The sequence below is a fragment of the Salmo salar genome, chromosome ssa13, assembly GCF_905237065.1.
Source record: "Salmo salar chromosome ssa13, Ssal_v3.1, whole genome shotgun sequence".
Taxonomy (NCBI): domain Eukaryota; kingdom Metazoa; phylum Chordata; class Actinopteri; order Salmoniformes; family Salmonidae; genus Salmo; species Salmo salar.
The window spans coordinates 54548924-54621012 of record NC_059454.1 but is presented as its reverse complement, the minus strand read 5'-3'; the positions used below and the strand labels follow the sequence as shown (position 1 = coordinate 54621012).

General features: G+C 41.7%; 4 protein-coding genes across 5 annotated transcripts; all 4 read right to left on the bottom strand.

Moving 5' to 3' along the window:
• Positions 1-21646: 21646 nt before the first annotated feature.
• On the bottom strand, positions 21647-26728 carry LOC106567481 (hepatitis A virus cellular receptor 2 homolog). Its single transcript, XM_014136753.2, has 8 exons — positions 26392-26728; positions 25351-25686; positions 25116-25166; positions 23270-23346; positions 22945-23129; positions 22746-22776; positions 22468-22473; positions 21647-22239 (listed from the first exon to the last, which is right to left on the bottom strand). The coding sequence occupies exons 1-8, from the start codon at positions 26699-26701 to the stop codon at positions 22099-22101; spliced, it is 1137 nt and encodes a 378-aa protein (XP_013992228.2). The 5' UTR covers positions 26702-26728; the 3' UTR covers positions 21647-22098.
• A 211-nt stretch (positions 26729-26939) lies between these two features.
• Positions 26940-29925, bottom strand: LOC106567480 (T-cell immunoglobulin and mucin domain-containing protein 4-like). The gene is made up of 7 exons (XM_014136751.2): positions 29815-29925; positions 29109-29450; positions 28889-28963; positions 28703-28770; positions 28505-28598; positions 28324-28360; positions 26940-27582 (listed from the first exon to the last, which is right to left on the bottom strand). Exons 1-7 carry the CDS (start codon positions 29861-29863, stop codon positions 27447-27449), a joined length of 801 nt encoding a protein of 266 aa, XP_013992226.1. The 5' UTR covers positions 29864-29925; the 3' UTR covers positions 26940-27446.
• Positions 29926-33147: 3222 nt separating this feature from the next.
• Positions 33148-35673, bottom strand: LOC106567478 (uncharacterized). The gene is made up of 6 exons (XM_014136750.2): positions 35601-35673; positions 35381-35455; positions 35195-35262; positions 34997-35090; positions 34816-34852; positions 33148-34057 (listed from the first exon to the last, which is right to left on the bottom strand). Exons 1-6 carry the CDS (start codon positions 35671-35673, stop codon positions 33886-33888), a joined length of 519 nt encoding a protein of 172 aa, XP_013992225.2. The 3' UTR covers positions 33148-33885.
• A 1101-nt stretch (positions 35674-36774) lies between these two features.
• On the bottom strand, positions 36775-51258 carry havcr2 (hepatitis A virus cellular receptor 2). Of its 2 annotated transcripts, none has more exons than XM_014136747.2 (7): positions 51164-51258; positions 50653-50997; positions 38235-38357; positions 37912-38022; positions 37717-37787; positions 37420-37519; positions 36775-37117 (listed from the first exon to the last, which is right to left on the bottom strand). In XM_014136747.2, the coding sequence occupies exons 1-7, from the start codon at positions 51222-51224 to the stop codon at positions 36975-36977; spliced, it is 954 nt and encodes a 317-aa protein (XP_013992222.1). In that variant the 5' UTR covers positions 51225-51258; the 3' UTR covers positions 36775-36974. The 2 variants fall into 2 exon arrangements, with proteins under 2 accessions (XP_013992222.1, XP_013992223.1); XM_014136748.2 differs by having other exon boundaries at positions 37420-37516.
• Between the last annotated feature and the right edge of the window lie 20831 nt (positions 51259-72089).

Sequence of the window (72089 nt, the reverse complement as noted above, 5' to 3'; positions counted from 1 at the left end):
CAACGTCAACTCACCAACATTACGACCAGGAATACGACTTTCCCAAAGCGGATCCTTTGTTTGGTCCACCACCCAGGACAATGGATCGGATCCAGCCGGCGACCCAAAACAACAGCGCCGCAGAAGGGGCAGACGGAGCGGTCTTCTGGTCAGGCTCCGTAGAAGGGCACATCGCTCACCGCTCCCAAGTATACTACTCGCCAATGCCCAGTCTCTTGACCACAAGGTAGACGAAATCTGAGCAAGGGTTGCCTTCCAGAGAGACATCAGAGATTGTAACGTTCTTTGTTTCACGGAAAAATGGCTCACTCGGGATACGTTATCAGAGTCGGTACAGCCACCTGGTTTCTTCATTCATCGCACCAACAGAAACAAACATCTCTCTGGTAAGAAGAAGAGCGGGGGTGTATGCCTTATGATTAACGAGACGTGGTGTGTTCATAACAACATACAGGAACTCAAGTCCTTTTGTTCACCTGACCTAGAATTCCTTACAATCAAATGCCGACCTCATTATCTACGAAGACAATTCTCTTCGATTATAATCACACTCGTGTATATCCCCCCCAAGCAGACACATCGACGGCCCAGAAAGAACTTCATTGGACTCTATGTAAACTGGAAACCACATATCCTGAGGCTGCATTTATTGTAGCTGGGGATTTTAACAAGGCTAATTTGAAAACAAAGCTCCCTCAATTTTATAAGCATATTGAATGCATGACCTGGGCTGGCAAAACCCTGGATCATTGTTACTCTAACTTCCACGACGCATACAAAGCCCTCCCGCGCCCTCCTTTTGGAAAATCTGACCACGACTCCATTTTGTTGCTCTCAGCCTATAGACAGAAACTAAAACAGGAAACACCCATGCTCAGGTCTGTTCAACACTGGTCCGACCAATCAGATTCCACGCTTCAAGATTGCTTCGATTACGTGGACTGGGATATGTTCCGCATAGCGTTGGACAATAACATTGATGAATACGCTGATTCGGTGAGTGAGTTTATTTGCAAGTGCATCAGTGATGTTGTACCCACAGCGACTATTAAAACCTTCACCAACCAGAAACCATGGATTGGTGGCAGCATTCGCGCAAAGCTGAAAGCGCGAACCACTGCTTTTAATCAGGGCAAGGCGACCGGAAACATGACCAAATACAAACAGTGTAGCTATTCCCTCCACAAGGCAATCAAACAAGCTAAGCGTCAGTATAGAGAAAAAGTGGAGTCACAATTCAACGACTCAGACACGAGAGGTATGTGGCAGGGTCTACAGTCAATCACGGACTACAAAAAGAAAACCAGCTCCGTCGCGGACCATGATGTCTTGCTCCCAGACAAACTAAACAACTTCTTCGCTCGCTTTGAGGACAATACAGTGCCACCGACATGGCCCGCTACCAAAACCTGCGGGCTCTCCTTCACTGCAGCCAACGTGAGTAAAACATTTAAACGTGTTAAAACCTCTTGAGGATACCCTAGGATAGGGGGCGCCACAGCGCATTTTGAAAAAAATTTGTTCCCATTTTCAACGGCCTACTAATCAAACTCAGAAGCTAGGACATGCATATACTTATTATATATGGATAGAAAACACCCTAAAGTTTCTAAAACTGTTTGAATGGTGTCTGTGAGTATAACAGAACTCAAGTGGCAGTCAAAACCCCGAGACCGATTGAACCAGGAAGTGGAATTCTGAATTGTGGACTCGACTTCTCATCTTTCCCTATTAATCACACCGTGAGCAATGGTTCAGTGAGCACTTCCTATTGCTTCCACTAGATGTCGCCAGTCTTTTCACAGTGGTTTGAGCCTTATACAGTCGAAACTCAGTGAATGACACGCATTGGAAATTGGTCACAGGGGATGGGCCATCACCATTATGACGCCGGCGGCCCTGTCTACCCCCACCTTTGGAAACGTTTCAAAACACTCTACAACCGTCCCCGTCGAATCTGATTGGCTCTCTTGGTGTTACAGACCCTGAAGATTAATGTTTTACAACGTTTGACATGTTTGAACGAACCTAAATGGGAAAAAAATGTTTTATTTCGAAACGGCTGTGCCGCGCCCGGCAGAGTATTTGGATACAGCATTCAGACGCGCTAACAACAGAAAGCTAATGGAACATAAATTATGGACTTTTTCGACCGAAAATACATCTGTTGTGGACCTGGGATTCCTGGAAGTGCTTTCTGATGAAGACAACTAAAGGTAGGCGATTATTGACAATATTATACAAGATGAGATGTGACATGCGATTGTTCCAAGATGGCGCCGAGCTCGGTTTATTAGCTCATTTTCTGTGTATCGCATCTCCTTTTATCGCAAAGTGTGATTACCCAGTAAAGTTAATTTCAAATCTGGTATGACAGGTGTTCTCAAGAGATATTCATCTATAAATGTTAGATTGACAATATAAATTTAAAAAATCGTTTTCGAATAGTAATTTAGGGAATTGTAGCATTGTTTCCCGGGACGCATTTGAGGGGAAAATAGTCAGTCAACGTTACGCGCCGATGTAAAATGCTGTTTTTATATATAAATATGACCTTTATTGAACAAAAGAATGCATGCATTGTATAACATGATGTCCTAGGTGTGTCATCTGATGAAGTTTGTAAAAGGTTAGTGCTGCATTTAGCTGTTTTTTGGTTATTTGTGATGCAAGTGGTTGGTCGGAAAATGGCTATGTTGCTGCTTTTTACGATGGACTCATCTAACATAATCTAATGATTTGCTTTTCCTGTAAAACCTTTTTGAAATCGGACGACGTGGGTCGATTCAGGAGAGGTGTATCTATAAAAAAAAAAAAAAGTATTAATAAAAAAAAAAAAATTAGGATTTTTTTTTATGCTAATTAGCGATATGATTTTTCGCTGGATTTTGATCCCGCTAACGGGATCAGACACTGAAGAGGTTTAATCCTCGCAAGGCTGCCAGATGGCATCCCTAGCTGCGTCCTCAGAGCATGCTGGCTGGTGTGTTTACGGACATTTTCAATCAATCCTTATCCCAGTCTGCTGTTCCCACATACTTCAAGGGGGCCACCATTGTTCCTGTTCCCAAGAAAGCTAAGGTAACTGAGCTAAATGACTATCGCCCCGTAGCACTCACTTCCGTCATCATGAAGTGCTTTGAGAGACTAGTCAAGTACCATTTCACCTCCACCCTACCTGACTTCCTAGACCCACTCCAATTTGCTTACCGCCCCAATAGGTCCACAGAAGACACTATCGCAATCAAACTGCACACTGCCCTAACCCATCTGGACATGATAAATACCAATGTAAGAATGCTGTTCATCGACTATAGCTTAGCATTTAACACCATAGTACCCTCCAAACTCGTCATTAAGCTCGAGACCCTGGGTCTCGACCCCACCCTGCGCAACTGGGTCCTGGACTTCCTGAGGGGCCACCCCCAGGTGGTGAGGGTAGGAAACAACATCTCCACCCCACTGATCCTCAACACTGGGGCCCAACAAGGGTGCGTTCTCAGCCCTCTCCTGTACTCCCTGTTCACCCATGCCCTCACCCTCACAAATTTTTGGAGATGCACAATCGAGAGCATCCTGTCGGGCTGTATCACCGCCTGGTATGGCAACTACACCGCCCACAACCGCAGGGCTCTCCAGAGGGTGGTGCAGTCTGCACAACGCATCACCGGGGGAAAACTAGCTGCCCTACAGGGCACCTACAGCACCCGATGTCACAGGAAGGCCAAAAAGATCATCAAGGACATCAACCACCCGAGCCACTGCCTGTTCACCCTGTTACCATCCAGAAGGCGAGGTCAGTTCAGGTGCATCAAAGCTGGGACCGGGAGACTGAAAAACAGCTTCTATCTCAAGGCCATCAGACTGTTAAACAGCCATCACTAACACATAGAGGATACTGCCTACATACAGACTTGAAATAATCATTGGCCACTCTAACAAATGGATCACTAGTCACTTCATTAATGCCACTTTAATAATGATGTTTACATATCTTGCACTACTCATCCCAAATGTATATACTGTATTTTATACCATCTATTGCATCTCGTCTATGCCGGTCGGTCATGACCCATCCACATATTTCTATGTACATATTCTTATTCCTTCCCTTTACTTAGATTTGTGTGTATTAGGTAGTTTTTGTGGAATTGTTAGATTACTTGTTAGATATTTCTGCACTGTCGGAACTAGAAACACAAGCATTTCGCTACACTCGCAATAACATCTGCTAACCATGTGTATGTGACCAATAAAATTCGATTTGATTTGATTCGATGACTGAGCAAAACAGGCAGGAATGGGGGATCTATGACCCCAGATGACGGCCTGTGATTGGCTGACCCCATGGTGTTATCTGGCAACCTGGCCTAGCAACAGAGAAATGAAGTGCCAGTTTATGTCCCCTTAGGCTCAGGCAGGGGTGGGGTGTCTACTTGATGCAGTTAGAAGTTACACAGAATTAGAAGTCCCAAAGTTGTGTCTCTGTGTTCCAGTGCCAGAGAGAGGGTTTTCTACAATTAAATTATAATCAATAAATACATTCTTATTAGAGGATCATGAGGATCATGCCAACATGGGCATGTTTGCAGGAAAGTATTGGCTTATTTCAGGCAAAGTGAGGTCTGCCTTCACCAGATATGTTGCCCACAATGGGCCACACTGGGCAAATGCCTTGGGGGCCAACATGGAGCCGATAATCAAAGGCGAATTGGTCTAATATTGACAACCTACATGGGGCCAATATTTGTTGACGTGCTTGCTGGGTATCCCTCCCATTGATAAACCATAGGGGAAAAAGGTATGCTAGTCAGCTTGGCTCAAACATAGTAAATGTAAATATGTGACACCCAGAAATAGTATGATATGTTATGATTACATAAAAGAGAAGGTTACTTACTGTAAGCCAAAAAACTGAAGGAGGGAGGCTGGTCGAGGTGGATAGGAGGGCACGTAATGCGAACATCTAGCAACCCAAAGGTTGTGTGTTCAAATCACACCACAGACAACTTTGGTATTTTAGCAAATGAGCAACTTTGCAACTACTTACTACTTTTAACTACTTTGCAGCTACTTAGCATGTCATCTAACCCTTCCCGCTAACCATAACCCTAACCTTGAGCCCTAACCCTAACTCCTAACCTTAACCCTAACCCCTTACCCTAACCTTAACCCCTAACCCTAACCCCCAGCTTAGCTAACGTTAACTACCTAACCACCTACAGTAGCTAACGTTAACCAAAACAAAGTGGAATTCGTATGATATGTTATACAGTATATTGCGAATTTGGAACATATCATACTAAATGGATGATGGATACCCATCAAATGAATACATAACATACGAAACATATCATACTGAGTGGAGGGAGACAGATTTACGTTTACTATGTTATGTCTATCCCTAAGTCCAGGTTGCACTAGTAGAAAACGGTGCAAGGCACAGATGCAACATTAGGCTACCTGCTCTCAAATCATTTGGAAAAAATACACATTTTGCTCATTAATCAAATAAACGACATGCCTTTTACTTATCAATGTCAACCCATTTTTTTATATTTATTCATCAAATGTAATTAACCAGTACATTATTAGGTTAACTATTGACCGACATCAAATTTGGAGCTATTTCTGACGAAGTGATTACTTGGTGTGATAAGAATCCCTTCACCACCAAGGAAAGAAATCACAGAGATTCACATACAGCTGCATGGCACATGTGAAAGGCAGCGAGAGTATTACTTAAATCAAGCATGGCTGTGCGGAAAATCCTCTAAGTGCAACTGCCAGGGAGGCAGATGTGGAACCGCACAATATCTGTGAGATGTGAGAGAGCAGGCGTGTGGAGAGAGAGAGAGAACAGATGGAAAATTCCGCGATAATGGAATTATGCTGAGACTCAGATTTTCAATTTAAAATGTGTGCCAAACAAAAAACATTGAATTCAAAGTTTAACAAACCATACAACTCCATGCAAGAGGACTACTTCGAACAATTTACATAGAAAATGTCACAAAAACACATAATATGCAGATGCAAAGTTTGGTAACAGAATTATGGTAAAATCCACCTTTCCAAAAACTCTGTTAACTATCTTCTACACATTAAGATTGAAAGATGTCTTGAGAAAGAATGGGGTGTCAGCTATGACATGACACCTTGAGTTTGAAAAAAATCTATCTTTGGTTATTGAAATACAGTAAGTGAAGTGGATTTACACCCTGTAACAGAATTACGGTAACGGAATTACCTCATGGGTCCCTGATCTGTACCACACAGAAATCATGATGGATATCATTCTCTTCATGGTGATGTATCCTGAATAGGTACACAAAGGTAAACATGTGCAATATCATCCTTTGCATATTTGGATATTATTCTACATACTGGCTATTATTCTAATGAGCTCCGCCCCCAAACAAGGCCAAATTTGGTTGGTCTGGACCGGACCAAATCTGAACCAATCATAGACGTCTATGTTTTACAAGTTTGGACAGTACAGCACATCACAGTAGAGTAGAGTTCAGTGCAGTAGAGTTCTGTTTAGTACAGTAGAGTACAGTAGAGTAGAGTATATTATACTCTACTCTACTCTCATTTAATCTAGTGTACTGTACTGAACTCTACTCTACTGTATTCTACTGAAATCTACTCTACTTCTATTTACTGTACTGTACTCTACTGTGCTTCACTGTACTGGACTGTATTCTACTGTGCTGTCCAAACTTGTGAAACATAGACGTCAATGATTGGTTCAGATTTGGTCCGGTCACCAATCATGGACGTCTTTGTTGAGCCAAATCAAGGCGGTCTGGAACGGACCAAAAATCTACATCTGTAGATATTGTACTCAAGGGCGGTCCGGACCAAAGAAACAATATCTGTGTATCTTAAAAGACCAGAGTGGAGTGTCCAAAATTGAACTACTTTCCAACGTCCATGGACGTCCAGTGTCGGTCAGTGCTTTTACTGGTATCAGGAAAAACAGTACAACTAATTGATAGGTCTACCTTGTTACTTCTGTGAACCTTTCATGATCCTCCCTCATGTGAGAGAGAAATAAAAAATATCTTAAAGATATGTGTGGGGGTTTTGGTAACGGAATTACAAGGCACAAGGCATGTTTCTTAAACTTACAGAAGGCAAATCCTTTCTCCAAAACGAAATATAAGTGTTGATATTAGCAAAAATATAAATGCAACATACAACAATTTCAACAATTTTACTGAATTGCAGTTCATATAAGAAAACCAAGCAATTGAAATAAATAAATTAGGCCCCAATCTATGGATTTCACATGACTGGGAATACAGACATGCATCAGTTAGCCACAGATATCTTAAAAAATAAGGTAAGGGTGTGGATCAGAAAACCAGTCAGTATCTGGTGTGACCACCATTTGCCTCATGCAGCGCAACAAGTCTTTCACATAGAGTTGATCAGTCTGTTGATTGTGGCCTGTGAAATGTTGTCCCACTCCTCCTCAATGGCTGTGCAAAGATGCTGGATATTGGCGGGAGCTGCAACACATTGTTGTACATGTCGATCCAGAGCATCCCAAACATGCTTAATGGGTGACATGTCTGGTGAGTAGGAAGGCCATGGAAGAACTGGGACATTTTCAGCTTCCAGGAATTGTGTACAGATCCTTGTGACATGGGGCTGTGCATTATCATGCTGAAACATGAGGTGATGGCAGCGGATGAATGGCATTACAATGGGCCTCAGGATCTCGCCACAGTATCTCTGTGCATTCAAATTGCCATTGATAAAATGTAATTGTGTTCGTTGTCCGTAGCTTGTGCTGCCCATATCATAACCCCACTCTGTTCACAACATTGACATACAAGCTTGCCTACAAAATCTGCTTGGTACAGTTGAAACTGGGATTCATTCGTGAAGAGCACACTTCTCCAGCGTACCAGTGGACATTGAAGGTGAGCATTTGCTCGCTGAAGTCGGTTATGACACTGAACTGCAGTCAGGTCAAGACCCTGGTGAGGACGACGAGCACGCAGATGAGCTTCCCTGAGATGGTATCTGACAGTTTGTGCAGAAATTCTTCTGTTGTGCGAACCCACAGTTTCATCAGCTGTCTGGTTGGCTGGTACTAGACAATCCCGCAGGTTAAGAAGCTGGATGTGGCGGTCCTGGGCTGGCAGTACGTCAGGGATGGACGTACTGCCAAATTCTCTAAAACGACTTTGGAGGCAGCTTATGGTAGAGAAATTAACATCGAATTGTCTGGCAACAGCTCTGGTGGACATTCCTGCAGTCAGCACTCCAATTGCACGCTCCCTCAGAACTTGAGACATCTTGGTATTGTGTTGTGTGACAAAACTGCACACTTTAGAGTGGCCTTTTATTGACCCCAGCACAAGGTGCACCTGTGTAATGATCATGCTGTTTAATCATCTTCTTGATATGCCACACCTGTCAGGTGGATGGATTTATCTTGGCAAAGGAGAAATGCTCACTAACAGGGATGTAAAAAAAATTGTGCACAACATTTGAGAGAAATTCGCTTTTTGTGAGTATGGTTCAGCTCATGAAACATGGGACAAACACTTTACATGTTGCGTTTATATTCTGTTCAGTGTAGTTGGCAGCGGTCTTTACTTCAAAATTATTGTGTTTTATGTATTTCTAACACATTTGAAGACTTTTTGGTAGATGTTCTGTTTGACCAGAAATCAAAGCCATTACTTTTTCATTTTTAAGATGGAAAATGGTAAAAAAAAAGTATACATTAGTTGGTTGACTCATAATCCACCCGTGGGTTTAGGGTCATAAAATGCGTGGCCATGCACACCTCAAACTCAATCATCAAGATTACAGATGACACAACAGTAGGCTTGATTACCAACAATGATGAGACAGCCTACAGGGAGGAGGTGGGTGCACTCGGAGTGTGGTGTCAGGAAAACAACCTCTCACTCAACGTCAACAAAACAAGGGAGATGATCGCGGACTTCAGGAAACAGCAGAGGGAGCACCCCCCTATCCACATCGAAGGGACAGCAGTGGAGAAGGTGGAAAGTTTTAAGTTCCTCGGCGTACACATCACAGACAAACTGAAATGGTCCACCCACACAGACAGTGTGGTGAAGAAGGCACACCAGCACCTCTTCAACCTCAGAAGGCTGAAGAAATTTGGCTTGTCACCCAAAACCCTGATAAACTTTTACAGATGCACAATCGAGAGCATCCTGTCAGGCTGTATCACAGCCTGGAACGCCAACTGCACCGCCCTCAACCGCAAGACTCTCCAGAGGGTGGTGCGGTCTGCACAACGCATCACCGGGGGAAAACTACCTGCCTTCCAGGACACCTACAGCACCCGATGTCACAGGAAGGCCAAAAAGATCATCAAGGACATCAACCATCTGAGCCACTGCCTGTTCACATCGCTACCATCCAGAAGGCGAGGTCAGTACAGGTGCATCAAAGCTGTGACCGAGAGACTGAAAAACAGATTCTATCTGAAGGCCATCAGACTTCTAAACATCAATCACTAACTCAGAGAGGCTGCTGCCTACATTGAGACCCAATCACTGGCCACTTTAATAAATGGATCACTAGTCACTTTATACAATGCACTCTAAATAATGCCACTGTTAATGTTCACATATTTTACATTACTCATATCACATGTATATACTGTATTTTATACCATCTATTGCACCTTGCCTATGCCTCTCGGCCATCGCTCATCCTCATCCACATGTACATATTCTCATTCACCCCTTTAGATTTGTGTGTATTAGGTAGTTGTTGGGGAACTGTTAGATTGCTTGTTAGATATTACTGCACTGTCGGAACTACAAGCACAAGCATTCCGCTAAACTCGCATCAACATATGTTAGCCATGTGTATGTGACAAATACAATTTGATTTGATTTGAATTGAAATATTGTGCGGATGATGGGCGGGTAGGTGGGTGGCAGGCGGGTGGGTTGAATAAAGAGAAAACAAAAAAATCTGTAAATGTATTATTCTTGTGCAATTTATATCTATAGACTACATGGAGGGTTTTCTTTCATTATTTTAGGCAATCTGGCATTAGTGCTTAAGCCTAAGCTTTAGAGCTTAACTGGAGTTATACACGCAGACGACAAATGTTTTTTGGAATGGACAGGAAAAGTTAATGTCATCCACTGAGGCAAAAAAAAGGACAATGTCAGAGTTTAGTTCAATGAGAGAAAAGCAGTGAAATGGATAGTTGAAAATAAAGAGAAGGGAGGGCCAGAAAAGTAATGTTTGGGAAAGATTTGGTGAAGTGGTACAGAGGATGATAGCAGTGTCTCTATGTTATGTGGGATTGTGAGGTGCTATACAAATTTGACAGTCATAAAGACGGGGACTTCAAATAGGCCAATGGCACGTCAAGGGAACTGTAGCCTACTGTTTAGATGGTTTAAATGGAAACTGAAATCTGGACACTGACTGTGGGTCTATAACCTCTCACATTGCTGAAATATCAACTCCTGCAGAATTAAAAGATTCTTGCAAAAATTATACACCAAATCTTGAAGTCGGAAGTTTACATACACCTAGGTTGGAGTCATTAAAATTTGTTTTTCAACCACTCCACAAATTTCTTGTTAACAAAGTAAAGTTTTGGCAAGTCGGGTTAGGACATCTACTTTGTGCATGACACAAGTAATTTTTCCAACAATTCCAGTGGGTCAGAAGTTTACTGTGGCTGTGCCTTATGAAACAGTTTGGACAATTCCTGAAAATGATGTCATGGCTTTAGAAGCTTCTGATAGGCTAATTGACATCATTTGAGTCAATTGGAGGTGTACCTGTGGATGTATTTCAAGGCCTACCTTCAAACTCAGTGCCTCTTTGCTTGACATCATGGGAAAATCAAAAGAAATCAGCCAAGATGTAAAAAAAAACATTGTAGACCTCCACAAGTCTGGTTCATCCTTGAGAGCAATTTCCAAATGCCTGAAGGTACAACGTTCATCTGTACAAACAATAGTACGCAAGTCTAAACACCATGGGACCACGCAGCTGTCATACCGCTCAGGAAGGAGATGCGTTCTGTCTCCTAGAGATGAACGTACTTTGGTGGGAAAAGTGCAAATTAATCCAAGAACAACAGCAAAGGACCTTGTGGAGATGCTGGAGGAAACAGGTACAAAAATATCCAGAGTAAAACGAGTCCTATATCGACATAACCTGAAAGGTCACTCAGCAAGGAAGAAGCCACGGCTCCAAAACCACAATAAAAAAGCCAGACTACAGTTTGCAACTCCACATGGTGACAAAGATCATACTTTTTGGAGAAATGTCCTCTGGTCTGATGAAACAAAAATAGAACTGTTTGGCCATAATGACCATTGTTACGTTTGGAGGAAAAAGGCAGAGGCTTGCAAGCCGAAGAACACCATATCAACCATGAAGCACAGGGGTGGCAGCATCATGTTGTGGGGGTGCTTTGCTGCAGTAGGGACTGGTGCACTTCACAAAATGGATGGCATCATGAGAATGATAATTATGTGGATATATTGAAGCAACATCTCAAAACATCAGTCAGGAAGTTAAAGCTTGGTCGCAAATGGGTCTTCCAAATGGACAATGACCCCAAGCATACTTCCAAAGTTGTGGCAAAATGGCTTAAGGACAACAAACTCAAGGTATTGGAATGGCCATCACAAAGCCCTGACCTCAATCCCATAGACAATTTGTGAACAGAACTGAAAAAGCGTGTGCGAGCAAGGAGGCCTACAAACCTGACTCAGTTACACCAGCTCTGTCAGGAGGAATGGGACAAAATTCACCCAACATATTGTGGGAAGCTTGTGGAAAGCTACCTGAAACGTTTGACCCAAATGAAACAATTTGAAGGCAATGCTACCAAATACTAATTGAGTGTATGTAAACTTCTGACCCACTGGGGATGTGATGAAAGAAATAAAAGCTGAAATAAATTATTCTCTTTATTATTCTGACATTTCACATTCTTAAAATAAAGTGATGATCCTAACTGACCTAAAAGGTGAATTTTTACTAGGATTAAATGTCAAGAATTGTGAATACTGAGTTTAAATGTATTTGGCTAAGGTGTATGTAAACTTCCGACTTCAACTGTAGATATCACTTGTTCAATCCACTTCAATCAATGTAGATGAAGGGGAGGCAGGAAGGATTTTAAGCCTTGAGACAATTTAGACATGGATTGTGTATGTGTGCCATTCAGATGGTGAATGGGCAAGACAAAAGATTTAAGTGCCTTTGAACGGGTTATGATAGTAGATGCGAAGCTCACCAGCCTGGTCTCAAAGACTAGACGTAACATAGTAAATGTCAATCTGACACACAAATTAGTATGATATGTTACTTTTTGGTATGGTTACAGAAGACAGATGGTTACTTAAAACTAGTATGGGCTATGTGGGACGCTAGCGTCCCACCCGCGGTACAGCCAGTGAAATAGCAGGGCGGCAAATTCAAAACAACAAAAATCTCATCATTCAAATTTCTCAAACATACAAGTATTATACACCATTTTAAAGATAGGATTCTCCTTAATCTAACCACAGTGTCCGATTTCAAAAAGGCTTTACGGCAAAAGCAAAACATTAGATTATGTTAGGACATCACCTTGACAAGAAAAACCACACAGCCATTTTCCAAGTGTGGAGAGACGTCACAAAAACCAGAAATACAGCTAAAATGAATCACTAACCTTTGATGATCTTCATCAGATGACACTCCCAGGACTCAATGTTACAAAATACATGTATGTTTTGTTCGATAAAGTTAATATTTATATCCATAAACCCCATTGTACATTGGCGCGTGATGTTCAGAAAATGTATTCCCACCAAAACCTCTGGTGAATGAGCAAATCAATTTCCAAAAATACTCATCATAAACGTTGATAAACTTTACAACAGTTCTTGAAATAATTATAGATATACTACTCCTTAATGCAACTGCTGTGTCAGATTTTAAAATAGCCATCAAAGCAAGCTATACAGTTACCCGCCAAGTTCTGGAGTCAACTAAACTCAGAATTAGTATTATAAATCTTCCCTTACCTTTGCTGATCTTCATCGGAATGGACTCCCAGGACTCCCACTTCCACAAGAAATGTTCTTTTTGTTCGACATACTCCATATTTATGTCCAAATACCTCCGTTTTGTTCGCACGTTCAGGTCACTAATCCAAAGGCATAATGCGAGAGCGCAGAACCAGAGACGAAAAGTCAAATAGTTCCATTGCCGTTCATAGAAACATGTCAAACGATGTTTACAATCAATCCTTAGGGTCTTTTTAACATAAAAAGTCAATAATATTCCAACCGGACAATAGCGTATTCATTACAGAGGAAAAAGAAGGAGAGGCGCGCCCACATGGCCGCGCAGTAAACAACTCACTGGTCCCAGGCAGTCCACTGATTGACTGAGCTCCTATTCTCTGCCCAGTAACAGTAGATGGATGAAACAAGTTTCTAAAGGCTATTGACAGCCAATGGAAGCCTTAGGAAGTGCAAAATGACCCCACAGACACTGTAGTTTGAATAGGGATTAGATAGAAGAACCTACAAGTCACTTCCTGGTTGGATTTTTTCTCAGGTTTTTGCCTGCCATATGAGTTCTGTTATACTCACAGACATCATTCAAACAGTTTTAAAAAACTTCAGAGTGTTTTCTATCCAAATCTACTAATAATATCCTACGTTCTGAGCCCGAGTAGTAGGCAGTTTAATTTGGGCACGTCATTCATCCGAATTTCCGAATACTGCCCCCTGTCACTAAAAAGTTAAGGCAAAAACTAAAGTAGGGTGGTTGGTTGGGGTGGATGGTTGGTTGGACGTATAACGCAAACGTCTAGCAACCCAAAGGTTGCGAGTTAGAATATCATCATGGACAACTATAGCACTTTAGCTAATTAGCAACTTTCAACTACTTAGCTTAACCCCTTTAACCTAACTCTTAAACTTAACCCTAACCCTTAACCTTAACCCTAACCCCTAACTTAGCTAACATTAGCCAGCTAGCCACCTAGCTAGAATTTGTAAAATATGATACGTTTTACACATTCGTAACATACAGTACCTTTTGCAAATTTGTAAAATATTATATGTTTTGAAAAATTCTTAACATATAACACAAATTGAGTGTACAAAACATTAAGAACCCCTTCCTAATTTTGAAATGCAATTTTGTATGATATGTTACGAATTACAGTGTATAATGATAGAAGAGAAGCTGCATGGATTTAATTATAAACAAGTTGACTAACATTTAGCCTACCAAAATGTCAGAAATTATAAGCAGAAAGATATGTAAATTGGGCAATAATATAAACTGCACTCCAATGCCCCAAAAATGTCCCCTGTCTCTTACTGTAGCCTATAGTGCATTTTCTATATTATCGGTTTAGGGTTGGGTACAGGCATCAGATTGTCACTTTTCACATACAGTGCATTCGGACAGTATTCAGACCCCTTGACTTTTTTCACATTTTGTTACCTTACATCCTTTTTCTCTACACACAATACACCATAATGACAAAGCAAAAACAGGTTTGTAGACATTGTTGCACATTTATTAAAAACTAAAAACAAAAACGGAAATATCACATTTACATATGCATTTAGACCCTTTACTCAGTAATTTGTTGAAGCACATTTGGCAGCGATTACGGCTGTAACAAGGGTCGTTTAAAGGGGACCAAGGCGCGGCGTGTAGAGTGCTCATATTTACTTTATTAATGAAACACTTAACAAAACAACAAAACAACCACCAACAGTTCCGCCAGGTAACACTTACAAAACGGAAAACAACTACCCACACCCACACATGAAAAACAGGCTGCCTAAGTATGGCTTCCAATCAGAGACAACGATAGACAGCTGCATCTGATTGGAAACCATACCTGGCCAAACATAGAAAACGAAAACATAGAATTAGAAATCTAGAAAACCCACATAGAAACAGAAAACCAAAACCCGGTTGATGAAGGACTTGTGTCGGCTATACCAGGTTCAACAGATACGCACAAGCATATTCCACCCTCAGACAAACGGTTTGTGCGAACGCCTGAACAAAACGATTACATTTACATTTACATTTAAGTCATTTAGCAGACGCTCTTATCCAGAGCGACTTACAAATTGGATTAAAAGCATGTCGAGAAGAGTGGTGTCCAGAGACGGGAAAAACTGGGATATGCTTCTCCCACACTTAATGTTTGCCCTGCGAGAAGTACCCCAGACGTTCACTGGGTTCTCCCCATTTGAATTGTTCTATGGCAGACCCTGTCGAGGGATCCTCGACTTAGCCAAGGAGACCTTGGAGGCCCAACCATGCCCATTCCGGTCCACGATAGAACATGTTACCCTGATGAGGGACCGCCTGTCGGCAGTGTGGCCCATAGTAAAGGAGCATATGGAGTTGGCGCAACGGACCCATGGCCAGGACTATGATGAGTCAGCGACACCCCGTGAGTTAACCGTGGGAGAGAAAGTGATGGTGCTCGTGCCCACGGCCGAACACCGCTTGCTGGCGCAGTGGAGGGGGCACTACGAGGTAATGAAAAGGGTCTCACCGGTCAATTACCTCATCAAGCAACCTGACAGGAGGAAGAAGGTCCTACTCTATCATATAAACCTGTTGAAAAAGTACCATGGAAGAGAGGGGGGTGGCTTTGATGGCCCTGGAGGGAAAAGGAAAAGAGGAGGCCCTACCACAGGTGCGCCGTGGCCAAACTCTCCTGCCGGAGCAGTCAAGACAGCTAGACAAGCTGATTATGCAATTCGGTAGGGTATTCTCTCCCTTCCCAGGACAAACAGATGTCCTGTTTCACACACTGTATCCACACTGAACCCGGCAAGAAGGTGTATATCCGGCATTACAGGATTCCTGAGGCCCGCCGAGTCATCGCTAAGAAAGAGGTAAGGGAGATGCTGAGGATGAGGGTGATCGAGCCAACTACGAGTGAGTGGTCCAGTCCCATAGTCCTGGTCCCCAAACCCGATGGTAGTATGAGACTCTGCAATGACTTTAGGGGGTGAACGCCATCTCTACATTCAACGCGTATCCCATGTCCCGTGTGGATGAACTCTTGGAGCGCTTAGGAAAGGCCAAGTTCATCACCAACCTGGATTTGACGAAGGGATAATGGCAAGTGCAGGTGGCTCTGGAGGATCGCCCAAAGACAGCCTTCGCCACACCGGAGGGGCTTTTTCAGTATGGGAGGATGCCCTTCGGACTGCATGGTGCTGTGGCAACTTTCCAACTCCTCATGGATGCCATTCTACGGCCCCATCAAGAGTACGCAGTGACATACATAGACGATGTCGTCATCCACAGCTAGGACTGGGATAGTCACCTCCTGCGACTACGGGCGGTGCTCGTGAGCCTGGAAGCTACAGGGTTGACAGACAATCCAAAAAAATGCTGCCTGGGTCTGTCTGAAGTGGAATACCTGGGATACACCGTGGGGAACGGGAAAATATGCCCACAGGAATAGAAGACCAGGGCAATTCGGGACTGGCCTCGACCCCAGACAAAGCGGGATGTTCGGGCCTCTTAGGGATAACGGGATATTATCACCGTTTCATCTCTGGATATGCAACCATTGCCAACCCCCTCACAAACCTCATCAAGAAAAACCTGCCAAACCGTGTAGCGTGGAAGGACGAGACAGAAGACGCCTTTCAGTTGCTAAAAGATAGCCTGTGCTCTGAACCCGTCCTGCAGGCTCCTGACTTCTCCCAAGAGTTCATTGTGCAGGTAGACACCTCAGATACGGGGCTCGGCGCCGTCCTAGCTCAGGGTGAAGGCGAAGCAGAGAGGCCTATTCTCTTCATAAATAGGAAGCTCAGTGATCAGGAACAGAGATATGCTACCGTAGAGAAAGAGGCCCTAGCCATTAAGTGGGCCCTCGATTATCTCCGGTACTACCTACTGGGTCGGAGGTTTGCCCTCGTTACCGACCATGCTCCCCTCACGTGGATGGCTGGTAAGAGAAACAATAACAACAGAATAGCCAGATGGTTTCTTGCTTTACAACCGTTCTCTTTCCATGTCATCCACATGGCCGGATCGAGGAACGGGAATGCAGACGTGCTGTCCCGACGCGACCAAGACGGTGCGTCTGGCGCCCGACCCTCCGGTCCGGTCCTGAGTGGGGAGGAATGTGGAAGGACCACCAGAGGGCAGACTGGGCTCACGGATAGCCCAGCCAGGCATGTGAGTCAAGGTGATCAGAGGCAATTCAGCATAGCTGATGGTACTAATGAGGTATTATCTTTCCCCTACAAGAGAGAGGAATTGTGCTACTGCTCTATTCAATACATTTTGTGTGGATTTCTAAGCGAATATGTCTAGAAATAATAGACATAGTTGCCATTGTAACAAGTTCATATTGATTCCTCATGAGAGTTTTTAGGGAATAATTTGAGATTACCACATCAGCAGGAGCAGTAGGACTTGTGACAAACCTATATTTCAGGTCAGTATGAGATTGTCAGAGCTAGCTATCAAATATTTGACAAACACCACCAATAAAATTCCTAATCTGTTTCCATGGGAACTCAGAGAATTGGGCTTGAGCCCAGACACATGCAGAGAGAGAGTGGCAATACCAAGATCAAGTGCCTGATAGAAATTGTTGTCAGTGTTTTCTAGTCCCAAAGTATGTACTTTAGCTTCTCAAATCACAATAACTGCATGGTACATAATATTATTGTTCTTGTAGGTACAACTTTATCTACTTGATTTCGATGATCAACTGTTGTCAAAGGGGAAACTTCACATTATGCAGCCACAAGTAGTGGCTGTAATGCATTTTCTGGGCTTAAACATGGCGGATAGCTATTCCACAAATAGCGCCTCAACGATTCCCAGAATGAGGTGATTAGTGGAACGAACATTTTAGAGAGATTGGAACAGAGGAAGAAGTGACTCATTTGATTAATTAGATATAAAAGCATTCTTCTGACCATAATGCTAGGAGGGTATGCTGTAATGGTCCATTTCATTTCATTTATTTCATTTCATTTATTACATTTATTTGACCTATCTGCTCAATGATTTGTATAACAGTATGAAATATACTGTAATTCTGCATTAAAACTTATATCGAAAAGTGTACGCTTTTGAAAGAGAAAGACGGGAAATACCTTTCTGTTTTTCTCTTTTTCCATGCTAAAGAGGATAGCAGTGACCTACACATCACAAAGCTCAATGTTGTGGTGGAACAGACCACAGGCTGATGGTGTGGCCGTGGCGAATAGCTCCACTCTGCAGGTGTAAGGTTACCTCAGGGAGCTGCACTCAGAGGATATTCTATCCTAATGTGTCTGGAGAGAGCAACTCACCCTCAAACACATACCTCATAGCAGAGGAACCATGTGTAAAGTCAGTGACCTTATACCTACGCTGTCATTACTTGCATTTTTTTCTACTGAAGAGCTACATAATTATGACTAAAGTTAAAGAGCACAGGAGACAACTGCACTTCTTTTTTGTTGGAATGATAATTATCTAGTCTTACTCTAAGTATGTCTTCAGAGGGTCGCAATGGTAGCATTTCTGTCTGCCTATTGACTCAAAAACTCTACTGGTTAGTTATTATGTGTTGTACAACACGGTGTTCCTCTTGTGGAATGCTCAAACCAGATGAAAGTGCAGTGAGTGAGAAGGACTATTCACGTTAAAGTGTACGGATGGTCAAAGCAGCAAACAAAGTCTTTCCATTTTCACAATGTTACTTCATGATGACCTTCGTGGTGTGTATGTTCCTGATGTGTTTGTTTATGATGAGTCAACAAACTGCCCACTGAATCCACCTCATTCAAAGCCTCCACTTCAGAGGACAAGAGCACTGCAGTGCTGCTTTATGATGCTGTTTTGCTTTGACAGTGGGTGAAACGATCTTAGTCCCAATTTGTTGTGATGTATTGAAGTTGAGGGTTTGATTATACTGGATTGATCATACTGAAATAACTTATAATTCCTTATCACTTTGTTTTCAAACAGGAAGTGAAATCCTCCATATCCATGTGAAGACAAAGTGAATCCCCTGCTGCTGTTTTGTCAGCCTCTGGTTCAGTACACATGTTGTTCATGACTCGTTTCAAGTGACGGAGAATTGAATTGCTTCCTTGTGTACAGTATTCAATATGTCAGGTCTGACATTTCGGTTCCTTGAGAGTCAATAACTTTTTGTTATGGTCTCTTTAATCGTCCCCTCCCCATTTTTATTTGTATTTCAATCTGTCCCCTGGCCTCCAGTGACTCCAGGCCTCTCCCATCTGGGCTACCAAGTCCCCACATCTGGCTTCTCCTCTGGACCTTGCTGGGCAGGTTGTGTGTGTGTGTGTGTGTGTGTGTGTGTGTGTGTGTGTGTGTGTGTGTGTGTGTGTGTGTGTGTGTGTGTGTGTGTGTGTGTGTGTGTGTGTGTGTGTGTGTGTGTGTGTGTCTTTCTGTCTTTCTATCTGTCTGTCTAGTCCTGGGACCAAGCTCTCTCTCCCTACAATGGTGCACAGCCTTGATGTGTGGCACATCCAGTCCTCGTTCCTCACTTCCGTCCATCTTGCTCCATGGTTGAGTGTTGATTATTCCCCATCTCTCAGTGGCTGCTGTTGCTGCTCCCCACTAGGGGCCTGGTGCACAGGGGGCTTGTCTGCCTGATCTCCTTCCGCCACATGACTGTGTTTCTGTTTCTGCTGAGGAATCTGAGAAGCAATGTTTAGATTTACATCATTTGGTTGTCAGCTTGAGGCTCTTGAGGGCACTCTGATCTGACACATCCAGACAAGCATTGTATTGCGTTGTCTGTCTGTCACAAACACAATGAACTGGGTGGTAGGAACATTATAGAGTCAACAATTAATCGTAAAAAATTACATTGGTTTAGTATCTTCATTCTGTAAATGAACTGTGAAATTAAAGTCTAATAGAAGTTGATGTTACAGGCAAAATTAAGCATATGGACATGTTAAAGCACATCTGTACAGCTGAGCAACAGACCCTCAGGGTTACACTTCAAAAGCTCATTGACTTTGACCCTAAAAAGAACTTGTACTTTGTATTGGTGCACATTCATAACTATTTAAAAAAAGGCAGTATTACCTGTTGCTGTGCAACATAAAATATCTTAGGCTTTCCTGACTGAGAAATCATCAGTATACTATGTAGCCTACGGTGTAGTTGCCTAACATTCCATCTGTTTTAACACACATTTCCCAGGAAGACAAACTTGCAGTCAATACTTGCCCATCAAACAGTCACTGTATAGTGCTGCCATCATGTGGGAAAAAATGCAATTGCATTTTTTTTTTTACCTTCATTGAATTTTTTTAACTAGGCAAGTCAGTTAAGAACAAATTATTATTTACAATGTCGGACTACCAAAAGGCCTCCTGCGGAGACGGGGCTGGGATAAAATGTTTGTATATATATATTTCCCAATTTTCTATGGGATTTGAGGTCAGGGCTTTGTGATGGCCATTTCAATACCTTGACTTTGTCGTCCTTAAGCCACAACTTCGGAAGTATGCTTGGGGTCATTGTCCATTTGGAAGACCCATTTGCGACCAAGCTTTAACTTCCTGACTGATGTCTTGAGATGTTGCTTCGATATGTCCACATAATTTTCCTCATGAAGCCATCCATTTTGTGAAGTGCACCAGTCCCTCCTGCAGCAAAGCACCCTCACAACATGATGCTGCCACCCCCGTGCTTCACGGTTGGGATGGTGTTCTTCGGCTTGCAAGCCTCCCCCTTCTTCCTCCAAACATAAAGATGGTCATTATGGCCAAACAGTTCTATTTTTGTTTCATCAGACCAGAGGTTATTTCTCCAGAAAGATCTTCGTCCCCATGTGCAGTTGCAAATCGTAGTCTGGCTTTTTTATGGTGGTTTTGGAGCAGTGGCTTCTTCCTTGCTGAGCGGCCTTTCAGGTTATGTCGATATAGGACTCGTTTAACTTTGAATATAGCTACTTTTGTACCTGTTTCCTCCAGCATCTCGCAAGGTCCTGTGCTGTTGTTCTGGGATTGATTTGCAATTTTCACACCAAAGTACATTCATCTCTAGGAGACAGAACGCATCTCCTTCCTGAGCGGTATGATGGCTGCGTGGTCCCATGGTGTTTATACTTGCGTACTATTGTTTGTACAGATGAACGTGGTATGTTTGGAAATATTCTGACATTTCACATTCTTAAAATAAACTGGTGATCCTAACTGACCTTTTAAAAGGATTAGATGTCAGGAATTGTGAAAAACTGAGTTTAAATGTATTTGGCTAAGGTGAATGTAAATTCCTGACTTCAACTGTATATATATATATATACATTTAGCCATGTCCTGACTCCTGATACTAAATCATGCTCATCAAGATTTTAATACCACTGTCATGACTCACAAAAAATGTATTAAACTCCTAAAAGGAGACCATTGATTCAACTTAAAATATGTGGCTATGAAAAAGAATTTGGCAGGAGAATTTTGCATGCATCACCATTTCCTTCCCCCTACATCCATTCTGCCTGTGCCTTTGTTATCAAAGAGAATCCACTTGAAGAAAAAATGGGCTCTTTGTTTTCTTGGGGGTATAGCCTCTAGAAATTCTAAACATTGAACACCATGTTAATCATGAACAAAATTACTGGTTGGGTTTACTTTATGTTTTATTAGAAAGAGGCTAAATTCAGACAGTTTGTAAAAACAATCCTATACTGTGCATCAAGAAAAAAAAGCACAGTACAATAACAATGTAGAAAAAAAGTGAATAAATAGATTTTACATGGGGGGGAAAACCCAAACTCTTTTTCATTAGTTCGAATCATCCTTCAAGGTGTCTCCCTGTACAACAGTTCCCTCAGTAGGTGAAAAGAGAGCCTTTGAGATAGGTGTTCATTGTGAGGCAGGTTTCAGGCGACCGTGATCAGTCCAATGGACGTCAGTTAACATGATGATGTGAGGACAGCCAGTCTCACGTCTGTGTGTCACAGTGGTTGCGTCCCAAAAGGCACCGTGTTTCCTACATACTGTACATGGCACTATATTTGACCAGAGTCCTGGTCAAAAGTAGTGCACTATATCAGGAATAGGTCCCTCCTCCCTAGTCCAGAGTACAGATGTTCCCCTCCACAGGTCTCCTCATGCGAATCTCATAGATGATGTAGGGCGGCTCCTTGGCTGACAAACTAGGAAAGCAGCACAACATCATCACACGCTGATCATAGATAGGCTTAATTGTGACCTAGTACAGTACATTCTTGTACACATAAGTATACCAGACATGTAAACATATTGCACACAAAACATAAACATTTACCAAGACAATTATTGTTGTCACGTTCGCTGTCTTCACACTCCCTATCATAAATAAGCCAAGGCGCAGTGTGCATGGAATTCCACATCCTTTAATGAAGTGAAACCAAAAAACAATACAGAAGTGAAACGAAACGTGATGTTCTAGGCTGCTCACAGGCAGCTACACAAAAACAAGATCCCACAATCACAGGTGGGAAAAGGGCTGCCTAAGTATGATCCCCAATCAGAGACAACGATATACAGCTGCCTCTGATTGGGGACCATACCCGGCCAAACAAAGAAATAAGAAAACTAGATTGCCCACCCAAATCACACCCTGACCTGACCAAATAGAGAAATAGAAAGGCTCTCTATGGTCAGGGCGTGACAATTGTTTATGTTTTGTGTTCAATATGTTTGCATGTCTGTTATGCTTATCACGTGTTTGCTTACCAGCCTGTCTTTAGAGCTCTTCTGTGAATTCCTCACGAGAAGAAAATAAATAGTTCAAATCAACTTAAAGTCAAATCAACGTTTATTAGTCATACGCACAGGAGGATACATACAGCATACTGTACACAGTTCAATGAAACACTTACTCTTACTTAGTTAGTGGTAATGCACTTTTACATGGGCAAACAGTTCACATCACAGCAAGATGTCTGAATAAGTGATCATTGGCACACTGGTTTTTTCTACAGAGGATGTGAGTTTGTGGTACATACGTTTGAACCCCAGTATGACCAATGCCCCCACTATGAGTAGGAGTAGACTGAGGGAGAGAGAGAGCACTGGGACGTTGATCTGGAGAGAGAGGCTGGGGAAAGGGTCGTCCACCTGGTTCCAGAGCACAGAGAGAGAAGCGAGCGGGTTAAACTCTTTTGGGGGCTTATTTTGTCTCTCATAGTCTTCCATAAAGCTGAGTAAAAGGTGATTATATGCCGGTGGTGTTAGTTTACGGTATACAGTTTACTCACCAGTGTTACAGAATGAAAAACACTGGTGTTCTGTCTTGGAATGGCTATGTGTGATGACTCAACAGCTTTCCAGTGGTCTACAAAGGGAGAAACAACACAATGGAGATGATGATGGCACAAGCAAGTCATCTCTTCCCCATCACTCGTCAGGAAATCATGACATTTTATCACCCCTGAGACGTCATCAACCACTGCTGCTCGATGCTCTTGAAATGAAAGCTGTCATTTCAACACTAGTTTGTGGTTTCCAATGAGGTCTGCACTTGCGCTGAGCGACATAACGTGATTCAAGATAATACTGCATAGCCAAACAGCACACCCTGTTTCATCAAGGTTATGTTTGAGATAAGGCCCTTTCAGTGATCAATCAGCCCTAGAAAAGGAGTTTGAATTTTGGTCTAAAGACTATTCTCCGAGAAGGGTGTCCTCTTTGTCATTTTGAAAGTGAATGTTTATAAGGCACAATGGTTAGTACATTTTACTCCATTTGATTAATAAGCACGTCCTGGAACTGTTGGAGGCAAGCAGTTTAATAATTGACGTTATAGCGCTGGCGTGTGAATGAGGGGTCAATGTTTAAGTAGGCAGTTTTCTTTCCAATCTCTCCTTCTTCTTCTTTAAAATGTTATCGCAGACTACACCTGCTGGTGTGTTTCCTCTGTGTTTCCAATTTCCTCTCCGTTTGTGCTGTGCAGTCGATAACCACAGTACTAAACGCTATAGAGTCCACCTTCTTAACATATAACACATCCGGATCCCTCTGTTGACAAGGAATATTATCTGGTGTCTTTACTCCTGCTACCATTACTTCTTCAACATCCCTCCTTTCTTCCACTCTTCTCACCGCCTCTGGATAGGAGACTTGCTGGACAGCCCTTATTATTGCCACCTCTGTCTCCTTCAGCCTAACAGGGTACTTCAGGAATTCGCCACAATTGCAGCATTTAGGCTCAGCTGGCGTACAATACTCCTCCCGTCTGCATACACTTGACACATGACCAAGTAATTTACATTCATCACACTGCATGGGTTTGGGTACGAAGGCTCTCACAGGTAATCTCATATAACCCAAATACATGTGAGAAGGAAGAGACTCTTCATAAAAAAAAACAATAGAATGGATGGAGTGGGCTTCCTCACTCCATCCAACATGTGGGTCAGTAGGTGTGCACCAACCAGTCGATCCAATTCTTCACGCATATCCTTTGCGTTTACTTCTAGTGCCACCCCAGAGATAACACCCTTGATAGGCACCCTGCTTCGAAGTTCCACACACAACACATTCCAATCGGACATCTTCTTGAGTCGCGAAGCACGCTCCTTCTGTTCCATAGAAACACAAAAAAACGAAATAAGCCCACTTCTTGTTATTCTTATTGACGCCACCTCATCCAACACATCCACAATTTTAACTTCAAACGGATCTCCCAGGGAACAACATCGATCCAAAACCCTTATTCCAACCAAAAAAGACTCCAAACCTGGTTTTGATTTACTAGATTCCACTACTACTTTAATTCTCTTATTTCCTTTTGCATTCTCCACTGTAATCCAGGTCTTCCCACTCTCCTCTCCACACCATCTGATTCAAACAGAACATCCGCTTCCGCCATCTTCCCGTCCTCCCCCGTCTTTAAATTACTCTTCTCTTTCCTCTTCCCCATCTCGTTAGGATTTTATCAACTTCTACTAACCACACATGAATCATCATCATTATCACCATCATTATCAATGCAGAAATAATATTCATTTTAATATCATCTCTGATAAGGAATATGCATCACACACACCAGGATCACATTAGTTCACCTTTTTATTTTTTTATTTTTTTTTACAATATACTCACCTGTGGCAGGGTTAGCTTCTGTGGTTGTTGGCCTAATGGTTACTGGAGCAGCTAAAAAAAAAACACAAATTTATAACAGACATTGGGAGAGTCAATTGCATTTTAGGCCTAAAGTTCTGAGTTCACAATGTACGTCTGCTGTACAAAGCAAATGAAAGCTAGAAAGTCCATCGATACCCATTTTTGCCCAAGAATTTTAAATAGGGACATAAAATAATATTTTGCCACAAATTACCTTTCATGACCTTCAAATTTTGGATTACTTTTTTGTCGTTGAAAATGCCATCTATGTCCACTCTGCAACAGTATGGCCCGCTGTCTGTCTGCTTGACGTCGAGAATTCCAAGGTCCATTTCTCCCGCGAGGACATCACCTGTCATTCTGTATCTGTCCGAAACCTTGGAGATGACCCCATGTTCGTCTGTCTGCACGAGGATGTTATTACACCAGAACGTGCCACATTCTCGGCCCCAACACACACCGCTCAAACCCAAATGGCCCACTGAATATTGACAGGACAATGTCGCAGTAGCACCTTCCATCACCTTGAACGCCGACACCGAACACCTGGCTGTTGAGTGGGGGAAAGACACACAGGTTTGACATGGCTATATCCTCGTTCCGGAGTTCCATACACATGTTGTCAACATCCTGAGGTCGACTACGAAACTGTCTCAATATTGCCTGAAGTTATGGTCAAAAGGCTATATTTTGTAGCTTGCTAGGTAGGCCCCTCAACTCGGTTGCTATAATTAAAGTTAAAGTAGGGTAGTCTTCTAAAATAGTATGTATTCGGGAAAGTACTCAGACCCCTTGACTTTTTCCACATTTTGTTACGTTACAGCCTCATTCTAAAATGGATTAAACAAAACGTGGAAAAAGTCAAGGGGTCTGAATACTTTCCGAAGGCACTGTAGGTTAGGGCTATGTAGGTGGGAATACAAGCTAATACACAGCAATGCTAAATAACTCAAAGTAACATCTCAACACATAGCCTAATTGTACAAAAACTGCCATGTCTAGTTGAATAGTTAGGCCTAGTCAATGTAGCTACAGACAGCAAAGGCCATCGCTTCCAACCTACATGCCTAGAACAAAGCCATTGGAGAGCTTGTCACTATTTAGTGGTAAACAAAGACACAAAGAGTGAGCCTGTCCTTTCTGTGGTGTTTAAGTCAAATTATGGGGACATCCAATTTAAACTACATCAACGTAGCCAATCCCTCAATAGCCTAAACTCCAATTATTTGTAGGGTTTTAGATGAAATGTTCTTGCCTGAGACTGTTAGGAGGACAAGGATCCAACGCAGGATAGACGGTCCAGAATCAGCAGCCATTCTGTATATCCAGTATGTAGGAGTGGAGGGTGCACACGACACTGCGTTGTGCTGGGCGCGTGCAGGGCAGCTCAGAGACAGGGCATCTGAATGGGCAACTGTGTTCTCGGTGCCACTGCCTGTGACATCTCCAGGTTGGACAGCCAGAGTCGCTTTGACCCTTCTGTCAAACTCCTCCCATTGTTGATGGGATTTCCATCTGCATTGTCCAGCATAAAAAAAACTGCATTGATGAGTTAGGAGGCTCATCTCTCACGGTACACAGTGTACATATCTGCACACAGGGTTGGACTTTTTAAAAGCTAGCCCCTAGCCTGGGGCTATTAAAAGCTTGGCTGGCCAGTGCCCAAAATCCTTAAATAGATTTTTTAGGGCTTTTAGTAGTTTATTACAATGTATAAGTGGAACAACAATGCTAACCTATCAATAATAAGACATGTTTGAGTTTCAAGTTAGAGTTTTTATTCATTATCATTCAACAGGTTGGGTTTGAATAAGACAGTATAGCACAAAGTTGGGTGGAGACAATTTGTGAAGGATGCTGTGGTTATGTTTGACCTTTCACTTAGCTGCCTTTCTATGCCTGGGTCCTGTTGCAGATGGGTGAAGCTAAATGTCATGGTTAAAGGAGATGGAGGGGATAGAAAAGGCTCCTTCAGAGAAAAGTAATTGCTTTTCAAGCTGATGCCATTTTTTGTACTTTTTATTACATACAGAAAATACAGTCATTGTAAATGAAACCCACACTGTTAGTGCTGAATACACATAGATAGCCATACTGGGCGAGCCTTTCCTTTCAAACAAACATTTCAAAAATACAAATCAAGTACATTTTTATTCATTTATCACCAAAAGCATCTGATTTTATAGTAGCTTGTCTTGTCCGGTTGAATCATTAGCCTATAAGTTCAGACTCAGCCCTGTAACACAGAGCTACCGTGCTATGCACCTCACAGTGTTAACAGCATGACTGTGGTGACGTGTCCATGCTTTGTCAGGGGCACTCCTCATAGTCGTCTCTCTCGTTGTCATCTATTTGATAGACGTTCTCCACCGCCATCTCTCGAGTATGCACACCCAAGCTGGACTCTGAGTTGCTGTACAGGACTGCGCTGCCAGAGTGCTCTGGTCTGATAAAGGAAAGAACTGTAAATACACAGCCAAGGGAGACATGCATGCTTTTATTGACTGCATTATATTGCTTAGTTCCACTCTAGTGATTTTTCCAATCCAGATGAATTAATGCTGAGAAAGGTTTTGGAGTTTTAGTGTACAAGCTGACATAGCAAATAAAGTTTGAATTGATTTTAGATACTTATTTTTCTCTGCATTGCAACTATTGAGCATTTCCCCCAAAACATTTTTGCTTTATTTAACTAGGCAAGTCAGTTAAGAACTTAAGAACAAATTCTTATTTACAATGACGGCCTTCCAAGGGCAAACCCTAACCTGGACGACGTTGGGCCAATTGTGCGCTGCACTATGGGACTCCTAATCACAGCCGGTTGTGATACAGCCTGGAGAATACTGTATGTGTAATGTTTATTAGATTCTAAAAGCAATGACCTACTGGCCAGTTTGGTCATCTCAAGTCATATTTCTTAATGACACAGACAAGAGTACCAATGGCTCACAAGATGTTCAAAAGTGGTGTTCAGAAGAAGCCCTGTTGTTTCACTTCCTCAGTGTTGTGTTCTTGGGTCTCATTAGTCATAGTTTCAGTATTACCTCAGATCAGTTGCCATAATGATTTTGCTAATTAGGCATCATGGAAGGACATTGCACTTCGACTCAGTTATTCTATTGGCATATTGTGGTATTTCATCTACTCTGTCAGTTGGAAGAGGTATAGTCATGATTAGCATACTTACATTTGGACTGCCGTAGCAATTGTTTTCCATCGCTTTCCTGTAATTACGTTAACAAAGACTGTGTTCAAGTATTCAGAAAAACATAAATAGCAAACTATTGCTTCTTGTAACACTGTCAACACACATATTCACGAGAATTAGTACTTATTATGCAGGCAAATGTAGAGATGTGTGTACTTACTCAAGACAACAAGTACAGACACAATCACCACGCCTGTCAGAACCAGTAGAATGGACACCAGGATCACAGGCAGCTTATGGCCTGTCATCTGTTCCTGTTAACATCACAGATTCAGTTAAAACGACATCTCAGTACAGTACCAGATCACACAGTTGGATTTCTTATTTGCCAGAATTTGCAGTGTGGAACTATGCATACCAAAATTGATTCGCTGTAAGGTGGCGTGGATGTGTCAGAATACTCTATGGGATTTGTGGTCACATGACCTACACAGTGAGGAATTTATAGGTTTTATTTTCAGATGTAAGATTAATGCTGTAATATAAACTATATAAAAGTATGATTTTGATGGACTGATGTTTTTCTGTGCTCTGTGTTCCCTACAGTGTGTGTGGCTGTCCATGGTCTGTTGAGTTATGGTCACATTAGCAGGTGCCTGAGATGTTGTCGGGACAGGTGCTGAAATCAGAAAGCAATACAATACTAACTGCTCAGCTTGAAAAGTATAGATGCTAAGAAATCATAATATCACTCATTAGGCTGACAATGATCACCTGTAAAGCATCAAGTTACTGTATATCATAGCATGTTGTGCATGTCTTACCTTTCTCAATGTTCAAGTTGACATGATATTTCTCATCATTCCACAATCCGTAAACATGCACACGACAGCCATATTGTCCAGAGTCTTTTTCAGTGACATTGAAGATGGTTAGAGAGACATCCCCTGTCTTCAGCTCACCGAATAAATGATATCTAACCGAAGATCTCAGTGTCACTTTAGTGCCATCAGATGAGATGATTTCCTCGTAACAACCAGAGTTCGGTATGGCTCCTCTCCCCCAGCATATGGCTGATACACCATGCTTTTTAGTGTTATATTTACATGGCAGAGTGACATTCTGGCCCTCAATACCAATGACTTTTGGGGCAATGCATTCACTGACTAGAAAAGATGGAGGTAGAGGAGGACAGAGATACTTTCAATTGTAAATTATTAATTCACTTATTATCAAGTAAATAACCAGCCTAAAAATCATATCAAATCAAACTTTCTTTGTCACTTGCGCCGAATACAACAAGTGTAGACCTTTCCGTGAAATGCTTACTTACAAGCCCTTAACCAACAGTGCAGTTCAAGAAGAGTTAAGAAAATATTTACCAAATAAACTAAAGTAAAAAAGAATAAAAAGTAATACAATAACATAACAATTTTGTGTTACTTTTAATTGTAAAAGTAATTTGGTAAATATTTTCTTAAACCTTCTTGAACTGCACAAAAAGAGATGGTACCATCGTGCATCACTTACCTGAAAGTAGACAGAGGAGAAACCAGCCTAAAACACCGTGAGTCTCCATGATAGGGTCATATCACTTCACCCTTCGCCATTCAAACACCAACTGCATATATGCACAGTCATCTGAACAGTCATAGTCATATATATGCACAGTCATCTGAACTCTCGCTCTTTCATAAAGTCGAACCACTTGAGCACATGACTTCATCTTAACATCTGGTTTCAGATGTTTCCGTTGCACTCAGAAAGGCAGTGATGGTCAGTGTGGTTATTTTGTTTTGTAGGTTTCAAATTCCAAATAATATAACACAGAGAACTGCACAGGTTTTAGAAAGTTCACATAGTTCTTCATTGGAAAGAAATGAAAACCAAAACCATTTGCTCATGTCAATTCTGCGGGAGGTTGTATTTAATGTTATGTAGTGTACTGTAGAATCAAGACTCCAGGGAACAAACTTTCTCTTGAGTTGTATCTATTCTTATTTTAATTTACACCTTATCACAAGAAACTATAGCTAGATAGCATACACTGAGTATACAAAACATTAAAAACACCTGCTCTTTCCATGACATATACTGACCAGGTGATTCTAGGTGAAAGCTATGATCCTTTATTGATGTCACGTGTTAAATCCACTTCAATCAGTCTAGACGAAGGTGAAGAGACAGGTTAAAGAAGAATGTTTAAGCCTTGATACATTTGAGACATGGATTGTGTACGTGTCCCATTTAGAGGGTGAATTGGCAAGACAAAAAGCTCAGTATTAGTAACCTCTTATGAGTGGTCATATATTAGCTACGTCACAACATGTTGAAGAACTGAGTATGCCTACGCTAGAGTGGACCCAGATGTTTCTGTGATGGGCAGTGGTTGTTCTGTCGCGGTTGGGACAATAGTTGGGATGACAGTTGGTACGACAAGTGTTAAAGGAGTAAAAAAACAAACACAACATATATTTCTATTTAAAAACACAACACTGCTGGGGCAGTTGTGGCAAAAGGTGCTAGAAATGAAAGCATAGATTTTATGGGATGTTTTTTGTTTACAAACATATAGCCTAACACATTGAAGGAAACTTCAAACTATAAGGAGAAACACGAGGTTATGTTAAAGACGGTGACAGACAAAACATACCTTGTCTGTTATTTTCTGGACTACCAGAGGACGCAGGTGTGTCTGTGATGGGCAGTAGTTGTGCTGGTGCAGTTGGGATGACAGTTGCTACACAAGTAAAAAACAACAGCATTGATTTCGCTTTAAAAACACGTTAAATAAGGTGACATTACAGACGGTTTCAAAATTATAACTTTGTTTTTTATAGACTTGTTGTTTCTGGAAGAAGTGCGCATTTTGCATAGTAGCGACGGCCCTTATTGCAACAGAATAATCATTCGTGATTCAGGCATCAATGAAACAGAAGCAACAGTTCGGGAGGAAAATCAATACAGCTACATATCAGTATATCATTTTGATGCTATATCGTACTGTATCATTTTGACAATATTGCAATATTATTTTTGTGCTAGTTGGCTGTACCTGCACGAAAACTCCTGTATGTTTCCTTTATAGCGTGTTCATCACTTTTATTTCCATGACTGATCAAAACTTGTTTTCTCATGGCTGGCTCTCTCTTGTCCCTCTGCAGCAGACATACAGCGCATATGGAAAGTACTCAGACCCTTTCACTTTTTCCACATTCCTTTACGTTACATCAATCAACACACAAAACACCATAAAGACAAAGCACAAACAGGTTAAGAAATGTATTTATTTTTTATTAAATGTAAAAAACATAATTACATAATTTACATAATTATTCAGATCCTTTGCTATGAGACTCGAAATTGAGCTCAGGTGCATCCTGTTTCCATTGATCATCCTTGAGATGTTTCTATAACTTGATTGGAGTCCACCTGTGGTAAATTCAATTGATTGGACATGATTTGGAAAGGCACACACCTGTCTATATAAGGTCCCACCATTGACAGTGCATGTCAGAACAAAAACCAAGCATGAGGTCGAAGGAATTGTCTGTAGAGCTCCGAGACAGGACTGTGTCGAGGCACAGATCTGGGGAAGCCTACCAAAAAAATTCTGCAGCATTGAAGGGCCCCAAGAAAAAATTGGCCTCCATCATTCTTAAATGGAAGAAGTTTGGAACCACCAATACTCTTCCTAGAGCTGGCCGCCTGGCCAAACTGAGCAATCGGGGGAGAGGGGCCTTGGTCAGGGAGGTGACCAAGAAACCTATGGTCAATCTGGCAGAGTTCCAGAGTTCCTCTGTGGAGATGGGAGAACCTTCCAGAAGGACAATCATTTCTGCAACACTGCACCAATCAGGCCTTTATGGTAGAGTGGCCAGACGGAAGCTACTTCTCAGTAAAAAGCACATGACAGCCCGCTTGGCGTTTGCCAAAACGCACGTAAAGGACTAACAGACCATGAGAAACAAGATTCTCTGGTCTGATGAAACCAAGAATGAACCCATATAGAATCCTGAGAATCGGAATACATATTGGTGAGGGCACTTAGAGTGTGGTGTCAGGAAAACAACCTCTCACTCAACATCAACAAAACAAAGGAGATGATAGTGGACTTCAGGAAACAGCAGAGAGATCAGCCCCTTATTCACATCGACGGGACAGCAGTGGAGAAGGTGGAAAGTTTAAAGTTCCTCGGCGTACACATCACGGACAAACTGAAATGTTCCACCCACACATTGTGGTGAAGAAGTGCAACAGCGCCTCTTCAACCTCAGGCTGAAGAAATGTGTCTTGTCACCTAAAACCCTCACAAACTTTACAGATGCACAATCGAGAGCCTCCTGTTGGGCTCTATCACCGCCTGGTATGGCAACTACACCGCCCACAACCGCAGACCGCACCAGAGGGCGGTGCGGTCTGCACAACGCATCACCGGGGGCAAACTACCTGCTTCCAGGACACCTACAGCAACCAATGTCACAGGTAGGCCAAAAAGATCATCAAGGTCAACAACCACCTGAGCCACTGCCTGTTCACCCTGCTACCATCCAGAAGGCTAGGTCAGTTCAGGTGCATCAAAGCTGAGACCGAGAGACTGAAAAACAGCTTCTATCTCAAGGCCATCAGACTGTTAAACAGCCATCACTAACACAGAGAGGCTGCTGCCTACATACAGACTTGAAATATTCATTGGCCACTTTTATAAACGGATCGCTAGTTACTTTAATAATGCCCTTTGAATAATGTTTACATATCTTGCATATCTCATCTCATATGTATATACTGTATTTTATAACATCTATTGCAGCTTGCCTATGCCGCTCTGTCATTGCTCATCCATATATTGATACGTATATATTCTTATCCCATTCCTTTACTTAGATTTGTGTGAATTAGGTAGTTGTTGTGGAATTGTTAGATTACGTGTTAGATATTGCTGCACTGTCGGAACTAGAAGCACAAGCATTTCGCTGCACTCGCAATAACATCTGCTAACCATGTGTACGTGACAAATACAATTTTATTTTATTTGATCAGCACCTAAGTACACTACATGGCCAAAGATATCTGGACACGCCTTCAAATTAGAGGATTCAGCTACTTCAGCCACACTCGTTGCTGACAGGTGTATAAAATCGAGCATACAGCCATGCAATCTCCATAGACAAACATTGGCAGTAGAATGGACCGTAATTAAGAGCTCAGAGACTTTTAATGTGGCACCGTCATAGGATGCCACGTTTCCAACAAGTCAGTTTGTCAAATTTCTGCCCTGTTAGAGTTGCCCCGATAAACTGTAAGTGCTGTTATTTTGAAGTGGAAGCGTCTAGGCGCAACAATGGCTTACTACATCAAGAAAATACAGTCATAGTAATTGAAACCTACACTGTTAGTGCTGAATACACATAGATAGCCACATTATTGAGCCTTTCCTTTCAAACAAACATTTCAAAAATACAAATCAAGTAAAGTTTTACTCATTTATCACCAAAAAACATCTGATGTTGTTGAAGCTTGTCTTGTCCGGTTGAATCATTAGCCTATAAGTTCAGACTCAGCCCTGTAACACAGAGCTACCATGCTATGCACCTCACAGTGTTAACAGCATGACTGTGGTGACGTGTCCATGCTTTGTCGGGGGCACTCCTCATAGTCGTCTCTCTCATTGTCATCTATTTGATAGACGTTCTCCACCGCCATCTCTCGAGTATGCACACCCAAGCTGGACTCTGAGTTGCTGTACAGGACTGCGCTGCCAGAGTGCTCTGGTCTGATAAAGGAAAGAACTGTAAATACACAGCCAAGGGAGACATGCATGCTTTTATTGACTGCATTATATTGCTTAGTTCCACTCTAGTGATTTTTCCAATCCAGATGAATTAATGCTGAGAAAAGTTCGAGTTTTTGTGTACAAGCTGACAGCAAATAAAGTTTGTATTGATTTTAGATACTTATTTTTCTCTGCATTGCGACTATTGCGACTATTGAGAATTTTTCATTTTTGTAATTTTTTTATTTAACCTTTATTTAACTAGGCAAGTCAGTTAAGAACTTTTAAGAACAAATTCTTATTTACAATGACGGCCTACCCCGGGCAAACCCTAACCCGGAAGACGCTGGGCCAATTGTGCGCTGCACTATGGGACTCCTAATCACAGCCGGTTGTGATACAGCCTGGAGAATACTGTATGTGTAATGTTTATTAGATTCTAAAAGCAATGACCTACTGGCCAGTTTGGTCATCTCAAGTCATATTTCTTAATGACACAGACAAGAGTACCAATGGCTCACAAGATGTTCAAAAGTGGTGTTCAGAAGAAGCCCTGTTGTTTCACTTCCTCAGTGTTGTGTTCTTGGGTCTCATTAGTCATAGTTTCAGTATTACCTCAGATCAGTTGCCATAATGTTTTTGCTAATTAGGCATCATGGAAGGACATTGCACTTCGACTCAGTTATTCTATTGGCATATTGTGGTATTTCATCTACTCTGTCAGTTGGAAGAGGTATAGTCATGATTAGCATACTTACATTTGGACTGCCGTAGCAATTGTTTTCCATCGCTTTCCTGTAATTACGTTAACAAAGACTGTGTTCAAGTATTCAGAAAAACATAAATAGCAAACTATTGCTTCTTGTAACACTGTCAACACACATATTCACGAGAATTAGTACTTATTATGCAGGCAAATGTAGAGATGTGTGTACTTACTCAAGACAACAAGTACAGACACAATCACCACGCCTGTCAGAACCAGTAGAATGGACACCAGGATCACAGGCAGCTTATGGCCTGTCATCTGTTCCTGTTAACATCACAGATTCAGTTAAAACGACATCTCAGTACAGTACCAGATCACACAGTTGGATTTCTTATTTGCCAGAATTTGCAGTGTGGAACTATGCATACCAAAATTGATTCGCTGTAAGGTGGCGTGGATGTGTCAGAATACTCTATGGGATTTGTGGTCACATGACCTACACAGTGAGGAATTTATAGGTTTTATTTTCAGATGTAAGATTAATGCTGTAATATAAACTATATAAAAGTATGATTTTGATGGACTGATGTTTTTCTGTGCTCTGTGTTCCCTACAGTGTGTGTGGCTGTCCATGGTCTGTTGAGTTATGGTCACATTAGCAGGTGCCTGAGATGTTGTCGGGACAGGTGCTGAAATCAGAAAGCAATACAATACTAACTGCTCAGCTTGAAAAGTATAGATGCTAAGAAATCATAATATCACTCATTAGGCTGACAATGATCACCTGTAAAGCATCAAGTTACTGTATATCATAGCATGTTGTGCATGTCTTACCTTTCTCAATGTTCAAGTTGACATGATATTTCTCATCATTCCACAATCCGTAAACATGCACCACGACAGCCATATTGTCCAGAGTCTTTTTCAGTGACATTGAAGATGGTTAGAGAGACATCCCCTGTCTTCAGCTCACCGAATAAATGATATCTAACCGAAGATCTCAGTGTCACTTTAGTGCCATCAGATGAGATGATTTCCTCGTAACAACCAGAGTTCGGTATGGCTCCTCTCCCCCAGCATATGGCTGATACACCATGCTTTTTAGTGTTATATTTACATGGCAGAGTGACATTCTGGCCCTCAATACCAATGACTTTTGGGGCAATGCATTCACTGACTAGAAAAGAGGGAGGTAGAGGAGGACAGAGATACTTTCAATTGTAAATTATTAATTCACTTATTATCAAGTAAATAATCAGCCTAAAAGAGATGGTACCATCGTGCATCACTTACCTGAAAGTAGACAGAGGAGAAACCAGCCTAAAACACAGTGAGTCTCCATGATAGGGTCATATCACTTCACCCTTCGCCATTCAAACACCAACTGCATATATGCACAGTCATCTGAACTCTTTCTCTTTAATAAAGTCGAACCTCCTGACCACATGACTTTATCTACTTGACATCTGCTTTCAGATGTTTCCGTTGCACTCAAAAAGGCAGTGATGGTCAGTGTGGTTATTTTTTGGGGAGGCTACACATCCAAATAATATAACACAGGAAACTGCACAGGTTTTTGGAAAGTTCACATAGTTCTTCATTGAAAAGAAATTAAAACCAAAACCATTTGCGCATGTCAATTCTGTGGGAGGTTGCATTTAATGTTATGTAGTGTAGAATCAAGACTCAAGGGAACAAACTTTCTCTTGAGTGGTATTTATTTATCTTTTCAATTACACCTCATCACAAAAAAAACATGGCTAGATAACATAGCTAGAGTATACAAAACATTTTAAAAATCCTGCTCTTTCCATAACATAGACTGACCAGGTGAATCGAGCTGAAAGCAATAATCCCTAATTAATGTCACTTGTTAAATCCACTTCAATCGGTGTATATGAAGGGGAGGAGACAGGTTGAAAGAGGATTTTTAAGCCTTGAGACATGGATTATGTATGTGTGTCATTCAGAGGGTGAATGGGCAAGACAAAAAAATGTAAGTGCCTTTAAACAGGGTATAGTAGTAGGTGGGGGGGGGGGTGCAACTCAGTGTTAAGTAACCTCTTATGAGTGGTCCTATATTAGCAATGTCACGACGTGTTGAAAAACTGAAGAACTGAGTATGCCTACGCTAAATTGCTTTAGTTCTCTCAATACTTTATGAATTATTGAGTGAAATAGTATACATGATCATGTATTTTGATGAGTCTATACATCTGTAGGAGCATCATAGATCCAGGCATCTGTATCATGGTGACTGAGGGGTATTTCCACTCTAGGGTTCCTGCTAATGACACTGGAGGAACTGGCAGGTTCTCCTCTGACTCGGCTATTTCTGGACCGTCTCAGACCTAGATGCACAGTAGCAGTTCATGGAAAGAGGGGGGGGGGCACAGACAGACTTTTAATGCACACTATGCAGAACTAACGGGAGTCACCACTTTCACATCCACTTTGAAAGGCAAACTGTTTAAGCAGCTAAATTCTTCTCTGACATGATTAGCCCCTGAACAAAGAATTGGTACGATAGGATCAAGAACAGACAGTTGCAACACATTGATTAAGCTAATGCCCTGATAGAACAAGAAAAGTATTATATTTGTGTCGTGATTGATGAAAGAAATGTAATTGCTGTGACTGCTCCACCACTCACGAAGAAGAACTGCTAGGATCAGACCAGGGATGAAGGCGATTGCTCCCACTCGGACAGTGTGTCCTATGTAGCTTTCCAGAGATGGAGATGCCATTTTCTGCTGTGGGTTACAGTCATTGTTTTGTTTCAGGCACAGTGATTAAAGACAAAGTTGAAACAGAAATGTTGAAGTATTTGCATTAGATTTGCATTTTACTACATCAAAGCTCATAAGGCATTTAGGTTTTTATGTACAATATTCTGGTTGTATGTAGCTTATTTTGGATATTATATGATTCATATCCAGTAGTACTGTACCTTAATTCCCTTGACAAGACCTATTATTGGGCCTGTAGTGCAGTCATAAAGGATATCAGGACCTTGCTCACCTAGTAAGAAAAAGATGCCGACATCTCAAACCTTGACTAACTGTAGCATCAATTACTTTTTCTGATCTTCATGTGCAATACAGGTTTATCAAACATATTCAGTGTTGGTGTTGATATCAGATACCTTCTGTGCTCTTCACTGGTGTGTAAGGGGACACTGATGTTTCTGTGATGGGCAGTGGTTGTTCTGTCGTGGTTGGGACAATAGTTGGGATGACAGTTGGGATGACAAGTGCTAAAGGAGTAAAAAAACAAACACAACATATATTTCTGTTTAAAAACACAACACTGCTGGGGCAGTTGTGACAAAAGGTGTTAGAAAGGAAAGCATAGATTTTATGGGATATTTTTTTGTTTACAAACATATAGTCTAACACATTGAAGGAAACTTCAAACTATAAGGAGAAACACGAGGTTACGTTAAAGACGGTGACAGACAAAACATACCTTGTCTGTTATTTTCCGGTATAACAGAGGACCCAGGTGTGTCTGTGATGGGCAGGAGTTGGGCTGGTACTGTTGGGATGACAGTTGGTACGACAGTTGGGATGAGAGTTGGTACGACAGGTGCTACAGGAGTAAAGAACAACAACATTGATTTCTATTTAAAAACACATTAAATAAGGTGATATTACAGACGGTTTCAAAATTATAACTATGGTTTTTATAGGCTTGTTGTTTCTAGAAAAAGTGCACATTTTGCATAGTAGCAATGGCCCTTATTGCAATAGAATAATCATTCATGATTTATGCGTCAATTAAACAGAAGCCACACTATTTGTGATGGGGAGGAAAATCAATACAGCTACATATCGGTATATTATTGATGTTACAGTACCAGTCAAAAGTTTGGGCACACCTACTCCTTCAAGGGTTTTTCTTAATTTTTACTAATTTCTACATTGCAGAATAATAGTGAAGACATAAAAACTATGAAATAACATATATGGAATAATGTAGTAACCAAAAGAGTGTTAAACAAATCAAATTATATTTTATATTTGAGATTCTTCAAAGTAGCCACCCTTTGCCTTGATGACAGCTTGCACACTCTTGGCATTCTCTCAACCATCTTCACCTGGAATGCTTTTCCAACAATCTTGAAGGAGTTCCCACATATGCTGAGCACTTGTTGGCTGCTTATCCTTCACTCTGCAGTCCACCTCATCCCAAACCATCTCAACTGGGTTGAGGTCGAAGGGGGCTGCAGGGTCTGGGTTAACCTCTACATCGCGTAGCAGTCAGACGTGTGTATCTACACCAAGATGGCGTAGCAGTCAGACGTGTATTTGTCTTGTCCTGTAACATGTTTATATCGCTTTCTTTGTATGTATTTTAATTTCTTATGTATATATTTTAATCTGACTTTCCATCTACGGACTGAATATACTCTCCTGCAACCCGCCTCACCCAATGTGGTACGGATCTGCTATTTTTATACTTTAGAACCAGAACCCCCCATCAGAAGTTAGCCAGCTAACTAGCTACTAGCTAGTAGTCAGTTAGCCACCGCTAGCGGTCCTAACCGTTAACTCGGACATCAGCCAGCCTCAACCCGGTCAATTCCTGCCAGTCTGCACAGTGCGATATCAACTCAGAGCATATCGGACTGCTTTTTCTCTACCTGGTTGCTCTTTAAAAGTGCTTTCCTCACCATCTTAAATAAAGCATGTCCCATTCAAAAAAATGTAGAACTAAGAACAGATATAGCCCTTGGTTCACTTCAGACTTGACTGCCCTTGACCAGCACAAAAACATCCTGTGGCGTTCTGCATTAGCATCGAATAGCCCCGGCGATATGCAACTTTTCAGGGAAGTCAGTTTTGGGACACTGTAAAGTCCATGGAGAATAAGAGCACCTCCTCCCAGCTGCCCACTGCACTGAGGCTAGGAAACAGTGTCACCACCGATAAATCTACGATAATCGATCATTTCAATAAGCATTTTTCTACGGCTGGCCATGCTTTCCACCTGGCTACCCCTACCCCACCGACCATTTTGAATCCCATCGTACCTTCTCCACTATCCAATCTGGTTTCCGAGCTGGTCATGGGTGCACCTCAGCCATGCTCAAGGTCCTAAACGATATCATAACCGCCATCGATAAAAGACAGTACTGTGCAGCCGTCTTCATCGACCTGGCCAAGGCTTTCGACTCTGTCAATCACCACATTCTTATTGGCAGACTCAACAGCCCTGGTTTCTCAAATGACTGCCTCGCCTGGTTCACCAAATACTTCTCAGATAGAGTTCAGAGGGACTGTTGCCTGGACCTCTGGCAGTCTCTATGGGGGAGTCACAGGGTTCAATTATCGGGCCGACTCTTTTCTCTGTATATATCAATGATGTCGCTCTTGCTGCTGGTGATTCTCTGATCCACCTCTGTGCAGACGTCACAATTCTTTATACATCTGGCCAATACGGGGCCAATACGGGGGACCGTGTTGTGGGTGTTTCAGGGAAAAGGTGTACATTTGACCTCCATCATCTTCTCATATGGCTGCAGCTGTAAATGCATTTGTAAATCAAGACCTTTCTTGAGTTGGGTTCTGGGATGGTGCAACTGTTGAGAATGTGAGCCTATGGTTGTGTGGGGGGAAAGGGTTGAGTGTGTATGAGTGTGTGTGTGGGTGTATGTGTGTATCCCACAACTGTTGCGAAGAAGTAAAAGATGTTAGGGACAATAGAGGATGATTCACAACAATTGTTTGCTAATATAATAATTGCTTGTAATAATGTAATTTTGATAATGGCGAGACTGGTGAGAGGTAAAATCCTTTTCATAAATTGCCTACATTACTACAAATATTAATAACTAATTATGGAAAATAAGAAACTGTCACGTCCTGACCAGTATAGAGGATAATTTGTTATTGTAGTTTGGTCAGGACGTGGCAGAGGGTAGTTTATTTATGTATTACGGGGTTTTTTGGTCACTGGTCTATGTTTGTATTTCTATGTGTATGTTCTAGGGTAGTTTTCTATGTGTAGGTTGGGTGCTGGACTCTCAATTGGAGGCAGGTGTTTCTAGTTGCCTCTGATTGGGAGTCCTATAAATAGGTGTGTGTTTTGTTTGTCACTTGTGGGTAGTTGTTTGATAGCACTGCTTTTGTTGAGCCTGCTTCTCTGTTCCTGTCGTTAGTTTGTTTATTGTTTTTCCGTGGTGTTCGCATTTTATTTAATAAATATGTTGAGCACGCAACCCGCTGCGCCTTGGTCCCATTCTCTCTTCCACGACAGCTATGACAGAAACAGGATTCTTAAAATATATATATACTGCTCAAAAAAATAAAGGGAACACTAAAATAACACATCCTAGATCTGAATGAATGAAATAATCTTATTAAATACTTTTTTCTTTACATAGTTGAATGTGCTGACAACAAAATCACACAAAAATAATCAATGGAAATCCAATTTATCAACCCATGGAGGTCTGGATTTGGAGTCACACTCAAAATTAAAGTGAAAAACCACACTACAGGCTGATCCAACTTTGATGAAATGTCCTTAAAACATGTCAAAATGAGGCTCAGTAGTGTGTGTGGCCTCCACGTGCCTGTATGACCTCCCTACAACGCCTGGGCATGCTCCTGATGAGGTGGTGGATGGTCTCCTGAGGGATCTCCTCCCAGACCTGGACTAAAGCATCCGCCAACTCCTGGACAGTCTGTGGTGCAACGTGGCGTTGGTGGATGGAGCGAGACATGATGTCCCAGATGTGCTCAATTGGATTCAGGTCTGGGGAACGGGCAGGCCAGTCCATAGCATCAATGCCTTCCTCTTGCAGGAACTGCTGACACACTCCAGCCACATGAGGTCTAGCATTGTTTGCATTAGGAGGAACCCAGGGCCAATCGCACCAGCATATGGTCTCACAAGGGGTCTGAGGATCTCATCTCGGTACCTAATGGCAGTCAGGCTACCTCTGGCGAGCACATGGAGGGCTGTGCGGCCCCCCAAAGAAATGCCACCCCACACCATGACTGACCCACCGCCAAACCGGTCATGCTGGAGGATGTTGCAGGCAGCAGAACGTTCTCCACGGCATCTCCAGACTCTGTCACGGCTGTCACATGTGCTCAGTGTGAACCTGCTTCATCTGTGAAGAGCACAGGGCGCCAGTGGCGAATTTGCCAATCTTGGTGTTCTCTGGCAAATGCCAAACGCCCTGCACGGTGTTGGGCTGTAAGCACAACCCCCACCTGTGGACGTCGGGCCCTCATACCACCCTCATGGAGTCTGTTTCTGACCGTTTGAGCAGACACATGCACATTTGTGGCCTGCTGGAGGTCATTTTGCAGGGCTCTGGCAGTGCTCCTCCTGCTCCTCCTTGCACAAAGGTGGAGGTAGCGGTCCTGCTGCTGGGTTGTTGCCCTCCTACGGCCTCCTCCACGTCTCCTGATGTACTGGCCTGTCTCCTGGTAGCGCCTCCATGCTCTGGACACTTCGCTGACAGACACAGCAAACCTTCTTGCCACAGCTCACATTGATGTGCCATCCTGGATGAGCTGCACTACCTGAGCCACTTGTGTGGGTTGTAGACTCCGTCTCATGCTACCACTAGAGTGAAAGCACCGCCAGCATTCAAAAGTGACCAAAACATCAGCCAGGAAGCATAAGAACTGAGAAGTGGTCTGTGGTCACCACCTGCCGAACCACTCCTTTATTGGGGGTGTCTTGCTAATTGCCTATAATTTCCACCTGTTGTCTATTCCATTTGCACAACAGCATGTGAAATGTATTGTCAATCAGTGTTGCTTCCTAAGTGGACAGTTTGATTTCACAGAGTGTGATTGACTTGGAGTTGCATTGTGTTGTTTAAGTGTTCCCTTTATTTTTTTGAGCAGTGTGTGTATATATATATATATATATATATATATATATATATATATATATATATATATATATATATATATATATGGCAATATGGCAATATATATGGCTATATATATATATGGCAATATATATTGATGGCAATATATAATACAAATTGAGGTTAGGGCGTTGGAAATACATTTGGCAGTTGATCTACTTCTGTTCTGTAAATGGCACTGTGTGCTCTTTTCGAAGGATGGATCCCAGTCTGTTCCGGGCTATGGGATACGGGGGGTCGGGGGTGGTCTGCCGGGCATTGGGATGACAACCCAACTAGGGATGAGGAAGGCTTTTAGCGGGTGGAATAGTAGGGACCAATTGGAGGTTTAAGTAGTAGCAATGCAAATATCATGGTACAGCTATATAGATGCTCAATCATTATGTTACTTTTTAATGGTACGTTTACAAACATATATTTAGATAAATAAAATTGAAAGTTGTGTCTCATTATGGTAAGTGGTGAAGTAAGTATAGCCAGTTATTGTTGTAATGGCCTAGCAGATAATAAGAAAAGGCGATCAGTATTTACCTGGCTAAAGAGAAGGAATATAGTATCTATTGTTTATAGGAAACCCATTCAACAATTTTAGATGAAGTTTTGTGGAAAAGGACTGGGGGGGTGAAATATATTTCTCCCATGGGGCAAAGAAATTCAAAAGGGGTGATGGTTTTAATTAACAGTAATTATGATCCAAATGTGCAAATTGTCCAAACAGATCATCAAGGTAGATGGATTATTTTAAATATGTTATTGGACAATAAACATATATGCCTTATTAACCTATACGGTCCAAATAATGATGATCCAAGCTTCTTTGAAAATATATATAAGAATTTATCAACTCTACAAGCAACACTAGACTCTATTATTATGGTGGGAGATATTAATATGGTCTTAAATACCTCTATGGACCAGAAAGGAAATCACACTACAAACTATCACCCTCAGGCACTTAAGGAAATCATGAGTGTCATGGATATATTGGAATTAGTGGATATATGGAGACTTAAATACCCTGACCTAGTGAGATATACATGGCGGAGGCTTAATCAACTTCTTATGCCATTCTCTCTGGCACCAAAAGGTAAAAAAGTGTTGATAGGGGACAGAATGCGGTCGGATTATCACATAATTGGCATATATATTACTCTTACAGAATTTCCACGTGGGCGAGGATACTGGAAATATAATCAAAGCCTACTAGATGATAAATTGTTTAGAACTAGGGCATAAGAATTTATAACTGACTTTTTCAGACATAACATAGGTACAGCAGATCCCCTTATTGTATGGGACGCCTTTAAGTGTGCCTTTAGAGGCCATGCAATTCAGTACTCATCTCTAAAACAAAAGCAATTTAGATCAAAAGAGTCCATGTTAATAAAGGAAATTGAAGGACTAGCAGTACAGTTAGATGGCAATAAAAACTGTACCATAAAGGCACAGAATAAGTTAGAGGAAAAACAAAAAGAAATGGAGGAACTTATTCAAGAAAGATCCAGTGTAATATATAATAAAAATAAAGCGAACTGGATGGAATATGGGGGAAAATGCACCAAATTATTTTTCAATCTTCAATATAGAAATGCTACCAATTTCTTGGAGTCACGCATGATTCACCGAATTATATTTTGAAAGAGGAAGTAAAATACTTTAAGGATATGTTTTTGTTTCAGTCTCCTCCATCTCCACTAACTGAAACTAATTGTATGGATTCTTTTCCTAATAATAATGTAAAATTAACATCTGTACAGAAGGACTCATGTGAAGGCCAAATTACAGAGGAACTACTTGATGCAATTGGCGCCTTTAAGGATGGGAAAACTCCAGGGCTGGATGGCATACCAGTGGAAGTATACAACACTTTTTCATATACTCAGAGGACCATTATTAGCATGTTTTAACCACTCCTATATAAATGGTAGATTATCAGACACCCAACAAGAAGGTTTGATATCATTATTACTGAAACAGGACCCAAATGGTATATATAAAGATCCAGATCATTTAAAAAATTGGAGACCTCTTACGCTTCAGTGTTGTGATGCAAAAATCCTAGCAAAATGCTTTGCGCATAGAATTGAAAAAGTATTGTCAGATATTATTCATCCTAATCAGACAGGTTTTTTACATGGACGATACATTGGAGATAATATAAGACAAGTACTGGAAACAATAGAATACTATGAAATATCGGGGACACCAGGCCTGGTTTTCATATCTGATTTTGAAAAGGCTTTTGATAAAGTACGACTGGAGTTTATATATAAATGCCTAGAATATTTGAATTTTGGGGAATCTCTTATAAAATTGGTTAAAATTATGTATAGTAACCCTAGGTGTAAAATAGTAAATAATGGCTACATCTCAGAAAATGTTTAACTATCTAGAGGAGTAAAACAAGGTTGTCCAATATCGGCGTATCTATTTATTATTGCCATCGAAATGTTAGCTGTTAAAATTAGATCAAACAATTATATTAAGGTATTAGAAATCTGTGGCTTAAAAGCTAAGGTGTCATTGTACGCTGATGATTCATGTTTTCTTTTAAAACCACAATTAGAATCTCTCCACGGCCTCATAGAGGATCTAGATACTTTTGCTATCCTCTCTGGATTAAAGCAAAATTATGATAAGTGTACTATATTACGTATTGGATCACAAAAAAATGCTAATTTTACATTACCATGTAGTTTACCAATTAAATGGTCTGACGGAGATGTGGACATACTTGGTATATGAATCCCAAAAGAAAGAAATTATCTCACTCCAATAAATGTTTATAGAAAGTTAGCAAAAATAGATAAGATCTTGCTACCATGGAAAGGAAAATACCTGTCTATTTGTGGAAAAATCACCTTGATTAACTATTTAGTCATATCACAGTTGACCTATTTGCTTATGGTTTTGTCTACACCTAGTGACCTGATTTTTAAATTATATGAACAAAAAATATTCCATTTTATTTGGAACGGCAAGCCAAACAAAATGAAAAGGGCAAATTTATAGAACTAATATGAATTAGGAGGACAGAAATGATTAAATATTAAAGCATTAGACCTCTTGCTAAAGGCATCAGTCATACAAAAGCTATACTTAAATCCAAACTGGTTCTCTAGTAAATTGGTAAGAATGTCTCATCCTATGTTCAAGAAGGGCCTTTTTCACATTATTCAGGTTACACCTGCTCACTTTCGGTTGTTTGAAAAGGAAATAATCTCCAAAATATCGTTATTTTTTTAAACAAGCCTTAGAGAGTTGATTGCAATTTCAGTTTAATCCACCTGAAAAGAGAACAAATAATACAACAAATATTGTGGTTAAACTCAAATATACTAATTGATAAAAAAATATATATTTTTCGAAGAAATGTTCAAAAAATGTATATTTTTTGTGAATGATATCATAAATAGGACTGGTGGAGTTATGTCACACATGCAGCTAACACAGACATATGGAAATGTCTGCTCTTCCCAAAATTACAAACAATTAATTGCAGCATTACCACAAAAATGGAAGAGGCAAGTAGGAGGGGAAAAAGTAAGGAACTTGTATGTCGGCCCTGTATTAAAGAACGTAAATGATTAAAGAAAAGTGTGATAAATAAAAACATATACCATTTCATTTAGGGACCAAAAAACTGACAGTTGTGCCATATAAATTGCAAAATAGTTGAAGAGATTTTCGATGTACCCATTCCATGGCACATGGTTTATGAATTGATACGCAAAACAACGCCGGATTCAAAACTTCAAATTTTTCAATTTAAATTACTATGCAAAATTCTTGCAACCAATAGAATGTTATATATATGGGGGATACAATCTTCCCAGCTCTGCAGATTCTGCTGTGAGGAGGCAGAGTCATTAGATCTTTTATTTTGGTATTGTCCATATGTAGCTCGTTTTTGGTCACAGGTCCAGGAAGGGCTGAAGAATTGCAACATTTGCCTAACGCTGCAGATAGCAATACTGGGTGATTTGAAAAGCCATAGTCAATCAATCAATAATATAATAATTATTTTAGCAAAAATGTTTATCTTTAATTTACAATCTGTAGAAGCTATAAGAATAGAAAGGTTCAATACTTTTGTGAAGCATCACTGCACAGATGAAAAATATGTGGCAAATAGAAATCCGAAATGGATGATGTTGAGAAATAGATGGGTGGGGTTGAATGGAGCTGAAGGGTGGGACTAATAACAAGATAACCAATGTAAAACATACGGGGTCTGTAAAATATATTAATGTTCAGAACTTTTGTGAAATAGCACCGTTACTAATAGAAATCAAACTGGATGGACATCAGAAATAGAGGAAGGACTAAAAACAAACAAAATATAACTATTGTAAAATAGATTGTGTCTGTAAAATATGCATGAGATGTATATACTGAAGGTAGAAACCTAAGTCTTATTGTTTATTAGTTTACTCCAATTGGGGGAAGGGTGGAAGGATTTGCGGGGAATAATAAAGGTATATTCTAAAAAAAAGTATGTATGTCTATATAGGTATGTATGTTTATATGGGTATATCTATGCATGCGTGTATGTATATGGATATATATATTTACCAAACTTTTTTTTTTTTTTTTAAATGCATGCTCTTCAACCGATTGTTGCCTTCACCCGCCCACCCGACAAGTATCATTACTCTGGACGGTTCTGACGGTTCTGAATATGTGGACAACTACAAATACCTAGGTGTCTGGTTAGACTGTAAACTCTCCTTCCAGACACACATTAAGCATCTCCAATCCAAAATTAGATCTAGAATCGGCTTCCTATTTCGCAACAAAGCCTCCTACACTCATGCTGCTAAACATACCCTCGTAAAACTGGCTATCCTACCGATACATGACTTTGGCTGTCATTTACAAAATAACCTCCAACACTCTACTCAGCAAATTGGATGTAGTCTATCACAGTGCCATCCGTTTTGTCACCAAAGCCCCATATACTACCCACCACTGCAACCTGTATACTCTCGCTGGCTGGTCCTCGCTACATATTAGTCGCCAAACCCACTGGCTCCAGGTCATCTATACGTTTTTGCTAGGTAAAGCCCCGCCTTATCTCAGCTCACTAGTCACCATAGCAACACCCACCCATAGCACGCGCTCTAGCAGGTATATTTCACTGGTCATCCCCAAAGCCAACACTTCCTTTGGCCGCCTTTCCTTCCAGTTCTCTGCTGCCAATGACTGGAACGAATTGCAAAAATCACTGAAGCTGGAGTCTTATATCTCCCTCTCTAACTTTAAGCATTAGCTGTCAGAGCAGCTTACCGATCACTGCACCTGTACACAGCCCATCTGCCTAACTACCTCATCCCCATACTGCTATTTATCCTCTTGCTCTTTTGCACCCCAGTATCTCTACTTGCACATCATCATCTGCACATCTATCACTCCAGTGTTAATGCTAAATTGTAATTATTTCGCCTCTATGGCCTATTTATTGTCTTACCTCCCTACTCTTCTACATTTGCACACACTGTACATAGATTTTTCTATTGTGTTATTGACTGTACGTTTGTTTATGTGTAACTCTGTGTTGATTTTGTCGCACTGCTTTGCTTTATCTTGGCCAGGTCACAGTTGTAAATGAGAACTTGTTCTCAACTGGCCTACCTGGTTAAATAAAGGTGAAATATATATTTTTAAATATAACAAAAGGTTGGGTGATTGTGGCGGCCAGGTCATCTGATGCAGCACTCCATCACTCTCCTTCTTGGTCAAATAGCTCTTACACAGCCTGGATGGGATGGCCTCCATCATTCTTAAATGGAAGAAGTTTGGAACCACCAAGACTCTTCGTAGAACTTCCAAGATTCTCTGGTCTGATGAAACCAAGATTGAACTCTTTGGCCTGAATACCAATCTTCAGATCTGGAGGAGACCTTGTACTATCCCTACAGTGAAGCATCGTGGTGGCAGCATCATGCTGTGGGGATGTTTTTCAGTGGCAGGGATTGGGAGACTAGTCAGGATCAAGGGAAAGATTAACAGAGCAAAGTACAGAGAGATCATTGATGAAAACCTGCTACAGAGCGCTCTGGACGTCAGACTGGGGCGAAGGTTCATCTTCCAACAGGACAACAACCCTAAGCACACAGCCAGGACAAAGCAGGAGTGGCTTCGGTACAAGTCTCTGAATGTCCTTGAGTTGTCCAGCCAGAGCCCGGACTTGAACCCGATCGAACATCTCTGGAGAGACCTGATAATAGTTGTGCAGCGACGCTCCCCATCCAACCTGACAGAGCTTGAGAAGATCTGCAGAGAAGAATGGGAGAAACTCCCCAAATAGAGGTGTGCCATGCTTGTAACGTCATATCCAAGAAGAATCGAGGCTGTAAGCGCTGCCAAAGGTGCTTCAACAAAGTACAGAGTAAAGGGTCTGAATACTTTTTTATTTTTAATACATTTGCAAACATTTCTAAAAACCTGTTTTTGCTTTGTCATTATGGGGTATTGTGTGTAGATTGATGAGGGGGAAAAAACTATTTAATCCATTTTAGAATAAGGCTGTAACGTAACAAAATGTGGAAAAAATCAAGGGGTCTGAATACTTTCCAAATGCACTCTGTGTTGAGCAATATGTTTGGAACATCAAATCGCAATAAAATCACAGTATCGAATCATAATACATATAGAATTGTGAGAATCTGAATACATATCATATTGGCACCTAAGTACACTACATGGTCAAAAATATGTGGACACCCCTTCAAATGAGTGGATTCGGCTACTTCAGTCACACTCATTGCTGACAGGTGTATAAAATCGAGCACACAGCCATGCAATCTCCATAGACAAACATTGGCAATAGAATGGCCCGTAATTAAGAGCTCAGTGACTTTCAACGTGGCACCGTCATAGGATGCCACCTTTCCGACAAGGCAGTTTGTCAAATTTCTACCCTGCTAGAGTTGCCACAGGCAACAGTAAGTGCTGTTATTTTGAAGTGGAAGCGTCTAGGAGCAACAACGACTCAGCCGCAAAGTAGTAGGCCGCACAACCTCCTCAAATGGCACAGCCGAGTGCTGAAGCGCATAGCGTGTAAAAATTGTCTGTCCTCGTTTGCATCACTCACTACCGAGTTCCAAACTGGAAGCAACATCAGCACAATAACTGTTAGTCGGGAGCTTCATGAAATGGGTTTCCATGGCCGAGCAGCCGCACACAAGCCTAAGATCACCATGCGCAATGCCAAGCGTCGGCTGGAGTGGTGTAAAGCTTGATGCCATTGGACTTTGGAGCAGTGGAAACATGTTCTCTGGAGTGATAAATCACGCTTCACCATCTGGCAGCCCGACGGACAATCTGGGTTTGGTGGATGCCAAGAGAACGCTACCTGCCTAAATGCATAGTGCCAACTGTAAAGTTTGGTGGAGGAGGAATAATGGTCTGGGGCTGTTTTTTATGGTTTCTGTTAGGCCCCTTAGTTCCAGTGAAGGGAAATCTGAATGCTACAGTATACAATGACATTTTAGACGATTCGGTGCTTCCACCTTGTGGCAACAGTTTTGGGAAGGTCGTTTCCTGTTTCAGCATGACAATGCCCCTGTGCACAAAGCGAGGTCCATACAGAAATGGTTTGTCAAATTGTGGAAGAACTTGACTGGCCTGCACAGAGCCCTGACCTCAACCCCATCGAATACCTTTGGGATTAATTGGAATGCCAATTGTGAGCCAGGCCTAATTGCCCAAAATCAGTGCCCAACCTCACTAATGCTCTTATGGCTGAATGGAAGCAAGTCCTCGCAGCAATGTTCCAACATCTAGTGGAAAGCCTTCCCAAGAACAGTAGAGGCTGTAATAGCAGCAAAGTGGGGACCAACTCCATATTAATGCCCATGATGTAGGAATGAGATGTTTGACGAACAGTTGTCCACATACCCATGGCCATCTAGTGTATCATCGTGAGGTCCCTGACAATTCCCAGCCCTAACCTTTGTATTCATGATAACAGTTGTATATTCTCACCTTGTCGAACAATTAAATGAACGGTTTGCGTCAGGTCGTTGAACAGTCCTGATAGCGCCACACGGCAGTGGTAGAACCCAGAGTCTCCCTCTCCGACGTTGTAGATAGTGAGAGAGACATCTCCACTCCGAAGCTTCCCTGGTAACCTGTGTCTGTTGGACCTCCTGTAGGTCACCTCTACTCCATTAGTAGCAATGACTGTGTTCTCACAGCCGAAGAGAGACGGCTGTGCTCCTCTCCCCCAGCACACCTCTGTCAGACCCAGGGTAGCGAGGTCATACCTGCAGGTCAGAGATACCGTCCTACCTGCAACACCAACCACTGTCTCCATGACGCCATCACACACTGCAGGCAACAAAAACACAATCGCGGACACATTAGTGGGACCTCAATAGTGCGCCAGTCTCGGACAAACAGAAGAATGCGTTAGACATTTCCTTAAGTTTTTGATTGATTCGTTTTACCTGACTGAGGTTCATGGTTTACAGAGATTAAGACAGGCAGGACTTACATGCCAACAGAGAGACTGTGATAAGGGTATGAAGTGTAGACAGCATTTTCGTTGTGTTCATCGAAACCAGACAGACTATCAGTTTTGTCTCACTGTCTAGCACTACTTCCCTTTTTAACTGAATGTATAATGGATGGCTTTAAACAGACTGTGTGTCAATCATCCTCAAATACCACACCACTTCTCTACCACCGCCCACAAGCCTTGCCAGGGATGTCAGCATTCACACACCAGGGGGAGTAGTGAGACTGTCTTTTAAATCCATGACAACAGGCCAACGCTTCATAAATCAACATTTTCTTTGTTTACCTCCATCCCTACGAATATAACTTGGCAATGCCATAATAACTGTCTTTCATAGTGTCGATGTGAAGGGATGATTTCCCATGATAACTCTGTGGTTTATATATCTCAACCTGCAGTTTGTTTAGACACTTAGCCAGGAACAAAATCTATCTCTAACTTGACGGCAGAGTTGTAATTTGATCACACAGGGAGGAGTGGGAATAGGATAGAAAGAAATGTCAGGTATAAATGTTTGGCTTGTACTTTTCATCTGAGTAATCTTCTCTGAAGATGGTGTGTGTGACATATCCCACAGATAGTCGAGACACTGTTCATAGCCGTTGTCTACTGTGGCTGATCTACTTATTCCAATATGCTCAGACGTTCCATTTGATGATTTAAATAGGAGAGCAGACCTAGAGAAGGCTACATGGGTTTTAGCCTTGCTGAATTCTGTTGCGCTACACAGAAGCCCTGTCCATGTACACTGAGGCCCAGCATACCTTCGCTACGCATGCTGTTCCACATTCCAAATAAAGACTGAGCGACTCAGTATATTAGCTATGAATAGATCTGTTGTTACGGGACAGTTGTTTTCCTAGTCACTGAAAAGCAGTAGGACCAGGTCCCTGTTTCTGAGAAAGAAGTTAAGAGGGGGTTTCGGATGATTCATGAAAGTTTATGTCTAACTGCACTGGAATTGAGAGTGTTACAATCAGTTGCAAACAGTAAATATCCCTCTAGTGCCTTATTCATCTCATGTCTCATAGTTTCACGATGTACACAGTGTAGAACACACTGTGTGTGACGTGGTGAGGTTGGACCCAGGTGCAGATTAGAGACCAGACAAGGAATCAGTGGTTAAGGATAAACATAATACTTTACTGATAAACAGTAGCCGCAGGATCACAGTACACTAGAAAAAACAACAAACACTAAGTCTCAAACTCACTCAGGAAACAACCGCATACAGTAAACAATTCAAGCTTCAGCAAAGGACAACAGAAAACACACCTCTTTCATCAGGGAAATCATAATGAGTAAATAGGACACACCTTAGTGTCGTTAATGTCTCTAGGACGGTGTCTGCCGTCCTCTGGTGACAGGTGGAACCATGATACTGTCTGTGTACAGCATGGTGCTGTGTAGAACACACTAGCTGTGATGTAAATTGAGTATGTAGTATGCTTATTAGTCATAGTATGGATATAGTTAGTATACCAAAAGTTGCCGTATGTCCTAGTACATTAGCCCAAATACAAAGTATACAAGCAGTGGACAATATGTCCGTGCTTTTGGGGCCTATAATGAAATTCTTCAGAAAATGAGTGTGGCTTAACAACATTTTCAGATTTGAAATAAATGATGGAAAATATGCAGCCAAAGTCCGACGAGAGCAGATACAAATTCATTGCTTCAACTAATTATGACAAATGTTTAAAAAAAAAGTTAAGCAATGTATTAAAGTATTGACTTTTCAAATAAATTACGTTACACGTTATGCTGTCTGACAATTTGTTAGCTTCGCTAGCCTTATGCACCGCATAGCATATCATTACAGCAGTTGCTTGTTGGTTGGCTACTAATACATTGAACTTGTCAGTATGTTAACTATATGCTATCTAACGAACTACCCAATGTTTATTGACTTGATTATTCAAGTCATTCTTGGCTTAGCTAAGTGGTATAGTCTTTGTGCGTTCTCAATAGACATTTTTTAATGAAGTTGTAAGATGTCAAGCTAGTAACTTGTTAGCTATGCTAACAAGCTAGCAAGAAGTTGCATAGCAACAGCATCAACTTCCGGTAGACAGGGAAAGCGCTATTACACAATTGGAAGGAGACCGTTCGTTTTCATTATACTAAAATGAACTAATAGTATGTAGTATGTAGTATACAGTATGTCAGTATGGGTATTCAAACACAGCTACTGTGTACAGAATGGTTCTGTGTAGAACACTCTGTGTGCAGCATGGTGCTGCGTAAATGTCTGCTGCCCTGGTGTATTTTACGCCAACCACTGCATGTCATTTCACATTGGGGCTGCCATGTGAACTTCCTCCCTCTATTATGTACATTGAAGTTGTATAGGCCATTGTATGCCAAGCAATTATTTTAGAGTTAGCGACCCTACAGTACGAAGCAGTTTTTGGTTAAAAAAAAATCTGTTGCTAAGTATTCTCAAAAATAATAAAAGAGACGTGATCATGTCTCAATTTGCAGTGTACAAATGATTATATTATGTTACGGCCCCCCGACCATCCACTTAGACAAAAATCATCTAGCAGCTGAATCTAGTTACCTACCCCTGGTCTACAGGTTCTTTGGGGGCACTGAACAGCAAGGGCACCAAATGGGAGGTCATGTTTGTGTTGGTGTAGAGGTAGTTGCTGTCAACAGCAGTACTGCTGAGGAAGAGAGCCTATGAGTCTGGTGCGAAAGACTATTATCGTTGATCTCTTGAGCCACTCAATTTTGTTGCTTTTAGCAGGAAAAGAGGGTACTTCCATTCTCTGTGCAACCTATTGTGACCATTAACCAGAAACATTGAAGGGAATGATTGCTCTTGACCATTGCTCTTTGTCAGACTGTGAGACGAGATGCTCTCTTCACAGGGGAAACATGGTCTAGAAGGGAGATGTACAGGAAGCACTGTAGTGGTTGCACACTACACATGCTGTGTGAGCATGAGTCAGGTATACTCATTCTTCGATTGCAGTGAGACTACTGAGACTGAGAACCTCTTTTAGCAAAGCCACTGATGCATCCCATTTATTTAATTAAAAGTTAGTGAGGGAGAACTCTGATGCACCAGTGTCTTTTTCAACTCTTTGAAAAACGGTGAGGTCGAGATAAAGCCAGTGTGGACTTAATGATGTGGCTATGTCATTGTGTTGAGGATGACACTGCAGAAGAGAGGTTTAGAGGGACAAAGCCCTGGAGCAGACCCAGTAGATATCTCCCTGATCTGCTCTTGTCATTCCCTTGACTTTTCGCTTTTACCTTGGTTCAGCAGTAAGCATCACAGAAACCCTGAGTCAGCTGCTATGGGGCTAGAACGAAGGTCACTTTCTGAGTGGCCATCATGTAGAGATGGGCAGTAAACGATGACGTTCATTAAGATTAATCACAATTACACACCTAATTACACACACACATCATACACACAATACAGTACACAGGCACGCACACTCACACACATAGGCACACACACGAAACACACATGCAGTCACGCTTTCTCACTCTTGTCAATAACACACAATTTGAAGTACCACACAGAACTTGACTAGATTATCTTGAAATTGATCTGTATTAGCAGTGTAACCTAATAAAGAAGACCGAAAAGAGCAGATGATGTGTCAGAGTTTGATCTGGACAGAGGAACAGTGTGTTTAATACCATAACAATGTTTCACACTTCAATCTTAGAGGTTGTAACAGTCAGAAGGACACATTACTCCACAAGCAGAGCTTTATTTTATTTGTTGACAGACCGGTTACAAAACGACTTTCTCAGCGTCATTTGACCCATAAGAAGTTCACTAATCTGATTACATTCCTGGATAACAAGATACGAAATAAAGGCCTAGGCTTTTCTCTCTTATTTTTGTCTCTTCCCATCTCTCTCTCTCGCTCTCGCTCTCTCTCATTGGCTAATTCAATCATTTGTCCAAGGTGATTCTGTTTGTCCTTTTGTTTTGTTACAGAGTTGCATACTTGTGACTTTTCTTCTGATAATTCCACTTATCATGCCAGTACAATGGACCGCTGATATCCTTCCTGGTAGTGTACAAATAGTACTACCATACATCTACCGTATTGATGGATTCTGTAACAGATAGCCTCATATACTGTTGGTTCAGTCAAGTACAGTAAAATATGTGAATTAGGCGGTGGTTGTGAGATTTGAGGTTATGGCCACATGTCGATGAGGAGGAAGACTTCCACCAACTTCCTCTTCCAATAAGTCTTATTCTCTAAGAGCAATATTGCTCTGAGGCCAAAAGCAAGACTAATTTACTGTGCAATTCATAACACTTCCATTCTGAAAAAGGGGTAATGCTGTTTTTTGTTTGAAAATGTGCTATACCGTAAACCTAGTAAACCACTTTTCTACTAGCTCGCTGTATTTTACTGTGTTAAAGGAAAGCAATAAATCAAATAACTATTGTGCTGAGATGTAAAGGTATTGAATCATATAACACTTGTAACGCAGCAAGTCTTATATTCAAAAGCTTTAATTGTGCATTCATTTAGTTTGGAGACATCTTTCACCACACAACCATTAATCCAAAATATATGTTTACTGTGAAATACCATGAGAACATTGGTTTAATCAGCAAAACACAACATCATGATATCTTCTCAATTCCATTGTTGTAACAACCAATTAATCCAATAGCAAAAAAATTCAAGAAACATTTCAAAATTGCCCTTTGAATGTAATATGCTACAGTACTGTAAATGATAGTACATTACACTGTTTTCATATTATGCAACACACTTGCGCTACCCATCAAAAATTACATTTCCATCATTTCTATCCCATGTGTAATCAACGGTGTGTTCATTGAAGACATTTTTACAGTACAATCATTGATGCAAAAAGTAAATGTATTGTTCAGATATAATTACAACATACAGTACCCTCCTGAATTATTGGCACCCTAGGTAAATATGAACAAAAAAGTCTGAAAAAATTTCCTTGTTGTTTATCAGCTTGACATAACATTCAAGATATCATATTTACATTTACATTACATTTAAGTCATTTAGCAGACGCTCTTATCCAGAGCGACTTACAAATTGGTGCATTCACCTTATGATATCCAGTGGAACAACCACTTTACAATAGTGCATCTAAATCTTTTAAGGGGGGGGGGGTTAGAAGGATTACTTTATCCTATCCTAGGTATTCCTTAAAGAGGTGGGGTTTCAGGTGTCTCCGGAAGGTGGTGATTGACTCCGCTGTCCTGGCGTCGTGAGGGAGCTTGTTCCACCATTGGGGTGCCAGAGCAGCGAACAGTTTTGACTGGGCTGAGCGGGAACTGTGCTTCCTCAGAGGTAGGGGGGCCAGCAGGCCAGAGGTGGATGAACGCAGTGCCCTTGTTTGGGTGTAGGGCCTGATCGGAGCCTGAAGGTATGGAGGTGCCGTTCCCTTCACAGCTCCGTAGGCAATCACCATGGTCTTGTAGCGGATGCGAGCTTCAACTGGAAGCCAGTGGAGAGAGCGGAGGAGCGGGGTGACGTGAGAGAACTTGGGAAGGTTGAACACCAGACGGGCTGCGGCGTTCTGGATGAGTTGTAGGGGTTTAATGGCACAGGCAGGGAGCCCAGCCAACAGCGAGTTGCAGTAATCCAGACGGGAGATGACAAGTGCCTGGATTAGGACCTGCGCCGCTTCCTGTGTGAGGCAGGGTCGTACTCTGCGAATGTTGTAGAGCATGAACCTACAGGATCGGGTCACCGCCTTGATGTTAGTGGAGAACGACAGGGTGTTGTCCAGGATCACGCCAAGGTTCTTAGCACTCTGGGAGGAGGACACAAGGGAGTTGTCAACCGTGATGGCGAGATCATGGAACGGGCAGTCCTTCCCCGGGAGGAAGAGCAGCTCCGTCTTGCCGAGGTTCAGCTTGAGGTGGTGATCCGTCATCCACACTGATATGTCTGACAGACATGCAGAGATGCGATTCGCCGCCTGGTTATCAGAAGGGGGAAAGGAGAACATTAATTGTGTGTCGTCTGCATAGCAATGATAGGAGAGACCATGTGAGGATATGACAGAGCCAAGTGACTTGGTGTATAGCGAGAATAGGAGAGGGCCTAGAACAGAGCCCTGGGGGACACCAGTGGTGAGAGCGCATGGTGCGGAGACAGATTCTCGCCACGCCACCTGGTAGGAGCGACCTGTCAGGTAGGACGCAATCCAAGCGTGGGCCGCGCCAGAGATGCCCAACTCGGAGAGGGTGGAGAGGAGGATCTGATGGTTCACCGTATCAAAGGCAGCAGATAGGTCTAGAAGGATGAGAGCAGAGGAGAGAGAGTTAGCTTTAGCAGTGCGGAGAGCCTCCGTGACACAGAGAAGAGCAGTCTCAGTTGAATGCCCAGTCTTGAAACCTGACTGATTAGGATCAAGAAGGTCATTCTGAGAGAGATAGCAGGAGAGCTGGCCAAGGACGGCACGTTCAAGAGTTTTGGAGAGAAAAGAAAGAAAGGATACTGGTCTGTAGTTGTTGACATCGGAGGGATCGAGTGTAGGTTTTTTCAGAAGGGGTGCAACTCTCGCTCTCTTGAAGACGGAAGGGACGTAGCCAGCGGTCAAGGATGAGTTGATGAGCGAGGTGAGGTAGGGGAGAAGGTCTCCGGAAATGGTCTGGAGAAGAGAGGAGGGGATAGGGTCAAGTGGGCAGGTTGTTGGGCGGCCGGCCGTCACAAGACGCGAGATTTCATCTGGAGAGAGAGGGGAGAAAGAGGTCAAAGCACAGGTTAGGGCAGTGTGAGCAGGACCAGCGGTGTCGTTTGACTTAGCAAACGAGGATTGGATATCGTCAACCTTCTTTTCAAAATGGTTGACGAAGTCATCCGCAGAGAGGGAGGAGGGGGGAGGGGGAGGAGGATTCAGGAGGGAGGAGAAGGTAGCAAAGAGCTTCCTAGGGTTAGAGGCAGATGCTTGGAATTTAGAGTGGTAGAAAGTGGCTTTAGCAGCAGAGACAGAAGAGGAGAATGTAGAGAGGAGGGAGTGAAAGGATGCCAGGTCCGCAGGGAGGCGAGTTTTCCTCCATTTCCGCTCGGCTGCCCGGAGCCCTGTTCTGTGAGCTCGTAGTGAGTCGTCGAGCCACGGAGCAGGAGGGGAGGACCGAGCCGGCCTGGAGGATAGGGGACAGAGAAAATCAAAGGATGCAGAAAGGGAGGAGAGGAGGGTTGAGGAGGCAGAATCAGGAGATAGGTTGGAGAAGGTTTGAGCAGAGGGAAGAGATGATAGGATGGAAGAGGAGAGAGTAGCGGGAGAGAGAGAGCGAAGGTTGGGACGGCGCAATACCATCCGAGTAGGGGCAGAGTGAGAAGTGTTGGATGAGAGCAAGAGGGAAAAGGATACAAGGTAGTGGTCGGAGATTTGGAGGGGAGTTGCACTGAGATTAGTGGAAGAACAGCATCTAGTAAAGATGAGGTCAAGCGTATTGCCTGCCTTGTGAGTAGGGGGGGAAGGTGAGAGGGTGAGGTCAAAAGAGGAGAGGAGTGGAAAGAAGGAGGCAGAGAGGAATGAGTCAAAGGTAGAGGTGGGGAGGTTAAAGTCACCCAGAACTGTGAGAGGTGAGCCATCCTCAGGAAAGGAACTTATCAAGGCGTCAAGCTCATTGATGAACTCTCCAAGGGAACCTGGAGGGCGATAAATGATAAGGATGTTAAGCTTGAAAGGGCTGGTAACTGTGACAGCATGGAATTCAAATGAGGAGATAGACAGATGGGTCAGGGGAGAAAGAGAGAATGTCCACTTGGGAGAGATGAGGATTCCAGTGCCACCACCCCGCTGGCTCGATGCTCTAGGAGTATGCGAGAACACGTGGGCAGACGAAGAGAGAGCAGTAGGAGTAGCAGTGTTATCTGTGGTAATCCATGTTTCCGTCAGCGCCAGGAAGTCTAGGGACTGGAGGGTAGCATAGGCTGAGATGAACTCAGCCTTGTTGGCTGCAGACCGGCAGTTCCAGAGGCTGCCGGAGACCTGGAACTCCACGTGGGTATGAATCTATATAATCATATGAATCTAACCTTTAATTTAGTTAAAATTGTAAAAAAAATAAAAAATGTATTGTATTAAAAAACATGTGTGTCACAATTAATGTTAACCCTAGACATTTTTAGGAACTAAATTTATATTCTGATATTACTCATCCATGACTTCGTGTTTAACTGGGGTATAAATATGAGGTGACACACAGGCTAAACTCCCCTAGTCATCCATCAACATGGGAAAGGCCAGGGACCTTGTTAGGATACAAGGCATCATGGACTCCATCACATACCAGGAGATTTTAGGCCAAAACCTGTCTGCCTCTAGAAGGACACTAAAACTGGGTAGCAGTTGGATCTTCTAGCAGGACAAGCTTGCATCCAAATCCACACGAAAATGGTTCATTGACCACAAAATCAAGCTTTTGCAACGGCCTTCCCAGTCCCCTGACCTAAACCCCATTTAAAACCTCTAGTGTGAGCTGAAGAGGAGAGTCCACAAACAAGGACCAAGGACTCTGAATGATCTGGAATATTTCTGTATGGAGGACTGGTCTCAAATCCCGTCCTATGTTCTCCCACCTCATCAAACATTATAGGAGACGACCTAGAGCTGTAATCTTGGCAAAGGGAGGGTGCATAAAGCACCAAATGCTGGGGTGCCAATAATTGTGACATGCATGTTTTTGAATAAAATAATAATTTCTTGATGACAATGTAATTATTTTTTAAACAATTTTTTTTAATCTCAATTAAAGGTTAGATTCATATGATATGTTGAGTGTAAGATCAAGCTGATTAACAACAATGACATTTTTTCACAGCTTTTTTTGTTCATATTTACCTAGGGTGTCAATAATTCAGGAGGGCACTGTAAGTGTATTATAATCAAATGAAACAAATTAAATAAATGAAAGAAACAAAACCTATGTATTGTAGTGGTCCTGTGTTTCTCTGTTAATAAGAGCATGGCACTAGCAACACCAGAGTTGAGTCGCTCTGGATAAGAGCGTCTGCTAAATGACGTAAATGTAAATGTAAATGTTGTGGGTTTGATTCCCACTGGGGTCACATAAGGAAATGTGTGGACTTTATCCAAATATGTCGCTTTGGATAAAAGTCCCTGCTACGTAAATGGCATATATTATGGTTTTACAGTATTGTATTGGCAAATGTAGTAAAGGAGTGTGAACCCTACCCCATAAAAAAAAAAGAAACTTCATTTTGGATACATGTTCACTTTTTAGTGGAAGCATTTGTTGCATAGAGTAAATCTCTGATCTTGTCAATATCGATTTTTTCAAACTTATTTTTAAATAAAATTGTAATAGTCATAATCATAATAGTACATAACAGTATATATCATACTTTATATGCTTATACACTACCGGTCAAAAGTTTTAGAACATCTAATCCAAGGGTTTTTCTTTATTTTTACTATTTTCTACATTGTAGAATAATAGTGAAGACATCAAAACCATGAAATAACACATATGGAATCATGTAGTAAGCAAAAAAGTATTGAACAAATCAAAATATAGTTTATGTTTGAGAGTCTTCAAATAGCCACCCTTTGTCTTGATGAAAGCTTTGCACACTCTTGGCATTCCCTCAACTAGCTTCATCTGGAAATCCTAATAGTTTATCAACATTTTAAGGTAAACGTTCTGATCTGATGCGTCAGCCTCATTGTGTAAAAAGTTTTTTTTTATGCTAGTGGTTGCATTAAGTTTGGATCTTTCACATCCCAAAACTGTCCCAGACTATGTTTGGAATATTTATTTCTCGCTCAGAATATGTTAACTTTTGTGCTATGGGGTTAGTAGATTGACATAGGCTAGTGCTTTTGCTGTTCGTTAGGCCTACTCATCTTGTTGGCTGACAAAAAGTATTATCTTCAATATGTGCCTCGGAATTGGATAAGGACTCGCACAGCTGCAAAAGGTATGGATTTTTTATGGGGCGCATCTGTCTAAAATAAATAATAGTTTATTGTGTTGGTGTAGGCTATATTACATGGCTTGCAGGCTATGCGACCTGTACGCTCTCGTTGGCTGGCCCTCGCTTCATACTCGTCGCCAAACACACTGGCTCCAGGTCATCTACAAGACCCTGCTAGGTAAAGTCCCGCCTTATCTCTGCTCACTGGTCACCATAGCTGCACCCAACCGTAGCACGTGTTCCAGCAGGTATACCTCACTTGTCACCCACAAAGCCAATTCCTCCTTTGGCCGCCTCTCCTTCCAGTTCTCTGCTGCCAATGACTGGAACAAACTACAAAAATCTCTGAAACTGGAAACACTTATCTCCCTCACTAGCTTTAAGCACCAGCTGTCAGAGCAGCTCACAGATCACTGCACCTGTACATAGTCCATCTATAAATAGCCCAAACAATTACCCCTTCCCCTACTGTATTTATTTTGCTCCTTTGCACCCCAGTATTTCTACTTTGCACACTCATCTACTGTCAAATCTACCATTCCAGTGTTTTAATTGCTATATTGTATTTACTTCGCCACCATGGCCTATTTATTGCCTTTACCTCCCTTATCTCGCCTCATTTGCTCACATTTACTCCATGTGTAACTCTGTGTTGTTATATGTGTCGAACTGCTTTGCTTTATCTTGGCCAGGTCGCAGTTGTAAATGAGAACATTTTCTCAACTTGCCTACCTGGCTAAATAAAGGTGAAATAAAAAATAAATAAATAAAAATGCGTGGAAGCCAGGAGATGCTAAATGTGTTTATGTTCATTAACGGTAAATTACTGTGAGACCGGCAGTTATTTGCTTGACAGTCACCGGCTGACAAAATATCATGACCGCCACAGCCCTAAAGACAATAATATCAAAAGTAATCTGAGCATTGCATTGTGAAAAGCAATTACTTTATATGAACATGTATTGCAATGTGAAACATGTCATTCTAGATGAAACACTGATTAAGTTTGGTGAAAAAGTGACTATGATTTTGTGTATTGTACTCAATGATTTATATATACACCAGATGACTAACAGGGACAGTTATGAAGCCACCAAGCCTCCATCAAGGTACTCCCCCATCGTTATAAAAAAATATGTATTTTGGAAGCTAAAGAATTTGAATTAGTAATGTCTACATTTGATTTTGCCACATTTATTCTATTACAGACACCTTAATGCATACTTTTAAATTATATTATGTGAGATAAACATTTTTTTTAAATGGTTTTCCTTAAAGTATAATTTCTTGAAAGTACTAATGTTACTATCACCACTACAACAACAAAAATACTTTATACATGTAATTTTGTCCTTGAAATATTTAATCTAAATACTATAGAATTCCGTTCTTTCAGAGGATTGCTCCTTCTGGGGTGTGCCAATGTGGCAGACCAGTGGTTTCAAAGCCTCTCATTGGCCAATCCAGTGGCAAGAAAAAGTATGTGAACCCTTTGGAATTACCTGGATTTCTGCATAAATTGGTAAAAAATGTGATCTGATCTTCATCTAAGTCACAACAATAGAAAAACACTGTCTGCTTAAACTAATAACACACAAACAATTATACATTTTCATGTCTTTAATGAACACACCATGTGAACATTCACAGCACAGGTTGGAAAAAGTATGTGAACCCTTGGATTTAATAACTGGGTGACCAAATGTTTCCTGTAGTTGCGGATCAGACCTGCACAACAATCAGGAGGAATTTTGGACCATTCCTCTTTACAAAACTGTTTCAGTTCAGCAATATTCTTTGGATGTCTGGTGTGAACCGCTCTCTTGAGGTCATTCCACAGCATCTCAATCGGGTTGAGGTCAGGACTCTGACTGGTCCACTCCAGAAGGCATATTTTCTTCTGTTAAGCCATTCTGTTGTTGATTTACTTCTGTGTTTTGGATCGTTATCCTGTTGCATCACTCAACAAGTGTTGAGCTTCAATTGGCGGACAGATAGCCTTACATTCTCCTGCAAAATGTCTTGATAAACTTGGGAATTCATTTTTCCGTCTATGATAGGAAGCTGTCCAGGCCCTGAGGCAGCAAAGCAGCCCCAAACCATGATGCTCCCTCCACCATACTTTACAGTTGGGATGAGGTTTTGATGTTTGTGTGTTGTGAATTTTTTCTCCACACATAGTGTTGTGTGTTCCTTCCAAACAACTCAACTTAAGTTAAATCTGTCCACAGAATATTTAGCCAGTAGCGCTGTGGAACATCCAGGTGCTCTTCTGCAAACTTTAGATGTGCAGCAATGTTTTTTTGTTGTTGTTGACAGCAGTGGCTTCTTATGTGGTGTCTTCCAATGAACACCATTCTTGTTTAGTGTTTTATGCATCGTAGACTCGTCAACAGAGATGTTAGCATGTTCCAGAGATTTCTGTAAGTCTTTAGCTGACACTCTAGGTTTGTTCTTAAACTTATTGAGCATTCTGCGCTGTGCTCTTGCAGTCATCTTTGCAGGACGGCCACTCCTAGGGAGAGTAGCAACAGTGCAACCTATCTCCATTTATAGACAATTTGTCTTACCGTGGAGATACTTTTGTAACCCTTTCCAGCTTTATACCTTTACATATCTCTTTTGTTCGAGGCATGGTTCACATCAGGCAATGCTTTAACCAACATCTCCAATCTTGTCTCATTGATTGGACTCTAGGTTAGCTGACTCCAATTAGCTTTTGGAGAAGTCATTAGCCTAGTGGTTCACATACTTTTTCAATGTATTCAATATAGACAAGAAAAACACAATAATGTGTGTGTTATTAGTTTAAGCACACTGTGTTTGTCTATTGTCTTGATCATATCAAATTCTATGACCAATTTATGCAGAAATCCAGGTAATTCCAAAGGGTTCACATACTTTTTCTTGCCACTGTACATGATTGGTTGTTCTTTGTTATTTCGAAAATGTGCTTAGAGTTTTGAAACAACTGTCTTTTTGATGATCTGTTTTGGGTTTTGGACTAAGCATTGTGGAAATGTAACACATACTTGTGAAAATTATACCAAAGCGATTTAAAGAACAAATATCAACGCAATGTGCAACAATGGTCTTTCCAGGGAGTTTTTCCTAGCCACCGTGCTTCTACACCTGCATTGCTTGCTGTTTGGGGTTTTAGGCTGGGTTTCTGTACAGCACTTTGATATATCAGCTGATGTAAGAAGGGCTAAATAAATACATTTGATTTGATTTTGATTTGAATTTCAAAGATTTTACTGTGTTACAGTTCATATAAAGAAATCAGTCAATTGAAACATATAAACTAGGCCCTAATCTATGGATTTCACATGACTGGGCAGGGATGGGTGGGCCTGGGAGGGCATAGGCCGACCCACTTGGCAGCCAGGCCCACCCACTGGGGAGCCAGGTCCAGCCAATCAATTGAAAAGGACCACAATGGAAATAAGATTTTAAGCTTTATTGTGTTATCCTTGATGATTTTCTTAAATTGTATGTGGAGGTTTCACCGGCTGGAGCGCCCTTATGTATAGTATGTATTCATTATCTGTGCATAGTCACTTTACCCCTACCTACAAGTACAAATTACCTCAACTAACCTGTACCCCTGCACATTGACTCGGTACCGGTACCCCTGTATATAGCCTCGGTATTGTTATTTTATTGTGTTACTTTTTATTTTATTCTTTACTTTATTTAGTAAATTATTTTCTTAACTCCATTTCTTGAACTGCATTGTTGGTTAAGTGCTTGTAAGTAAGCATTTCACTGTAAGGCCTACACCTGTTGTGTAGACCTTATGTGACAAATACAATGTTTTTCAATTTTTTACATTTCTAATAAATTCAGTCAATCAATCAGATTTCGTTTTTCCTCACAAACGGCTTTATTACAGAAAAAATTAGGTCCTGGGCTAGCGTGGTTACATGTGGTCTGCAGTTGTGAGTCCGATTTGGACGTACTGACAAATTCACTAAAACGACATTGGAGGCAGCTTATGGCATAGAAATTAACATTAAATTCTCTGGCAACAGCTCCGGTGGACATTCCTGCAGTCAGCATGCCAATTGTACGCTCCTTCTAAACTTGAGCATCTGTGGCATTGTGTTGTGTGACAAAACTGTACATTTTAAAGTGGCCTTTTGTCTCCAGCACAAGTTGCATCTGTGTAATGATCATACTGTTTATTCAGCTTCTTGATATGCCACACCTGTCAGGTGGATGCATTATCTTTGCAAAGGAGAAACGCTCACTAACAGGGAGGTAAACAAATTTGTGCACAACCTTTTAGAGAAATAAGCTTTTTGTGCGTATGGAACATTTCTTAGATTTTTTTTTCAGCTGATGAAACATGGGACCAACACCTTACATGTTGCGTTTATATTTTTGTTCAGTGTAATATATTTTCTGTAAACTTACAAAGTAAGATGGTCTCCTTATGATGTACTGTTGAAGCAGGGAAACAATAGGACATGCCTAAACCAAACAAAAAGCAAATGTACTTATAATGAGTTTATATAATTAGATAGATTCAACTATTTTAGTACAAGAAATACATGGACGACTTTCCACAGAACTGCTGCACAAGATTGGCTCAATGAAATTAGCCGATCAATATTTCAATGGTTTATACTTGGCAGGCAATTTAGGTCTAAATGTGAGTAGTCAGGGACAAAGCAGCAACAGGGGTCCCTCTGAATCATGTGTCTGATCTCCAGACAGAGGTAAATGTAATAGTAAAGCTAATGAGCGTCATGGGTCTGAGCAGGCTACCTCAGGATCATGTGCACATTAGAACAGGCTCTTTTGAGCATACCCCTTTTCTTTTTCTCCAGAAACCAAAAATGTTCATCTCCAGTAATAGATTCATCCATTCAGATCTGCAGAACACATCTTCCCTTTTGCCTGCATTGGTAGATTCATAGGAGCACCAGTTGTCAAAGAGTTTTGTCAAGTACAATTTGTTCTTTTACCAAAATATATTATCAAAGCAAGTTTTAAAAAAAAATGTCTGTCAGGTTGTCCACCAGCAAGATGCTAATATAAAGTTTAATATTAGAATATGTATTTCGTAGGGAGATAACAGACAGAACAAATAAATTATGAGTTCTCGAGTTGATTTGACTCTAGAGACAGCAGGAGCGGTAGAGATACTCTCAAAGATCGGCTATGAAAAAGCCAACTGACACTTTTTCTTGTGTTACTGACTTGTTGCACCCTCGACAACTACTATGATTATTATTATTTGACCATGCTGGTCATTTATGAACATTTGAACATCTTGGCCATGTGCTGTTATAATCTCCACCCAGCACAGCCAGAAGAGGACTGGCCACACCTCATAGCCTGGTTCCTCTCTAGGTTTCTTCCTAGGTTTTGGACTTTCTAGGGAGTTTTTCCTAGCCACCGTGCTTCTACACCTGCATTGCTTGCTGTTTGGGGTTTTAGGCTGGGTTTCTGTACAGCACTTTGAGATATCAGCTGATGTAAGAAGGGCTATATAAATACATTTGATTTGATTTGAGGAGACAGTTTGGTTTTTGTATTTTTTCTTAAAAGCCAATTTTCCAGGATGTTCTTCTCAATGGCCTTAAAAATGTTGTATTCCTGGGACCTGACACATACATGCATTACTTAATTCTGCTGTCCTTAGAATCAGCCCCTACTGAGTTTAGCCTAAAGGGAATGCGGAATGCGGTGGAAGGAGGGATATTTAATTGATTTCTCTACAAAAGGCCTGATAGACAGTGGCATGTATTCATGGATGCCAAGGGAAGCCAGGCTTCCCCAAAAAACAATTGATATTTTGGCTATCTGTGTTTTCATAATATTCCTTCAATTCACAAGAGGCTGGATGTATCTCACCGGAAAAAGCATCCATGCGAGCGAAACAGTGCTCATCTGTCTCTGTATGTGTAGGCCATCTATTTAATGCAATCTGGTCATTAAGAGTATGACATTGTTACCGCCCATAGCATTGAATGCAAGGGAAGCCAACGAGAATTCGGCCTCCCTTTGATAAAAACAGTTTAAATAATAGCCAATCGGGGTTGAGATAAACTGAATGAGTTCAACTTTGAATGGTCCTGGCGCACCAAAAAAAAGTGTCAAGGGAGGAAAGTTTGGATTTGGCTTCACTCCTATCACAGAGAAATACGTAATGATAAAAACAACTTAAATTGTTGCATCTCATTGTGTTGCTGTCCTCCGGTGGCTAGCTAGCTAAAATTGTCCCTTTACTAAATTAGCCATGGATGGAGATAGGGATTTGGACTTGTGGTTTAACGTACTTCTCCGTGCAGGCTAATTATTATAACGACAATTCTGATCCAACCATAAAATACATTGTTCCCCTGGACTGAGAGGATGGAAGTTGAATATGTAGCTACATGTAGAAGGCTAATGTCTAACGTTGCCCATGAAGGAAGTTAGGCTAGCGAGCAAGCATTTTACCCAATAGTGGAGACAGCTCCTGTTTTCTTTGCGACTTGCTGCAACCTATGGTGGGAAAAGTACCCAAATTTCATATTTATGTAAAAGGAAAGATACCTTAATAGAAAATGACTCAAGTAAAAGTGAAAGTCACCCAATTGTCACATCTGTTCCTGCCACGCCCTCTAGTGCTCATCCGATGTCTCCTTGACCTGCCGCCACTCCCCCAGTGCTCTCTATCTCTCCCTCTCTGTGTGTGTGTGTGTGTGTGTGTGTGTGTGTGTGTGTGTGTGTGTGTGTGTGTGTGTGTGTGTGTGTGTGTGTGTGTGTGTGTGTGTGTGTGTGTGTGTGTGTGTGTGTTAGGGATACAGGTAGTGTGTATCCTGTATTTGTATTTCTTTTCTCTCCTTCTCCTCCTCACAGGTGACAATCATCACTCCCCAATCAGTCATCAATCAGTCCCCAATCAGAAGACACCTGTTCCTTTTCCCTCAACCTATCACAGCCCTTTTCCCTTGGTTGAAAAACCCAGTCAGTTGTTTTCTCCCCAGATCAATCTTTGTGTTCATTCTCTCAATCGCTCTTGTGTCCAATCTCTATCTCTGTGTGTGTGTGTGTGTGTGTGTGTGTGTGTGTGTGTCTGTCTGTCTGTCTGTCTGTCTGTCTGTCTGTCTGTCTGTCTGTCTGTCTGTCTGTCTGTCTGTCTGTCTGTCTGTCTGTCTGTCTGTCTGTCTGTCTGTCTGTCTGTCTGTCTGTCTCTCTCTCTCTCTCTGTGTGTGTGTATTGATCTCTTTTGTTTTTGCAACTACATGTCACATTTGTCCGGTAATCCTGTGAGTTTTGTTTGTTTGGTAGGAAAAGGGGGTACCAAGACAAGTCGCCCATGGGCATACATTACCCGTAGGAATACTGTGTCTAAGTACCCTAGTTAGAACTGGGTGGACCACCCTCTGTATTTTTGGTTAGTTAGCTGTTGTGGAATTAGGCTAGTCTAGCTTAGGGGTGTTTTTGATTATTGTTTCTTTGCTTGGGTCCAGCTCAGCCCCTTTTCTCACACCCCTTTACCGTGTGTTTAAAATAAACCTTTTGAGTTTGACGGTAGATTTCAGTTGTCTGTGGTTTTTGGTTCTCACTGTTACATGTCACGATTATAATTTGCATGATTTATGTTACGGGTCTCGTATCCATCCCCCCCTAGACCGCTGGGCCAAAGGGATTCGTAACATAAGTGGGGACTCATCCGGGATCTGTCATTACTGCCGCTCATGCAGATTGTTATTGTGTGTTTAGTTCAGTGTTGCGCGTCATAGTATTAGTGTTTGCTATTTGTTGGCTCTTGTGTTTGGTAGTAGTTCAAGATGGCTACTTTTGAGTTGAAATCCTTTTTGGATAACCCTTTGTGGGAGGTGTTTAATAAATGTCGTAAAATTGATTTAATGACCTTGGCAGACCATTATTCATTGTCTATTTCGCACAATTTAGTTAAGGCGGAGGTTAAGAAACTAGTGTTAAATGTATTGTTGAAAGAGCAGGTGCTTGTGTTACCGCTGCCTGAGCCTACTACCCCTGTAGGGGATGTTGCTGCTCCTGTAAGCCCGTCGGTGTCTGAGACCGAAGGCGAGGCTAAAGCTCCAGCCACATTGCCCCGTTTTGATCCACTCTCCCCAATGTCAACTGGTGATGCCAGGAGGGATGTCCGTTCAATACAGTTTCAACTGGAGGCGGAAGAGAGAGCCCAAATTAGGCGAGAAAATCTCCAGTTGGAAATGTGTAAAATTGAGGCAGAAAGAGAACAGCGGCAGTTGGAGTTGGAGATTTGTAAAATTGAGGCAGAAAAAGAAAGAGACCAGCGTCAGTTGGATTTCAAAATGCGCCAAATGGAACTGGAGGCAGAGACAGCGAGGCTAGCCTTCGTTCCTACTGTGCCTGTTAGTGAGACGTCCTCATCAGCTGTAGCTTCCAACACGTTTGACATTAGTAGGCAGATTGCCTTAGTACCTTTGTTTAGAGAGTCAGAGGTTGACTCCTATTTTTGTGTGTTTGAGCGAATAGCCGTAGCATTGAAATGGCCTGAAGAGGTGTGGTGTTTAAATTAACTGGTAAAGCCCAAGAGGTTTTGTCAGCGCTACCTCTGGAAGATAGTTTGAACTATGAAGTGGTCAAAGCTACTGTTCTTCGCGCTTATGAGTTTGTGCCTGAGGCATACCGACAGAGATTTAGGTCTCATAGAAAGTCTCCTAGTAAGACTTATGTGGAATTTGCTAGAGACAAGGGAAATCTGTTTGATAAATGGCACGCTGCTAGTAAGGTAACTGATTTCAACTCTCTCCGGGAGTTAATTTTGTTGGAAGAGTTTAAAAATTGTTTACCCGAACGCATTGTAGTATACCTAAATGAACAGAAAGTATCCTCCCTGTCAGAAGCGTCTGTGTTGGCAGACGAGTTTGTGTTGACGCACAAGAGTGTGTTTTCGGCTCATACTGAGAGTAGAGCTACTGAGTTGCCTACTTTTAGTCATAGTCGGCCCACCGTATATCAAGCACGCCAGAAAAATGAGCGTCCCTGTTTCTATTGTCATAAAGTGGGACATATGATTAATGATTGCTTCCTACTAAAACGCAAACAAGGGATGCCTATTCGTGCCAAGCCGCCAACAGGTGTTGGGCTAATTCGTACTGTTGTGAGGTCTGAAACGAAACCAGTGCCTCAGGGTAAATGTAGTTTGAAAGTCTCAGTACCCGACCGCAGTTACGAACCGTTCATTTTTGAGGGGTTTGTGTCCCTAGCGAATGACGAAGCATCTCAGCGTCCTGTTAAAATCCTTAGAGATACTGGGGCGGCGCAGTCGTTTATATTGTCTGATGTGTTGCCCTTATCCGACAATACATACTGTGGTTCCAGTGTGTTAGTTCAGGGTATTGAAATGGGTTTTGTCCCAGTGCCATTGCACTTTGTGAGTGTACACTCTGAGTTAATCAGGGGAATATTCAGAGTGGGGGTACGTCCTATGTTGCCAGTAAAAGGTGTGACCTTTATAATGGGTAACGATATTGCCGGAGGAAAGGTAGTACCTGTATTGGAAGTGTTGGATAAAAGTGACCACTCTCTCTCCAATGAGTTGGCACAGAGTTATCCCCATGTGTTCCCCGCTTGTGCTGTCACTCGTGCTCAGGCAAGACAAATGGGTGACGTGATAGATTTGTCAAACACTGTTCTGTTCAAAGAAGATGATCAAGAGGATGGGTTGTGTGTTACCTCTGAGAAGCTGATCACCGCTGACCAACAGCCAAGGGAAGAATCGAAGTATCTTGAACATATTGCTGAGGCAATACAGTTACCAGTCACTCGTGAGCAGCTGATTGCTAACCAAAAGGTTGACAACAAGCTTGCAAAATGTTTTTCTAGTGTTGTCTCACTTGGAAGAGGCAAAGAAGAAGAACGTGGCTTACTTCCTTGATGGTAATCTCCTCATGCGTAAATGGATAGCCCATGTTGACGCTGACAGAGATTGGCATGCTGTTTACCAAATAGTGATTCCTACAGCCTTTCGACACAATGTGTTATCCCTTGCTCATCATCACCAGTGGTCTGGTCATTTAGGAATCACAAAGACTTATGATCGGATCCTTCGACATTTCTTTTGGCCAGGTTTAAAACAAGATGTGGCTCAGTTCTGTCGGACATGTCACACATGTCAGGTGACAGGAAAACCAAATCAGGTTATTCCTCCTGCTCCTCTTTGTCCTATACCTGTCATAGGTGAACCATTTGAACATGTGGTGGTGGACTGTGTTGGACCGTTACCGAAGACAAAATCGGGTAACCAGTTTCTGTTAACGATAATGTGTATGGCAACCAGATACCCCGAAGCCATTCCTCTGAGAAGGATTACAGCTACGGTGGTGAGTAAAGCCTTAATTAAGTTCTTCACGACATTCGGGTTACCTAAGGTGGTACAAACTGATCAAGGTACAAATTTCCTGTCAAAGCTCTTCAAGCAGGTGTTAAAATCATTGTCAGTAACGCACCGTGTGTCAAGCGCATATCACCCAGAGTCTCAGGGTGCGCTTGAACGATGGCATCAGACACTGAAGTCTATGCTACGTAAATATTGTTTGGAATCTGAGAAAGATTGGGATGAGGGAGTTCCTCTAGTTTTGTTTGCTGCTCGTGAAACTGTACAGGAGTCCCTAGAGTTCAGCCCGGCTGAACTAGTGTTCGGTCACACAGTGAGAGGACCAATGAAAGTCCTTAAAGAACAGTTTTTGTCCCAAGAGTTGTGTACTGGAGATGAGAATGTGTTGGACTACGTTAGTCGCTTTCGTGAGCGCCTACACCAAGCCTGTGCTCTCGCTAAGGAAGCTCTGTCTTCCTCACAGACGAGTATGAAAGGACGCTATGATAAACAGGCTGTTTCTCGTCCACTACAGCCAGGTGACCAAGTACTGGTGCTATTGCCTGTTCCAGGATCTTCACTATCAGCTCGTTTCTCTGGTCCTTATTTGATTGAAAAGAAGTTAAGTGAAACTGATTATGTGATT

Coding starts and splice junctions, on each gene's coding strand:
- LOC106567481 (XM_014136753.2), bottom strand. CDS start 26,701: ATGAGCCTCCTAACTCATCAATGCAGTTTTTTTTATGCTGGACAATGC. Junction 25,167..25,350: donor AAATTTGAAGGTCATGAAAG/GTAATTTGTGGC, acceptor TTTTTTTTTTAG/CTGCTCCAGTAACCATTAGG. Junction 23,130..23,269: donor TTTTTCATTCTGTAACACTG/GTGAGTAAACTG, acceptor CTCTGGAACCAG/GTGGACGACCCTTTCCCCAG.
- LOC106567480 (XM_014136751.2), bottom strand. CDS start 29,863: ATGGAGACTCACGGTGTTTTAGGCTGGTTTCTCCTCTGTCTACTTTCA. Junction 29,451..29,814: donor TCTCCTCTGTCTACTTTCAG/GTAAGTGATGCA, acceptor CATCTTTTCTAG/TCAGTGAATGCATTGCCCCA. Junction 27,583..28,323: donor ATTGCTACGGCAGTCCAAAT/GTAAGTATGCTA, acceptor TTCCTTTATCAG/ACCAGAGCACTCTGGCAGCG.
- LOC106567478 (XM_014136750.2), bottom strand. CDS start 35,673: ATGGCTGTCGTGGTGCATGTTTACGGATTGTGGAATGATGAGAAATAT. Junction 35,456..35,600: donor CAACTTGAACATTGAGAAAG/GTAAGACATGCA, acceptor TTCTGATTTCAG/CACCTGTCCCGACAACATCT. Junction 34,853..34,996: donor GTCTGTACTTGTTGTCTTGA/GTAAGTACACAC, acceptor ACGTAATTACAG/GAAAGCGATGGAAAACAATT.
- havcr2 (XM_014136747.2), bottom strand. CDS start 51,224: ATGAACACAACGAAAATGCTGTCTACACTTCATACCCTTATCACAGTC. Junction 50,998..51,163: donor CACAGTCTCTCTGTTGGCAT/GTAAGTCCTGCC, acceptor TGTTGCCTGCAG/TGTGTGATGGCGTCATGGAG. Junction 37,520..37,716: donor GTCTTGTCAAGGGAATTAAG/GTACAGTACTAC, acceptor TGTAACCCACAG/CAGAAAATGGCATCTCCATC.